Below are 66558 nucleotides of genomic sequence, written 5' to 3' on the forward strand. Positions count from 1 at the left end.
TTATGGTTCATAAGCTCGGCTATAAAGTCGCTGCCACAGGAGGCTTTTCAGGAGGGGTGGAAATATTACAGTCTGTTTGAGACAAATCATCGCATGTACTGTATGTGTGCACGTGCAGCCGTTTGCTGGCAAGCACAAAAACAAAACATGAACCGCTGCAGCTGCTCTATGAATAAATTTATGTATTTCCATGAAATTGCCATGTGTCTGATCTTCTTCACTGCAGGGATTTCCATTCTGGTTGTAGATGAACTGAATGTTAAGTGCACAAGAAACATACTTATCCGGATTAACAACTGATATCATAAGAGGCTTGTTCTGGGCAAAGCTTCTTCATGTATTGTTTTGGAGGAGTTTGAGAAAAATATCAATGAAATCCTCAAATTTGTGAAGCGGATAATAAAGAAGAAGAAGAAGGAATGAAGCTGAATGATGTAAATGTATTTCTGCTCAAACTCGCTCTGCAGTGATCGATATATACGCTGGAGCTCACCTCTGGTAGGAGATGAATTTACCTTGAAGCGTTGGCAAACGAGCGTGAAAACAGTTGTCGGTCGAGTGTGTGTGTAGCTTGTGTCATATTAGTCATTCACCGCTCATGCCCGTCCACTGGCTCATATTCTATTCACCAAGGACCCGGCACAATTATATCAGGGCAGGATTCTCCTTACAGCCAATGTCAAGGGGCTGAAAAATCAATGGCTGCTTATCTTGTCTGCTCTGACACGACTGGAACAACAGTCAGGAGTGTGCGTTTCCTCCGAGACACTGGCACGTGGGCGGGCTGGGAGTTTCTGGTCAACGGGATTCACTTACCCCTGTGGCATGGGAGGGCGCTAATGGTTAATACTCAGGAGCCAGAGGCAACGCTGTCATTCCTGCTCGCTCTCCCATTCAGAACGAAAGTCGCGGCGTCGCTCTCAGGCGAATTAGGATGAATCGCAGGGAGGTGTGGAGAGAGAAGCCATTCCAGCTTTGGCGAGGTTTGAAATGTTGCGGGCCCGGTGTTAACAGGACGCTCGCCCGCAGGGGGCTCACAACTTGACAATTAACCGCCGCTTTGCTGGCGTGCCATCCACCAGCCGCTCGCACAAAAAGCAGGGATATTTAGAATAATGAGCATCATGTATATGAGCTGTCTTACCTCTGGTTATAATCAGAAACCCACTCGTGCTTCCTCCTACACAGTGAGATCTCAGCGTGCCATCAACTCAAACATGGACAGTATCCAAGACCAGACAAACTGTGGCCTCTGGAACACATCCGTCTAACCTCTGCAGCAGATTTCTTATTAGTGCGATTGTTCATCACCTAGCAGCGTTCTGTATTTGCCATGAAGAGAAGACTTTTTTTTCACCACTTCAAGATCTGAAGAGGAGATGTTTTCAAAGCAGACAAAGATGAAGAGTAGTCTCCCAAAGTATGTTCAAAGAAATGACATCTACATTTGCAGCCAATTAAAATTCATGGAACAGTGGTTAGAAAAAAAAATCAATGTGGGTGATGTGGAGGGCTTCAGCAGGGTGCAGTGAATTTCCTATCCACGATATTTCCTAGCTGTTGAGGCGTAACATTAAATATTAAAAACATTATTGTTGCTTCAATTGTTTACGCAAATCACACATTTGGGCTGATGAGAATCAGAATCTAACAACTGTACATGACAGGGAGACTTGTATTATCTCAGTGTCTTATGTAAGCAGGCACAACGAGTTTTCAGAGGTTTAGTAAAGATGCTTTTTGATCAAAAACCTCAGACTCAGTGAGAGAAAAGAAAAACTAATATCTCCAGGTGAAAAAGCGGAGTCACACACGTAGAAGACAAAAGATCCAGAGAGTTTGTGTTTAGAGAGTTTGTGGGGATAAAATCAGAGACATAACATCCGGAGAATTGACTACGGAGTTAACCCACAGTTTGCTTTTCACAAATGCACAACACAGCGGGATGTTTTCTGCACAGACGCGTCCACAACACCGTGAGTCCTCCGCATTTGTCAGGCGAGAGGTGGAGAAGCCTTTGCACCTGTGGCGCCTTGTGTTCACACATCGGATTCTCCCGCAGAAACTGTGGAGCGTCTCACTCGGACATTTGTGTTCACACATGTCTGGAAGCAGCTAAAGATATTAGCTTCAGTGCCAAAACTGCAGGTTCACTCTCTGAGACTTCTGCGATCACACGTGTATCGTCCATGCATGTTTGTGACTCAATTTATTTGTGGAGAGCATTGTATTATTTTTCATTTGCACACCTCTGTCAAGCAGTGACCCCCGGTCGTACCACGAGTGATGGAAACCTAGTCAGCGGGCTGTTGATGCACAGTGAAGTGTGTTCGACCGCAGGATTCCTGCCCCGCACCAACGCAGACGGACTCCATTAAGCGCCAATCACATGAAGCCAGCAGGAATCCCACTCCCCCCCCCCCGCTGCAGTGAAACTCCACCGTGAGTCAGGCAATCACTGCAGGCTTTAGCACATCATGGATGTCTGGTGGCAGAGATGGGTTCAAGCATCAATGGCTCGACATGGCTGCTATATGACTTCATGCTATGACTCAACTGAATTTGACCTATGCACCGGGGGAGCGGCGGCGGCTTCCTCTGTGGCTCCGTGCAACCGAGTAACATGATTTCCTCTCGCTGATCATCGGGATTTTGGAGACGTCTCGGCCAGACGCTCACATTCTGGCAAGAGTGGAACAAAATCTCTGCATAAAGCTGCAAGGGTTTATTCAGTTATCTCGAAACCTGTCAAAAAAACGTTTTTTATCATAAGTCCTCTGAGATGTTCTTTTTGAAAGTATGGTTCACGTCAACTGTTGCTTTCGTGAATAGTTGACTCACTATGTTTGTGTTACAGTTATAACTGTGTTGCCCTTAAAGCATTTTAGTTGAAATAATTCGTTGGTGCCTATTTTTTGTTGAAAATGAAAGATGGATAATGACTTGTTTGTAAAAATTATTATTATTTGTCCATATGTGTTACACAGTGACATCACTTCCGGTTTAGGAGCTTCCTGTCTAGCAACTTCCTGTTATGGCCTTCCTGGTTCTGCAGTAAAAACCAGACAGACATGTTGTGCATGTAATCCACTTGCATAATAGAGACAATGCTGTAAATTCATTTATTTGACATTAGACGAGTTAAAGATCATGTATTAGTAAATATTTCGTAAAAAAATTATGTTTGATGAGTTATTTAAAAACTTGTTTAGTAGTTGTTGTTTTTGTTGGTTGGTTCGTTGGTTGGTCTGTCGACAGGATTGGACAAAAGCTACAGAATGGATTCCAACAAATCTTGCTGGAAAGATGAAACATGGGCCAAGAAAGAAACCATTACATTTTGATGCATATAAAACGTGCGAATCCAGATTTTTAAAAAAAATAACTTTCCTTAGTAACGCACGAGAGGGGAATGAATCTTGTGTAAATGAAACGGGGGCCGCGGGGCCTTTGTGGACGTGTGAAATCAACTGACTGTCAGTGTCGTTCCCTTCTGACTCCAGTTTGCTGCTGTTCATGTCACTCATTTCAACGTTCACTTACTTTTTCCAATGAGCACTGAATGTTATAATGATGAATTCAGTTTGGACAAAAACAACACATTCATCTGTGTCATTATTACAACTTAGATGATGGTGAGAGTGTGTGTGTGTGAGGTTATATACAATAAATACATATTGAAGACAGTTATGGTTATGTGAACTGTAAGAAGTGTAGCCTCTATGATGATGGGACACTGAGAGGTGGTGCTCGCACACATGATTCAAGGTTGTATGTGATGGGAATGTGGGACCATCTATTCTGCTCCAAGCAACGTGGGCTGTTGTGTTCAGTTAAACTACAAGGACACGGCAACATGCTGACCCGTGCACTTCTGATTTATTTGCCAAATCAATCGTATATGAGACAAACAGAGGAAGATATTGACCAGATGATATTAAAGGACAGGGGACTTAAGAAATAAAGAATGTTTTTGCGTTATACAGGGTGTTTTACTAATTAATCAGGATAAAAATGTGAAAATGAATACGAAAAATCTATGATAATAATAATCTATTCACTTGTTTACCTGAAGGAGACCTTTCATTTTATCCTCATCAAGTCTTTTAAGTAGGAACACAAAGAAAACACAAGAAGATAGTAAATTGTGGCCATAAAGGGATGAAGATGATCAGCAACAATATTGAGATCTCAAACCATCTTTGATTGGGATTGAATTTGGCAAGAAAAAACTTTCCTTGCAGTTGTTCTCACTGTCGCCTCACAGCAACAACGTTCTTGGTTGTAATCACGGTTTTACAGCCATGTTTTACATGTTCTCCTCGTGTCTATGCTGGTTTCCCTCGAGGTGCTCCAGCTTCCTCCCACAGTCAAAAGACATGCAGCTTAATAAGAGGTTTAAACAGGGAACTCTAAATTAACCGTAGTTGTGAATGTGAGCGACCTTTAAAAGGATAAGCGGTATAGATGTGTGGATGGAAGAAAATGATCCCTTCACCCTTACACCACCACCAGCAGCACTTTGGATTGTTGACGCATTGCCAGGTTGGGTCCATGGCTTCATGCTGTGGATTCCAAAGTCTGACCCTGGCCTTTCCCCTATGACCTCCCTTAATGACAAAATGTTCATGTCCGCAGGGCTTCTGCTCGCTGGAAACTCTAGAAGCTGCTGTGAGTGAAAACTTCAGGGGATGTGCAGCTTCAGAAAAACTCCCATCAGCCAATCTTGCACCAGCAATCAGGCCACAGTCGTAGGACATCTGCACATTGGCCATAATGGTGATTTTGTCCTTTATCAACCATTTTCCCACCCTGCCCACTCTCGCTGACTTTTTGATTTACAGTCAGCAAACATAAGGTGAGACCAAACGAAAAAAGATGAGCATATGCAAATATTACAGATAAGTGTAGAGACAGATGGTCAGGCGAGAAAAGCAGGAGAGATATTTCAAAGTCAGCGAGAGGGACGGAGAGAGGTCAGGTCCTGTCTTTGCACCTCTGGAGTGGATTTTCATGTTTTTTCTTAAGAGCCTGCAGAAACGGTATAAAAAGACGGAAAGAAAGAAAAATAAACTCCTCGTCCGTCTGTGAGTGCCTCCTCTCAGGTCACCGTTTGCAGCAAAGCAATGAAATGTGCTAATGCTCATCAACAAAGGCGGGTGTGGGTGTGTACTTTGTTTGTAAAGCTGCTTTGAGACACTGAGGCCAGGACATCTTCTCGAAACTTTACGGAGGGGCTGTGTTTGAGAAGGCGAACGTCTGAGTCAGTTGACACTTTCTGGAATTTTCCTTCCCGCCTCCTGATATGATGTCGGCGTGAGCCCATGTGAGAACACGGAGGGCGAGTTGATGACGTTTGTGATTGACGCAATATCTCAAGATGAATAAGAGATGTCGTACATGAAGAAGACGGAGGCGAAGAAAAAGATAGTTGAGATCACAAAGCTTTCGGCGATTAGGGCCGACGCCGGTGTCCATTTTCTGTAATCATTTGTTTTCTGCTTGAGAGACAAAATGACAGTAGATGAAACCATCTTGATTTTAGCCAAGATCAATGGCCCCAAGTTGACCATGTGACATAACCAGCACAACTATCAGTTATCACAGTCTTTACAGGCCTACAACAAAAAAATCATATTCTTCCACTTCCAGTTCTACTTGATATGCCAACGATGTTATGCTTATGTTTTCACATGGCACAGCTGACATCCTCTGGGGGGGGGGTTCAACAATATCTCTTCTTGCAACAACACTGAAAACAATGAAGTGTTCGTCGCCTGAAATAGCAACACAGCCAGAAACAGCAGAGCATACAAATGTGTGTGCACTCACTGCAGCGTTCTCGTCCCTTTGTTTATTAAAACTCGATGCCGGCGGAGAACCACGCGGATTAAAGGACTGACTCTAACCTGAGGAGACTGGAACCAGAGGTGACGGGAAATATCTGAGAAATGGCAACGACGACAAATGGATAAAAGAGAAAAATCGGAGCAACTGATTTTAAAAGTTGACCCACAATGTTTCAGGGGACGTCCGAAAAGCAACACAAGACACAACAATCATTATTAACTATCACAAAGGTGGCTACTTCCCATCATGTGCTTTGTAAAGACTTCCAGCAAATATTATAGATGCTTTTATTTTTTTTAAATGTCTCTACAGATATAATCTAGACAAAGGATTACCTCTAAACTCCCACATTCATTTTTATTTCGTCAACATCAGGCCTTTTCATAATCCCATGAATGGAGCCATCTTTTTTTTTTATTGCAGGATGAATGTGCCTTTGCCGTTAAGTGTCTTCGCTTCATCTAATATTTAAAAGTCTGCCTTAAATGTCTAGGAACAAACAACAGGATTCTACAACACAAGGTCACAGGGGAGACGCGGAGGAACTGAGTGAACACAGACACAGTTTACAGGTTATGTTGTTGTTAGGCCAACGGGAAATGTCAGTGTTTCCAGAACCAGAGCTGCTGTACGTGGAAGTGAAATATCACAATCACATCTCGTCACCTGACATCTGGGGCTTCAGTCGTTTCACATGTTTCAGGCCCCAAAGCTAAATTCCGATATTTCTGTCAAATCTGATCGTTCTATCTTGGTGAAGCAGATAATGAACAACAAATACACGTGGCTCAGGTCTCTGAATGAAAAAAACTAATCTGATTTGAGTCATTGGCCTTGGACTTAGAAAGAACTCTGGGAACTCAGACATGTTCAGAGTGGATGTTTTGAAGCTCAGACTGAAAATCAGACAATTACGCACAAAAACACAAAAAACGACAGAATTTGTGGGACAGTTTTTTTTACTCTCTTTAACATTGCGATACATGGCGTTAACGTCAGTCGTGGGATGTATTTGCCGAGCACCGAGTTGAGTTGAGTTGGGGAGTGTTATTGACTCCATGTTTCCAGATATGTGAAAGTTCCTGGTGTCCGGCTCCACTCTGACAGAAGGTGTGGTGCTGACGTGCCGCAGGGGGCCGAGGTGTGGTGCTGGCGGGGGGGTGAGTGTGGCTCCCGCCTGCAGGCAGCTTGTGGACCTGTTTGTTGGTTGCAGAGAGAGGTCATGAACATGGTTGTCAAACTGATTAGTGATGTAAGAACTATTCATATGAGGCTCTACCATAGGTCAGCAAATAACAGGTTGTTGACCATAAACAATATGTTCTCTTCATCCATAAAGCAGACCACTTATTTATGTGGTGTAGATAACCTGTCATTTGCATCCCTGCTCTCACGGTGGAAAACAGAAGATACATTCACATGCAGCGTTTGTCTCTCGGGGGAAAAATAACATCTGCCCCCAGATAAATTCTTAAATAAAAAATAATAATCCCCCTATTGAGAAATGCTGTAAAAACCGGCCCCTGGTTGAACCTAATCGCTGATCCCTGATATACGAAGGGTGAAATGTTTGCCATTAAATTGCACTGAGCTGTAAAATGGTCCACTCAGTCCACGTCTTCATCACAATTCTTGTAACGATTTTATGGGGTAATGAAAAATCAGGGACGTCACGCAAGCCAAAAATCTATAGGGGGGGGGGCGCAATTAGCGTGAGGGGCATGGGTGTCCGTCCCCTGAGACAAATAATGATAATGATGGTTTCTTTTTGCAATTTGAAGAACATATATTCTTTTATTATTTGCAATGTTGTAGCTCTGTAGTCTCCTACTTCATATCAGGGTAAATATGTATTTTATGTATCTTCATTTAGAGATTAATAATAAGAATAACTATTTCCTCATGATAAACCTTCACCTGAGATATCCTACCTGTTGCACTGTGAGGACAGGGCTGCTGCTTTCTGTGTTTGAGTGTTTTTCTTTTTAAAGAATGACAGGAATTTCCTCGGCGTCTTGACCTTGAGATATAAGATAGAGTTCAGTGGTTTTCTTTAAGCCGAGATAGTGGTGTGAAAAGAAAACGCAGCTCTCCGTTAGTAGATGGATTGATATACTTTCTGTATTATTGTTTCCAGTGTCTTGGCTAGTGAAAGTGCACGTACCGGTACATTTATATTTTTGAAAAGTGACTGACATGCAACATGTGAAACCAGACTCCGTGATAGGTGAAGAAAATACCTTGAATTGAGCAAAAAGCCTCAGCGAAGAGATGTCGGCTAAAATGCTCGCTAGCATGGAAAAATCAATCCCCAGTGGAAGCAATTTGGAAAGAGCCAATAAAAGGAGTGGACGCAGGAGATGTCTGGCAGCTATACTGCACGCAATGCATTCTGGGCGATGCAAGAGTTTCTGCCTTGGAGCAACAGTGAAATACACAACATTTTTTCTCACTTTTCTCTGCGAAGCCCCAAATGTGAAGATAATGGCCCCGTTTCTGGCGGTGAAATCCCCACTTTTAAGAAATGTAATAGCAGAGTGGAGCGAGAAACCCAGTGCAGACAATTGGCCTCTCAGCTGCAGCTAAACCGAGGGTGGAAGGTGTCCGTCTGTCTGTGTGTGTGTGTGTGTGCAGGAAAACACAGCTTTAATAAATGTTTGCTGCTTCTTTCTCCCTGGCTTCCCCTCTGTGTCTTACACCGTGCACTCTGCAACCTAGCAACTAATTCTGCAGCCTGTCCCTCTACATCACGAGTCGGACACCTATCCTAGCGGAATGGGAGAGAGACTCCCACCTTCGACTGTGGCGTGAATATTACAAGGCTGTGATTTATGGCGGCTCGCTGATGTTTTCACATCGTTTCTCAAAGCAACGTGAAGTGGATAACTGCTCCGCTGACCTTCAGAGAAAACAGGAAGTTCAGTTCGGCTGCTCCACAGCGAAACCACGCTCAGACCATCCGCCACAGGAGAGCTATACAAATGAACATTGATGACTGTCTGCTAGATTGATGAGAAGTCGTTTCTTTTCCCTTTGTCTTTCGCCGAGTTCCTCTCCGTCTGGGCTCACACACACACACACACACACACACACACACACACACAGACACACACACACACACACACACACACACACACACACACACACACACACACACACACACACACACACACACGTACGCACTGAAGATTCTATTAAGATTAACCTGTATGAAATTGTACAAATTGAAAAAACTGAAACTTCATCTTCAGCTCCAAACAAAGTACACTACGCCCGGGGTTCTGTTTTTTATCAGTTTGCTTAAAAAAAAGGAAGTCCTTGATTCTTTATCCACCAACTAAAAAGAAAGAATCACCTCAGCAATCTCCCACTCGCTGCCAACCAGCCAAACATGAATGGAGATGTCACTGCTCTTCAGTGGAGTCTTTTATAACCCTTATGTTTAATGTGCATGGGGCACAAAGTAAACAAATCCATTCCAACAACAAGTGTACGTGGCTGAGAGACAATAAAAAACATTCTGGTTGAGCATCACAAAAATGTTTTATGTCTTAATTACGACGCATTGGTGGAGATTCGGTTCTAATGTTAATTTGCTTGGAATTTGAAGTGGTGATTTTATGGGGACAATTTTTCAAACTGCAAAGATTTCACAACCTTTTTCCTGCTACTACTCATAGTCGTATTAATATTGCCAAAAAACTGTCAATCCTCTTTCTTAGTGTAGATTAACGGGATAACCCTTGTACTTTGGGTTCTGTGAATATCTACACGATTTCCAAATTAACGTGAAAGTACCCTCGGTGAAGTATTTTTCAATCCTTATATCAAGAGTGTGATCTCTCAGTTTGAGAGCAGGGCTTATTGATTTCATGTTCAGGTTTCATAATGCTTTCACTCTGCTTGCGCTCAAACTGTCCAACTTCAGCTCTTCTCGCACTCACGCTGCTTCTGTGTATTATTGTGAAACGTCTGCTCTCAGAGTTCTTCTGCTCTTGGATTATTTTTTTTTTTTGTAATAATGTGTAATAATAAAGCTGTAGAGGGCGGGAGTGCATGAAAAGTAACCGCCTGCGCTGAACTCTCAAAGTTGTAAAGCTATAGCACCCACAACGACCAGCAACCAACACCACACCTGGCTCTTTATTGATCGGGGAATTTTGACCGACTTCTTGCACAGAAAAATCCGAGAGCAGAGGAGGAAACCGAGGGCACACATTTCCCATGAGGTACTTTACTTTATTTAAAGCCTGTGCTTTAAAACATGCAACCATGAACATGAGTGGTGCCTTCACTGAAACTCACAATGGCAGGAAAGCACTAGAAGGTCTGACAAGGCTTTCCATCTCCGCCACGAAGGTCTTACACCTTTATTTTCTCTCCAGCGCCATCCACCTCAAGGCTTTTAGGTGTTCTTTGCACATCCTCTCAGTCTTTTATATGTTTATTTCAGTTTCTGTATCATACTTCCTGAAAGCCACAGGTGGTGCGCTGCGTGAGTGCAAGTTTGAGTATATCTATAATTACCCAAATCTGGTTGTTGCATTTTGACGGCCGGAGCTGCACAGACAGACCAGAGGTCCACCGGTGACTGTGGGGGAGAGAAAATGTTTTGAATCTTGAGCAGCAGCAGCAGCAGCATCAGCTTCCATCTGTTCTTAAATGCACATTTAATCTGTCTGATCCTCTGAACCTCATTTGCCTTCTCTCAGTCTGAGCTGACTCCTGGCGGTGCAGGTCTTTGGGCAGAGAAGACGCTTTTTTTCCTCTGGCTGTTCCATCCAAGCTGTGAAATTAAAACATACGATTAAATCAAACACCAGCTAATTAAAGCATAACACTGTTATATATGTACAAGATAGTATAAATAGTAATAAATCTAAAGGTTTGCAGCACCATTAGATTATTTGATTTAAGTCTAAATTTAGATTTGCATTAATCACCACAGAGTTTGGGATGTGAGAGTCAGATTCTTGGATTATTATCTTTGGAATAACTGATCCAGCCAAACCCTGAAATCAGAAGTGAATCAGGACCAGACTTCAAATATCGCCACCAGAGAAAAGGCCACACGACCCATCTTGTCTCGTTCAGACTCCAAACAAACAAACGAAATCTGAGGTGATGCAGCAAAAGAGTCTCACACTGTGGCATTCACAGACGGGAGGATCTATTCACACGGCCGATCAAACCAGCGCTGGCAGGATGCGGTTGCTACGGAAACCGACAGCTTACTGAGTTCACATCATAGTTGCATCTGTCTCCAACCGAAAGTTATAAAAACAGTATAAAACACACCAAAAAACCAGGATCTGTGGAATGACATTAACAAACAGTTTACACTGCAGCAGCCGTCAGTCAGATTTGTTTTCCCACACGTTCTTTTCATGTGACAGTTTTCAGCGCGACTGGCACAGCTGCAGCCGCTTCGTTCAAAACCAACGCTGAAATAACCCCTGGGCCAGAGAACTGCCCACACAGATCCAGTATTTATAATGTTCAGGAGAAAACCAGTGCTTATTAACAAACCCCTTCATATTTATAGGAGCAATTAAAAACCATGACATTCGGTCCAGTTGCTACTGAAGCCCGGCTTCCCTAAACGTCACCCTAAATTACAGGGCCCGCCTGCAGATGGGACCCATTTAAATGGTATTTATTACTCGATAAATTACATCCTGGAGTGTATGTTTCATGACAACTTGATGCTTTTTTAACTGCAATAAATCACAAACTCATTATCAATGTTGTAAATATATTATATATCAAATATGTCAGGTATTTTTTCAAGATGTGTGATCGAATTGCATATACCAACAATATATACATTTACACACACCACACAATTTTACTGCCCATTTCCGTGGTGAGTAACATATAAAACCAAGTCCCTGGTCACGGTGGCTGGTTTACTCTTCATTTTCTCCCGGCGTGGTGTGCACCGTTTGCTTTCCCTCCTCTTCAGCGTGAAGTTGTAGCCCATGACGGGAGATGGAAGATACTCTTGAACTGGCATTGATCACCTCAGACCGGGGCTGAGGATGCATACATGAATTGCAATTACTTCGTGTCAGGTTGACAGATCTGGAGAGGAGCATGTCTGTGTCCGGGCGAAGCTGCTTCCATCTGGAGTCCAACTAACGCAGGAGGCAGAAACGACGGGAGGCAGATGTGAATGCTTGTGCCAAGAAAAGAAGCAGGACGCTCTCACCAGTGGAGAAACCAAGGTTTTAATTTTTTAAAGATTTGTAACCAAGATATTCCTTGTGCGGAAAATTGACAGGTGAAAGGTTAAAGACGATCTTGTCAGGGATCTTTAAGAGACAACACGGCTGTAAACCAAAACGTACCAGTTTAATGTCCCCTCACTGGCCCCACGTACATGCATCTTCTGTATATTCACAAGACGCATGGCAGCTCCACTCGCTCTGCTGCTGGCAAGAGGGATGTGGATTCATCCATACGTAGATGACTGATTGTTGTGGACAAGGACACAGGCGACCGGGGACACGTGGCGTCGGTGTCCTCGATAACCCTCCAGCATGGTGTCAGTGTCCTGTGAGGGGAGTGATGTTCATCTGCGTTTCTTTTGATTCTTACCCACTGGGGCAACATTGTTCTTTCTCCTTCTCATTGAATTACACAATAAAGAAAAAGAACAATGGGGAGGTTGCGGGTTCCTCGCTGAATGGACTGGGCATGTTCACGTCTCACTCTTCACTGGATCCATTGGCCACTTTGTGCCGCTGCGATCAGGCTGAGCGGGCTGGACGGGGCCCAATGGCACCGATTAGGAGAAGGTTGCGGTTCAGTGTCCCATTTCACAGCCGGCTTATCAGCATAAGAACATTCTGTTGAGAAGTCTTTGAGATGTGGCTCCTTTTTTGATTCAAAAGAAATGCCACCTGGGCGTTCAGTCCTTTCATGGACGGGTTTGTGCCGCACACTCGGATCACAGGAGACTTTACCTGGTTATTTAGATAAATATCCTACATGGACATCAGCTGCAGCTCTGCTAACAACATCATACAACTTCTGCAACATAGCGTTTGGATGTTTTTCTTGAGAAAATCACATTACACGCACTAATTTGCGTTTCTTTACTGAAATTATTTTTCGCTGTCAGTGATGAGTATCGACGAAACTTCAGCGGAGAGGATGAGTGGAGCCTGATTATGATAATGTGACCTTATCTGCTTGACTGACCTCTGCTTCCACTGTTCATGTCAAATATAACATTTACCATTTACGCTGGTTAAGACACAGACTCCAGCCCCGAAGCCTGCACTTCATTATTGAACTACTAATATTTCTTTCATTTTCAACCTTTGACATTAAATCAATTTTTTTTAATTGCATCACAGTTTTAAATGAGGAATTCTTCATTCTTCTTCATCAAACTGTATTTGTTCCCTTTACAGAAACATTCGCTGTTTACTATTGTAATCAATTTCCAAAACTGCGTTTGCCTCGGTGATGATACAGCATCTGAGTTTTATTTTATTTATTCTACTCACCACATGCTGAAGAGAATTGCCCTCAGGAGGTAAACGAAAATAAATGAACAATACCAGAAAAAAAAATGTGAGGCCTCCTTTATTAGCTGGAGCAAAACAAATAATAAATACCTGTGAGGACGGCTCAGTCATCACACGGGCCACTGTGAGTTAATGGAGCTGTCCCTGAATCCTGAGCAACACCCACTGTTCCCACAATAAGACGAGATATTAGTCATCTTAACAACTGATGACAAATATCTAAAAAACAACCATAACTTTGTTGACTTGTGTCCTTAGAGAGAAATACACATTCTTTTACGTAACATGGATAAAACTTGTACACATCCTTGAACATGATTTGTGCCTCAGCCACGTGTGTCAGGTGATAGATTCTCAACTCCCATGATCCCACGCTGCTTCACGACGTCGTCAAACAAGGTCTTTTGTTGTTGTTTTGATTGAGAGACCGAAGTTGCGTATTGTGCCTCCAAGTGTAAACAATGGCAGTGAAATGAAGAATTAAAACAATAATAATAAAAAAAGGAATAAAAAAAGGGAGAGCATTGCAAATTAAAATCAAAATTGGAAGAAAATATTCATATTTCATCTTGTCCACTCAGCCCGTCCCTGTAGTAGTTGCTGGTAAGATGTTCCACAGTTCATTATGGATGAAGGCTGCTTCCCTACTTTTATTTTGGGGGCTTTTGGAATATTTACATGACCTGCTATGATCTGCTGGGACCTGCGGGCTTGTTGAGTTGTTTAATGTCCCTGAAGAAAGTCTGAAAATCAGTGACTTTGGCCACTTACAATTTACCCCCTGGGAGACTGAAGAAATTAATATCCTAAGATAATGGCACAGAAACTTGTCGACAGCTGCGGAGATTAACAAACTCGAAAGGCATTTAGTCGAGCCTTTGATATTTTGTGAAAACACTTATTTCCTTTCTTGCCAAGAGTACGATGAGGAGATCGATACCACTCTCGTGTCTGCACGTGGAGTTGGAGCAGGGAGTCGCTTGGCATAAAGAGCAGAAGCAGTAGTTCACCTGAATCACTCCAAAGTTCAGCAATACTACAAGTCACCAGCTCGCAAACAAACACAGTGGATTTCTGTAGTTTAATGTGAACACAGAGAATTACAAGTTGTGGTTTCATGAGGAGCAGCAGCAGAGGTTTGAGTCAGTGACTCATCTGTCCCAGTCTGCGATGGTCCATGTGCAAGAAAGGTAAACCAGATGCTAATTTGTGTATGTGAACATAACTTCACTGCGTTAAAGAGCATTAATCTCCAGACATTGTGACAATCATTCAAACTTTTAAATGCATGAAAAATGGAAAAGTTGCACATTTAACAATTAAAACTGATTTAAAAAAAATCTAAAAATGTAATTAACATTAAAAACACACAAACATACAAAAGAAATGTCAGCAGCACATGAGCTAAAGTCACGAGCAGGAGCGTTTCAAGAGACAACATTTTCATACATCAAATACTTATACTGTATTTGTCATTTATCAAACATTAATGTTGAATTTCCTTTCTGCTCCTCAGTCCCAGACCTTTGTGACATTCTGATTTGTGATGGCATCTCTGTGGACTTCAGGAAATTGCCACGGTCTGTTTTCCACATCATCCTTACATTTCACAGACTAAACATTTAATTGTCCAATCTTGAGAATAATTGGCAGATCCAGCGATAACGAGTTTATCCGTTACTTTCCGCCAGATGCGGGCAGCGCTAATGGAATCCCATTGACATTCATTAAAAAGGTGAAGTTTCTTCTTTTTAATTCACTCTTTCCTTGGTGCGGCCTTCCCTCCCAGCTCCACTTCCACGTCAGTTATTGATTTCCTACAATTGTGCGGGAAGATTATATGAACTTGCTGTGTTCAATCAGAAGGTGGGAGACTGGAGATATATATCTACCCGCTATGAGTCAATTGGTGGATGAACACAGACGGGGGGACTGTCAGTAATCACGCCATGTCTGGGGGCTGCACAGCGTTGTCGGCTCCCGGTTCAGTCGCTCTTATCTCGGCCTTCTGAGCAAAGACTGTCTTCTTGCTGAATGTCGGTGGAACAGTCGGGAAAACGAGCCTTTGGTTTTTTTCTTTGACGTCAAAGTGTGAATGTTTGATGTGGCAGAAAGCCGGAGAACGGAAATTGGTCAAACTACAGAACATATACACAATTTAACAAAGCCAAGACATGCACTTTACATCAATTAAAACACAAGAGTAAATGTACTCAAATTCAGAATTCTGCATTTCTAATCACAATGTCCCTCATTCCTCTCTTCTTCAGAGTGCTCACTCTCCCATGATAATGTTCAGACAGTAATGGCTTCCAACAGCAGGGGTGATGTGATACAGAAAGATGGTTGCCTAGTTGAGGCATTTAACATTTGTTATTCACAGTACAAGATTTTGTTGTCCTAGATATGACAAAAAGTTTTCACCACTGACTTAAAACTTGCATCTGATTCAACAGCGGCCTCACGCACGGATCCTTATCCTAATCACATCAAGACCACGGGCCGCGGAAGACTGCTACAGATATTTGATGCCAACTTTTTATCCTCACAGAGATAAACGCACACGCGACAGGAGAGAGGAAGCCGCTCCTCGCCACGTTCTCTCTCTCTCACGACCGATGAGCCTATTACCGCGTTTGAAGTAACGACACGAGGGAGGGTTTCACGCCGTTTATTAATACTTACATGTGGCAGAAACCGTAAAATTCGCGAACGTTTCCTCCGAGTAGATAAATTTAGCCCAAGAGCCGGTGTCCTGCCAAGCTCAAAGAATCCAACCTGTTGTCGTATGCAGATGATTTCATCATATACATGTGCACGGGGGGGGGGGGGGGACTTTGAAGGTATTTCTGAACTCGTGCACCATTAAAAATTCTCAAGCATCAACACATGAGGACACATTTCAAGCTTGAAGCATTCTGAACAACAACACTGCAATTACCTGTTGTGAAAACCCTCAGCACAATCCTGACCTGTATTCACACACGCAAACTACATGAGTCTATTCAAAGACTAATTATGTTTAAACACATGTAATTTGCAAAAGGAAAATATGTTTGGAGGGAAACAGCGAAGAGTTTCTGAATCAACACGATGAAGAAATGCTGTTTCTTTATATATATGGACGTTATGGAGAAAAATTAGATCATCACAAATGTGTATCTGCTCATCTTCATGTTGAAAATATGATTTACAGATGTGTAAAATGATTTGTGCATAATCCTGGTGTCTCACAAATGCATCTTCCACACAATCAGATTATTGGTTGTATTTGAAATGTTTTCTGTGTCTAAATGTCTGAAACTATTACAGGATACAATTCGAATGGGGGGGGGGGGGGGGGGGGGGACAAGTTCCACTGGGGAAACAGACTTCGGTACAAAGCAAGTTGTTAATCACAATGAAAATGATTCACCTCTGCAGGAAATTAACAAAAACTACTAATAGATGTCAACGAAACTTGGTGGAAGGATGGGACGGGGAATTGCGAGATGTTTTTTGAGTCATTTGTGGATCCTGATGGAAAAAAAATTGGTGTTTGTACAATTTGGTGCAGCTTGATGAATTAAAGGGGAAAGTTAAAGTTAAAGTGTGTTACTCTCCTGGAGCTTCTTCCAACCAGGTATTGACATTCATGGGCTTCGGCTGAGTCGATAGTTGGTGAATCTATGTGCTCTGATAAGTACGTCATTGTTGTTGGACAGTTAAAACGTGCCACATCTACGTTGGTCCATATTATACTGAGCATATTTTCCAACATGAATAAATAGAGAATATATTTCTGAGTGATTTGGAACACAGCCATAGTTCCTCGGAGACGTGATTTTCACATGTCAGACTATTAATTCAAATTCCTGCTGCATGGCCTGTAGAGGTTTTGTCACGCCAACATAAACATAAATAATGTAATGTTATGGGTGCTCGCTCTCTCATGACTCCATATGGCCGAGCTAAGTGAGAAAGTCTGATACTATTTGCTTTAAATAGAAACTAATGAGGCCGAAGCTGAAACTCAGAGACCTCAGGCTGACCTGCCTCTGGTTACTCGCCTGATCACCGCGTCCTTTCAGCCGTGTTGTCGCTGCTCTTCCTCCTGTCCTCACACGACATCTCTTCAGCCACAACACTCATCGCAGTAGTTGTACCCTCCACCCCACTGCTGGTATCACAGCCTTGTCTGTGGTCAGAGAGGAGGAGGAGGAGGAGGAGGGGCGAGGATCTCCATGAGCCTTGTTGATTTACCCACCTCCTTATGACTGTGGCTCCACGCCACAGGGCCACCTTCAAAACCTCCAATCAGATCGCTCCGCGCTGCTTGTTAAACAGATTTTATGGCGCTTGTCACTCCTGGTCTCTGGCGTCCGCCCTGACTGGGCCATGCTTCACTTCATGCTGCGAGCGGGTTCAGTTTGAAGAAATGAGAACATTTCTAGAAAATGCAGCAGAGGCTGAATGCCCTCTAATGGCGCCGTGGGCTGGGATGCGAAAGGTCGAACCAGGAGGAGTTCCTAGGAGACCTGGTTCGGCTTGATAGATGAAATCCCTATTAGTGTGTGACTGGCTAAAATAACCTGACATTCAGGGGAGCGCTGACCCATTAGAGATTATTGTGAGACGTCAGTTTGACCACACAATGTCAGATATCAGCAGCAAGAGAAAACAAACTCAGGTTTGTGTCTTTGTTCGGATACTTTGAGTATGTGTGTCTTTCTGTTTGAACTAGACACTGCTTTTCAAAATGAGCCGAAGAGATTAGAGTCAGATAATTATTATTAAAGATATATTACTCCACTGGAGAGTGTATTTTTTTCAAGAGCACTTGAAGCTCTTTTTTTATTTTAAACCATCAACCCTCTAGTAAAATATCCTGAGCTTTTTCGCTCGTTGCAGAGAAATTAGTGATTATGAACAAAACTATGTGGCCAAAGGTAAACTGGCTCCCCAAATTAAATGGGAATAACGATATTTTTCGACCTCGGCCCAATATTTATAAATATGGGTGTGTAAATGAATGGTACTTACAAAAACGTGTGGCTACAATGTAATCTAATGGGGCAACTCGTCCATGAAATTCACATAAAAATGTTAAAAGGCTTAAATTGTTATTCTGGGTCTTTGATAAGAGTCTGGTAACATCACATGCGTTGCACCTTTTATTGGCAGAAAAACACTTGTAGTGGACATTTCGTGAAGTGTCGCAGTTGCCCCATAGGATTACATTGAGCCGATCTACTGGACTGAATACAGAAGTTTTTGTAAGTACCATTCATTTACACATACCACATTTATAAATATTTGTTAATAGTCTTGATTGATTGGTTGATTGATTGAAATATAGGTCCCATGTTGAAAAATACTGCAATTCCCCTTTAATATATAATACTTCTATTTCCAAAATGATGGTGAATGGAGCCTGACCATTAAAAATTGTCTTCCCAACGCAAACTCTTATACTTTCTTACCTTGGACTTTACACTGTCATTAAACTTTCACTAAGTCACCACACAGTGTGACAAAGCTAAACTGAAAGTCATGTCAGACCAGCTGCTCTGATAACGACACATTTTCATAATTTATCATCTTTTTTCTCTCACTTCTCGTCTTCTGAGTAACGATGAAGACTGAAACCTCTGTTCCAGGACTGAATCAGTGTGTGTGAAGTGATTAAAAAAGGGACTAAATCAAATATTTGAAAGTGTTATGGATATAACTTCAACTGTGAGTGTTTCAAATTAGAGAAACCCGTGGGACCTACTGCCAAAGAGGCGTAATATCCGCAAGCCTATTCATGATTGTATGAAATTAAAAACATATCGAGGCTTAAAACAACCTTTTGCACCCTAATGAGCGAAGTTGAATGTTTAATATGTATTTGAAATGAGGTAAAGTCAGTCCGACAGCCTCCCGCTCCACTTAAACTCTTGCATTTAGCCTTTCCCAATAATTACGCAACATGAGGTAGGATCAGGCCTCCCACTCATGCTATATAACCACATATACTGGAGAGCCTCAGCATATCCTCCACCACACCTGCATAATGGACTTATGGAAGAGAAAAGCCTGGTGAAGAGGTGGACGTCTGCAGCACCGATGTGTTGATGAAGATGGAGAAAAGGAGAAGAAAACCAAAGCAAATCTCATTTTTGGAGCCAATCTGCAGCTGTGAAACACTGCATTGAAATCTCCCCCTCTCTCTCTCTCCCTCTCTCCCTCTCTCCTTTTCTTTCTCCCACATTCGCGCGCGCTCCCCCACGCAGCCGGGCGCGCACACGGGAACCTGCCCGCCCGTGCACTGCACACAGGAGCCGCTGACAGTACCCGCGCCTGCCTTGGATCGCTGCCTCGCGTCCCTGCCGCTCCGCCGGATGCTTGCGCAGAGGACATTCCTTCCCTCCGGTGACCGCATCCATCTCCTGCTTCCTTCCCACGTCTTAACTTTTCCCCCGACGCGTGACCGTCTTCGTCTTCTTTCTCCTCCTCACTCGGTGGGAACCTGTGTCTGACATCATGCATTTAACCGGGTGATAAAACCCCGTAAGAGCCAGACGCGGTTAACTTCTCGGGGCTGGATGGCACAGCTCTGCGTGCCAGGTCTGGAAAGTTGCGCTGCGTCAGGGAGCATGGGCGCAAACTTTCAAAGCTTTTTATAATCGACAGACATCATTTTTTTTTTATTGTATTCATAGTGAAGCAAATGAAGGCAGGTGAGTCACACGAAGCCTGAGAGGTGCGCACAGCTCCGAGGGAAGGCGACGCGGAGGGGAAGTCGTGATCCGTGTGGCGGATTGCGCTACGGAGGACGGAGGGAACGCACCGATGAGACAACATGGGTGAGTGAGTGAGTGGAGGACCGTCTCATTTAGAATCAGGAGGCATCAGGGGGGTGCACATCAACACTAGTGGACCTGTTAGTTGAGTGCAAAAAAAAAAAACCTTGATTTAATTCATCCTCTCCTCACTTCATCCTTATTCCTGCGCACACATCTGCAGCGTCACTTTGGCACCATCACTGTTTCTCTGCACATGTTTTCCTCACATTCTTCTATTGTCTGTGGTCAAAGTGGTTTGAGACGCAGGAGCCAGGAGCGTTCATGCACCTTTTTAATCCTCAGTTTAATGATGTGATGGAGGCTGAAACCCCCCCCCCCCCCGAGAAGCAGTTGTGTCTGTGCGCAACGGGGCTCGGAGCTAAACGACGCCTCGTTATGTGCCAGATAAACGTCTCTGCTGCTGAAGCTGCAGTGACAAGTTCATCCACACGTTCCCGACCTGAACTCAAATGGCTGAAATCTGTGGGAAAGGAATAAGGGGGGGGGGGACGACGTGTCTGTTTTTACCGCGGCCTCCCCCATCCATCCCACCTCCTCCTTGTCTACCCCCGTCCAAACCTCTGACATGTTTTGACTCCTCGTCCTCTCTCTCTCCTGCCTCACCCCCACCCCCCCTCCCTCCACCACCTCTTCTCCAGGCAGCTGTACAGCCTCATCCCACACTGCCTATCACCCCCCCCCCCCCCCACCCCTCCTCCTCCTTGTTCCAGTTCATGAGGGTGAGGATGCTCCACAAACCCCTCACTTCTCTTTGCGCACCGCAGCTCCTCTATTCTCTCTTTTTTTTTTATCTCGCATATTTATTTTCAATCGAATTGTGTCTCACTTTGAAGCTGCTGCCTCCTTTTTTCCCCAGCGCAACTTCTGCTGTTGAATATCGCAGTGGGGGGCTATTATTCATGCACGCGCACGCGCAGGGATCGGTGCACGCGCAGGGTTGGTTTGACAGGAGATTAGCTGCAGACGGATCCATTTGAGTTGATTTGAAACTGCACGTCTCTCCGAGCTGCCTCTCGATCCTCGCCTCCTCCTCTCACTTGTTGAATTGCTGCTGTTGTTCTGTTCTCTTGTATATTTTACTTTCTATTTCTTGTGTGTGTGTGTGTGTGTGTGTGTGTGTGTGTGGTTTATTCTGAGATGTAGTGAGGAGCTGATGCAGGCTGGAGGGATGCATGCTGCCCACACATCTGTGCACAGTTTGTGGCGTTTTTCTCTAACGAGCAGCTTAGTGCAGCTAATGAGTGCCCACTTTTTACAGTTTTAATTATTTCACTACAATTACACTCCAGCCCGAGCCAAGACTAAATGGTCGCATTTGTTAGAGCATCAATACTCGTGGCCAGCGCTCTCCCGCGGTGTCTGCTCCCTCCACTGCTCTTTGTAAGAAAGAAAATCAAGTGCAATCCTCCACAAATTAAGAATTAAACCTGACAACGACGTGATTTGATTTCCCAGATCATTCTCGTGGAGGAGCATGGCTGCAGCTACGTAAGCAGCTGTTCAGCATCTGCAGTTGAAATCAACAACATTTTTCAATACTGATCAAATATTTTTTGACAAATCACTCAGCAAGTCAGTCGAAACAGCAAATCCTCACATTTAAGAAACTCAACCCAGAGAATGTTTGACCTTTTTGATTGATGAACACAGTTGTTGGCAACATTTTGTGTTGATTGACCAATTATTGAGCCAATTAAGTATTGTCAAAACATTATTTTTAAACAAGAATGGCAAACAGCTCCCTCCTTACATCTTCTCCCTTTGAATTCAGTCACGCTACAGCAAATTGCTCAAATTACTTTCATCAATCATACCTTGAGAAATGAAGGTGATAAAGAAGGTGATGAAACATTTCTGGATCTGCTCCTTTGTCCTGATCCAGACCAAAATATTATGTTCCATCCCTCCGCCAAGTTTCGTGGAAATCCAGACAGTCATGCTTGTGTAATCCTGGTAATAAACAGACAAACCAGACAGGGGTGAAAACATAACCAGACAGGGGTGAAAAACATAACCTGGTAAAGGTAAAAAACAAAATTCTCCCAGAAAAAAACCAGAGAAACCTTTTTGCTTGATAAATTAAACAGAGCTGACAAATTGTGTTGTTTGACCAATTATCGAGTCAACTGCTTCTTTCAAAACTATCAAGTAATGGAAAATTATGTATTTTTGTCAAGGGTAACAGGTGGAGGAACCTGCACTTAGACGAACAACCTTAACACTGATTAATTTCATCGACATATTTGTGACCCGAACCTGTGAAATTCCCAGAGAACAAAAAGAACGAACAAACCTTGAACAGTTCAGTGCTGCAGAGAGCTGAGGCTGATTTTACATACGGGAGCTGAAGCCTTCAATAAGGATTATTCTGTCAGTGTGATGCACGTTTCCCTTTTGTCGCACTTGGTAATATTCACTTCACCACTGCCCACACACGCCATCAAACCATCATAACACAGAATATCACTTTGAACTCTCTCACTTTACATCTTTTGTTGGAGGGTTTTTTCCTTGTTGCTTTGCAGCGTTGGACTTTATTCAACTGCGGCACTTCCTCCAAGTCCTGTTTTTCCTTGAAATTTCTGAAATAACTGTGAAAGGCTTCCCCCCAAAAACAATGTGTCCTGCATATTGAACTCACGCAGCGAGGCACAGACACAGAAGTGAGAACGTAAGTCTGGCAGTAAGCTCTGGGAGCTCGGCTTTCACACACAAACCACACGCAAACCACACAAAAGACCTCGAATCAAGAGCCACACCATAAAGTGCTGTGTGTGTGTTTTGTGTCACTGAAGCACAGTGCAGCTTAAAAAATATATGTTGGCTCTATATGCAAGTATTTTCCAGCCAAAACAGTAAAAACATGATTCGTCAGAACCTTACAAAATGATGTAGTATTGACATTTGGGTTGTACAGTAAATCTACCACCTCTTTGATTAGGTTTCGGCAAATCAGTTTGAAATGGGGTGTTGGATTATATCTAATATTCATAATTATAGAAAGAGCTCATACGTTGGATGCGGTTCCTCTTTCACAGAGTCCGCAATTTTGCAACCCTAACATATTACAGTAGCAATATGCAACATCCCCACTAGGGGCCACTAAACCCTACACACTGAAATTGTAACGACAGCCAAAAGTTCAGGAAACGGCATCTTTAGGAATTATTTATTAAGAGTTTAAAGCTCAGGAGTTCAGCTGTGTGATTGTGTGGGTGTGACTCCACAACACCTGATTGGTAGTAAACACACAACCACACAAATTCAGCTCAGCCGTCAAACCTTTGATTGGAGTTTTTGCTGAATCCCGAGCGATGCACGGAGATGCACACGTTTCAAAGCTGGTGGGAGACAGTAGGAGAAAGAAAAAACACAGACACAGAAATCTCTTATGGGAAATAATCAGCCTGTTCGAGCTCCGGCAGAAAAATGTGAGATGATGTTGGAGCCCATTGCTCATAATAACAAGCCGACTGAAGTCAGGTCTTCAGGGCCTCGAACAAATGGCCGGTGCTGTCATCTTCTTCTGATGAGGACTTACTCTTTGAAAGTATCTCCACAGAGAAAGACAAAGAAACATTTGTTCTTATTATCCTTTCACGTTAATGCTATCTCCGATCCGGAGGAATATGTGGATATAATTTATGCCAAATGTATGTTTTTATCAATTACCATTCAGAATGACTGTGCTTTTATTCTGATAGATTGGTGCCAGAGTTATTATTGTTGTTGCTGCAGGTGGAAAAAAAACAATGTGTTGTGAAAGAATGTGAGAGGAAGGTGTTTTCTTTTCCACCTCATCTATAATGTCTTCCACCACATCCCCTCAGGGGGCTCCACGGGGGATACAGCCAGTTAGCTAATATACAATAGCCGATTTCTCAGGGTAAAGTGAGCCAAGTCACAGTAAATAAAACAGGAGTCATTAAATTCACCCTGGTGCACATTGGGACTGTCTCTAGTCTAAGGGAATATCTTACTTTGCCATGAATCTTTAAAAATTGGCAAATTCCTGTTGGCTGAGATGCAAGCAGACCCCCCCCCCCCCCCCCCCCCTGCTCTGTACCTGCAGGCAGTGAATCACATCAGCGGCAGAGGGAGTCGGACAGAGGACAGGACGAGGGACTGTCTGTCATTCGTCATTCTCTCTAAACTTCAGCAGTATTTCAACGTCAGGAGCATTACTGACATTTTAGATTTGTTTCCAGTCCTTGTTACTGAGATGCTGCAGCTCCAGAAACAGCTGCTCAGTCGAGATGTTCCCCCGAAAATGCCGGGATAGGTTATTGGAGAGTACTGAAATCTATGCACCAATCTGATACCACGTCTTTACTAGTTTTATCAGGATAAATCCTGCTGTCCTGCTCTGTCAAGTACTGTTGTCAGATCAGGAAGAAGTGGTATCAGCCAGATTTAGCCAAAATGTCCAAAACGTGTCCTTTTTCATTTCTAGAAGTTCTATGGCTTCAATTGTCTGTATGTAGTCGTTTGTCAGAGGGTTTAACCTGAGCCAGGCAAACAACAATGACAGCAATCATCACGACAAGTGGCACGAAGCTGTTAAACAAAGTTTGCAAAGTTCACGTATTGGAATCTGTATCTGGGAGAGAATAATAATATATATAATAATGAAAATGCCCCAAATCCTGTTTTGAAAATTGAATTTGATGTAGTAAAACTTTCTGTCAGAACATATGAGATCAAATCTGTTCTTTTTGGTTTACCTTTCTGGAAAACCCTGTTATCCATGCTCACAATCCAGTAGACAAACGTATTAGTGGGGCTTAGGCTGCATATCCAAACTCCCCCTTGCTGACTGCTTTCACCCGCTGGCTTCCCCATATCCTTGTGGAAAGCCCTGCTCAGCACTCGTATCGATCACTGCTGCTCCCTGCCTCACTGCACACACGCCAATAACCCGTGTGTGTTTGTGTGTGTGGGTCAAAAGGAAAAGCCAGTGTCAGTGAAGTTCTTGATATGTGAGATATTATGGGCCCGTGAGTCGAGTCCAGATGTTAAGCGCTGTGGGTGTGAAGGCTGATGTGAGTGATTTCAGGAGAAGCAAACTATCTCCCTCATGCAGTTCACTGCTGTGTGAGTTCAGGGAATTGACATTTTCCTCTTTACGTTGATTGTGATAAATAAAACTCACAAATGACAACTAAAGTAGATATAACAGCTAAAAGGCAGACTTCTTTAATGTCATCTGCCTTAACGGTTTCTGCTGTGGTTAGTTTGTGAGTAGTTAGCTTGGTGTATCTTTATCATGGACTGGATATAAAGATACACGATGTGTCTTGTGTTGTTGACGTCATCTGGAGCCACAGTTTGCTCAGCAGTGATCATGTGACGGTCTCGAGTCAGTCTCAGGTGTCGATCGTGATGTTTTACCTCTTTCTTTATCGGATTAATTAAGCTTCTACTTATGTCTAAGGAAAGATAATGAGCCCAGTGGCTGGAATATTTCTACTTTAAATCATCATCTGCTTTTTTATACTAATATAATTAATCAATAATATCATCAAGCACAAACGTCATGTCAGATCGAAAACATAATTAAAGTTTTAATGATCTAAAACACAGCCGTGGTGTTAGGGCTGTTATTTCTAATTTAGTGCAGTTAATTGAATTCACATGTATTTTAAGGTGCCTGTGTGGGCAGCAGACGAGCATGTTCAGACTGAAGCTCCTCTGAAAAGTTACTTTTTCCAAGTGAATTTCCATCCAACACTTTTCATTAGAGTTCTGCCTCCTTCCACAGCAGGCGGCCTCCATGGCCACACACAAAAAACTGCTGGTGTAAAAAATGTAGACATCAAAAACCAGCTCCTCGCTAATTATATATTACTCCGTTGACAAGTAGAGAGTGTGATTTCTACTACTGGGATATAAAACTGTTTATTTATTAGTGTCGTTATTTGCCTGAGACATGATGTGAACAATTAGCCGATTACTCATCGTTTGGTTTTGCTGTGACTTAATAATAAACAGGGAGACGATGAATGATTCACTTGTTGAACAGAAAAAATAGCAAACATCTGTTTCCACCTAATTAGGACTGAGGGCTTGTTTGCTGTTCTCTCCTTTATTTCTGTGTAAATGTAATTTCTTCACTGTTGGTCAGACGAAACAAACAAGTTTAACATGTCACCTTCAGCTGGGAAACATCTACTCATCACTAATAATGAAAATAATCATCATCTGTAGACAATTGGATAAAGACATCTGAGAGAATTAACAGTTAAAACTCTAAACTACACCTTGTGGGTGATACCGCCCTGAGCCTCAAAGTCAAAATATGTCAGATGTACTCATATAAAACTTACCTTGGCTTATTTTTCTGTTTTTACTTTAATAAAATATAGTCCCCGGGCTGTGGGTGAACCCCTGCTCCTCGAATTCTTATGCACCATCTACATTTACACAGAAAGGAGTGTGTTTCACGAGGTGGGGTCTCTCTATCTCCATGTCACACACCAACCTGAGGCGTCTCCCTTTTGCTTTATTACACGATGGAACATTTCCACTCCCTCCCCCCCCCCCGCAGCAGACCCCACGGCCTCTTGGCTGTACTGCAGATAACATGGCTGAGTGTAGCAGTCCTATCTTTCCTAACCCAACTTTAGTGGATTCTAGATTCACACAAACACGTTCGAAATTTAAAGATGTGCTAAGCCCCACTTCCCCCCGCCACACACACACATGTTTGTACTTCTATCTTAGCGAGGACACTCATTAGCATAAAGCAATACCTAGCCCCCCGACCTAACCTTAACCATCACAACTAAATGCCTAACCCTGAACATAACCCTACCCTCGTTCTAACCCTAACCTAGACATAATGCTAACCCCAACCTAAACCTCATTTTAACCCTAAACCAAATTCTAACACTAACATGAACCTAATTATAACCCTAAACTTAACCTAACCCTAACCCTAAAACCAACCAATCACCTTTTGATTACAGGATGTTAACTTTTTAATATGTATTTAAATGTCATGACGCGGACGGTTCACTCTGTTAGCATCGGCCCTGCAAGGTCCAAGACAGTTTGGAACACTAGGTGGCGTTATGAGCCATGTTCAACACATAAATGAGACTATAACTGGTTATACTATATGGTTACTACACCTGCCAGCCAATCAGAATCAGATACTCTCAGTGGCATCAGTTTAAGTGAGTGTTAGACGATCCAATCAGTGGACAGGGTGAGCTGCACTGCGCTCACTGTGAGACGCTCATGTACGTTACAGGCACTACGATGCTAATCGCATCGACCGGCTTGATGCTCAGACTTTAACGGATCCATACACCTAATCAAGCCGTTAGGTTTTTAAGTGGTAATAATTTAGGCCCCGTTTTTTCTCTTTTTCCTATAAAGTGGCCCCAGAGTAGCTTTGTGAGAGCGAGCCGTCCGTCTTCATTCCCCCCCCCCCCCCCCCCCCCCCCCCTCTCTCTCTCGCTGTAATGCTCGAGTCGGTCACGTGCTCCCTTCGACACGCATCGCTCACAAATCCAGACGGAGTAACCGAGCTAACAGAATCGACCACTCGTTTCATTTCAACTTTTAATGGATACTTCTCCATTCAAGCCGTATTTTGCCATTAATGGTGCGGTGCCACCCCAGCCGAGCTCTGCTTTCCATAGATGTCGCTGCTGCTGTGCGGTGTGTGTTTACCCTCTTCTCCCTGCATGTATGTGCAGTTCCAGTAGTAGTAAAATAAGCTTTTATCATAAATCAGCCGCTTTATACTGTTTCCTGCGAGTTGAAATCACAGCAGACTCCAATTTTCAAATTAATGGGCATAAAAATAATGGGTTTTAAGTGTGTATAAAGGTACTTCATTTCAATATTGTAATGCCTGCGTGTTCAATTAATCAGGGTTGTGCGATGCTCCCTGCGACTGGTGATATGTCACACACACTCCCGTGCCCCTGAAAATATTTTTAATTTTATGTGCCTTAAATCTGAGTGAACACACTCAATAATGTAATATATCACACATGCTGCTGTGCCCTAGAATTCCGCTTGCCTAAGCTTAGTCACACATCACACACTTTAAAACCCTTGGCGCCCGCATCAGGGAGGACGACAGGAGAGGAGAGGAGGGGACGGCAGGAGGAAGGAGGAAGGAGGAAGGGGTCGAAGGGAATATAAGTGTCTGTCTGAATCATAAAGGTCGATATATGAGTAGATATATAATACTGTTATACAAGGTAGTTTGATTGTAAAGCACTGTTTTTAAACCGAGGTACATTCAAGGTGATATTTGAAAGAAAAACTCTTCTACAAATCTAAAAGCACAATTTAAAACAGTTAAAATAAGAGATTTGAAATGAATAAACATATTTGAATGAATACAATAGAAGCCAATGATTGTATGAGTAGTTTATTGGTAAGGCGTCCAAGTCCTCACATATCTTTGAAAATTATACTCTCATAAATATATTTAAGTTTGTTGTATATTCATTATTATGCAGTGGCAAGGAATAGAAATGAAGGGAAAAGACTTGTAAAAGCTTAATCAGATTTTTCAGGCAGTCAATAACCTTGAAAATCTGCCACGAAGGAAATGCCATCCCGTTTAATGTGTATAACCTGCGCTACAGTCGACCATTTAATAAGAAATAGTAGATATACTTTGTTTTCCAGCGCACTCCTCATTTCTTTGAAGTGCCCCAGCGTGCGGCCCCGGCGCCGTTGGCCAACCCACTCGGGCACTCTGGGTAATAGCCTTTGCATCAGTGCTCTGAGCTCGGTGCATTCAAATGAAATATCAACTTGTCGCGCCGCCAAGGAGGACGACAGCTGACTCTGCTGGGCCTGCCAGGGCCCACTCTGTCCTCTGGGGGGGGGGAGCAGTCTCACTTTTATGAGATCTCACAGAGGTCGCCGTCGGAATCTGACCTCGGCTGAGGTAATTGGCGAAAGGATATATTTTCGGAATAAAATAATCATTTGTCTTGCGCCGTTTTTCTGCATTTGCGAGCCTATTTTAGTCGGAACATTTGAGTCCAAGTTTGGCTAACGTGTCCCAGTTGGTGAGTCGTTGAGCCTGGGAGGGGGGGGGGGGGGGTACTGAAGCACAGAGCCTGTTCTTTAATTGATATTTATCAGCTGCAATTGCATCATCAAATTGTGGTGAAGTCTTGCACACAATAGAATAAAAAGCTCTGAGACACGTCTACACATCCTGTCCCTCTCAGAGTGCTGCTCCACAATGGGAGGATTTTTAAATATAATATTCTTCTAAAAGGGAAGTGCACTAATTTCACATTCTTCATGAGAAACCACTGCAACAGCAATAAAAGTAGCAGAGCTTTTTGTGGCTTTCAGAGCGAGCTACTCGTATCTTTTAAAAATTCTCAAGTGATGTAACTCGACTGGTTGGCTTAAACTGTCCAACTATGTTTTATGCATGCGGTGTTAAATGGTGGAGTACCCTTTTAAAATGGGGTTTAATCTAGCGTTATTTATTTATAAAGCTTTAACTTCACATTCAATTTCCATTCCAGCCTCGTTATTGGAGCACGGACTGAACAGGGAGAGTGAATTAGGAGTTTAGACACAGGCTTGACCCTCCGAAGTCTAATATCTGCAACAGGATCTTAAACTAAGAGAAGAAACAAACTAAGAGAGAAAGCCATGCGCCTAACACTTGAAAGTTTAATTGGAGCAGATCTTTCCTCTGTGATAACTGCACTGAGGTTAACTTGTGTGTTGATGTACAACGCGCAGTTTAAATCTCCAGGATTTAACGTCTCCGAGATATGAAATCTTCCAAACCCTCCGGCTCTGATTGGTCATGCTCCGCTAAGAAGAGCGAGCCAGGTAAACAGATGTGTGTGGCTTACCGCAGGAGATCCAATCTCCTCTGAGGGGGAAGAGATCCGATAGCAGCGCTGCTCATGAATGCAGACATGTTTTTATACTTTCAAATATCCTTTTTTTTTCTCCAATAACGATGATACAAACACGGACATCTATTCATTTCTAATTGGTTTCTTATGATAATTGCGACTGAAGGAAGGATGGGGTATTAGTGAACGTGTGTTTACGACGTCTGATGCATGAAACCAGGAGAGAACCTGAGTGGTGTCTGCACTTAACACCACATTTAATGATGGAATAATCAATCTGTACTAAAGTGAAAGTCTCTCTTCTCTCCGCCCTGTTAAACCTCCCATAGGAGCCTGATGTACACATGTCCAGTGGATTTGTTATTACTCCTCTGTCTGTGCAGAAATCCATGCTGCGCCAATGCTAATAAACGATGCTGTCATGCGGAGACGCCAGTGGCTCTATGTTGTGTCTTTTCTATCGCGTTTGTACCGCCCCCGGAATTTTAAAAACTCATAAAATAAGCCTGAGTCCTCCTCTCTGTGTTTAAGGGAACACGCACGCTGGATCGCCAGAGCAGTGTTCATGATATGATATGACACAGTGAGCTCTCCCTGCGGGTTCACAACAGAGCCCTCTAAATGCTCCAATGAGATTATCATTTAGGGAAAACTAATGAGTGTGCGTCGCTCTGTGTGGATGCTTGGCCAGATCACTCGGTACCTAATGGAGGTGATGGCGAATACATTGCTGGGAGGATTGAAGGGATTTATTTATAGCAGGCGTTTCCACATAGCGTGCATCTTAACTCTTAGAGTCACTAGACCTCGTTTAGTTCCTCTACCACCTCACTTCTCTCTGCCGCTCTACTTTTTGCTGAGAGGCTTTTTAGCATTGTCTCTCTTTTTATATCCCTACCCACTAATTATGAGCATGAACTTTGAGCATGAAGGTTTTAAGTGTGATTATGCAATAGCATGCACTGGCACACAGACTCTAATTAATATCACCCAGGAGCTTGGAAGTGTAACCCCCGCAAACCAAGTTATTTATCAATTTAGCAAACTTTGAACTTGGCATATTCCAATAGTCTGATACCTGGTATTGTCTATAGTCAGAGCTGCCGGCCAAAAACCCGAATACTCCTCTAAGTCCAGCTGGCTACTTTATTATATTAATTTTTGGATTCTAATAAAATGATTTTGATTAATAGGTTGCGGTTCGCTCGCTGTGTGTACATTTACGACCCGTAGCCTCCGTTTCAAAACAATGAAAATTGCAGGGTTTTGTTATTTTAGAGTTACTTCTGGCAAAGGTTTGTTTTGTGATTGATTAAAATGAAAAAAACATGAATAGGCTGAATTAGACATTGGGAGGAAGAGCATGTTCCACCTCAATAATTATGTATTTGTTGAATAAGAGTCCATTATGTGTCTCGTAAAACAACACAGCAACAATCCTTGTGATATGTCTTGCTAAGTCAGGAATATGTGTAGTTTTAAATATTAGTGGCTGTTTGAAGATTCACTACAGTTCTCCAAATTATTTATTCATTTTTATAAACCAAAGTGCTGATTTGAGGCTCTGCAATCTCAGGGTTATTGTCCATGTTGGGCTTTAATTTAATGCTAAATTAGTAATGAGAGGCTACATCTGCAGTGAGTATTGTGCAGCATTGCATTCAGTATTGTTTCCACGTGTATTGTGTTCTCTGTATCAGAATCATTACGACCCTGGTTGTCCCCCCCCCCCCCCCCCCCCCCCACTGGTTGGATCCAACACATCCGTGTGGAAAGGAAGGAGAAATACTTTTTTAATCTCACATCTAATTCTTTAGCAAAACACTTGACCTGGAATATGTGCGACGAGAGAACATTTAATCACCTGCAAATTAAGATCCTCATTATTTCCAGGCTGTAAACAAACCTGCCTGTAAAGACACTTGGCATAATCATAAAACCTGTTGACTTTGGCAATAATAAAACATGTTTGCAGCCTTTTTTTTTTAGCATGAAATCGCCGCAGTGTCACGGTGCTTAACGAAGCGCTCTGCCGTCTGCGTGCCCTCTCAGGTTAGCGCTCAGATATGAGGGGATTTTCTCACTCTTCCTCCTGCGTTTGTTTAAGCTGCATAATGAAGCTAATTAATGGTTATCACGAGGCATTACCCAACACCGTTTATTTATAGCTTCCTGAGCACTTGTCAATCTGAATGCTCGCTGCATAAGTAGATTAAAATGCGCGTGATGTGCAAAATTTACAAGCTCGCATTGTGAATTCGTGCAGTTTTTCCGGGGCCTCTGTATGGTCTCTCTCTGCCGTGCATCTTTAGCAGCGTCTGTCCGGCGTCCACACTGATACCACACGTCTCTGTATGCAGGGACGTTCTCCCACTAACATGATGCATTTCTGTTGGTATTCATGTCAGTCTCCCCACTGTCATTTTAAAAACCTTGTCCAAAGTCAAGCAGCAACTTCTCATCCATACACAAAACATCCACTGTGTGTGTGTGTGTGTGTGTGTGTGTGTGTGTGTGTGTGTGTGTGTGTGTCTGCTCTTGTTTTTGCAAGGTCCTGTTTCAATTTTGGAAATTGGCAGTGAGGGCATATTAAGGAAGTTGAGACATTCTTCAAAGGGCAGTTTGGGGGTTAAACACTTGTTTTAACGACTGAAGTATTACGTTGAGGTTAAGATAAGGGTTTTGAGGGGTAATCCAACCATAGTGATGCTTTCGAACATCGACAGTACATTTAGTCAGTGATTATCCTCACAAATGAAGCTATACACATGTGTGTGTGTTGTCCACATTGTCCACGGGCAGCTAACATTATGCAACTGTTCACAACTTAGGCTTTATTTAGTTGACAACCCATCGTAGGGAGGTGAAGGCGTTCGTTGTTCATATATAACATTTGTAGAAAAGGCCTGAAGTCTGCTTTTAAAAGAAAAAGTTAAATGAGCCGTAAAATTAGATTCAAAATATATCTTCTGGAGTTAGAATTCCCAAAGGGCCTCAACAATGAAGTTATCCAAATAATGTAGAAAGAATAGAGAAAGATATACTGAAAAATTATCTCACAATGAAATTAATGAAATAAAGACTCCATACCTTTGGCAGCACGCGTTATCAGAGAGAGTTTAATTTTCCCCAATTAGACAAAAACGTCCAATTAGAACCCTGGTGCAAATACAGCTTTTTTTACATCCACACAATGCTGCTTATCATTCAGGCTCTTACCCACTTCACACTCTGTCCAAACACGATTAGCAACCTCCCTCCCTCGGTGCCTTTGTAGCTCTTCATTGTTAATTGTCAAATCTGTGGCTCTTCGCCGCAAAAGCAGCCGACACCAAACTGAACAGGAGAGCAAAACAGATGCTTCAGAAGAGGCACCGGTGCATTTGAAAGCAGCGTTGTCCGTGTAGAGGTGAATATCCAGTCTGATCATTGGTCGAGTGAAACAAAAAGAGAGCCCCGGGTCAAGGGATGTGTCCCCTTGACATATGGCGGAGTCGAAAGATATCAGGGCGCTGACATATCTTTTAAGCTGCCGGCTCTGTGGTGCACCATGAAACACTTGAAATCAAACTAGACTGTAAGGTTAGAGGGCCGACTGTCAGCTTTCATTTGAGGGTGATATACTTGAAGTGGCTGACTATGACATTCAACAACTCTCTGCTCTCAGGCCCTGATAGGCCTGCGGGATCATTGTCCTACTGCTTTGTCCTTAAGTTGAATTGTGCAGATTTAAGCCCTTCGGAAAGAATCAGCAAATTGTCAGTTATTGCATTTATATAGTTTATATAAGTTAAGGTTGTCATTGATCCAGATCAGAAGATATTTACATTTATAGACACTGGTGTTTGACATGTAAATTGCTGTTTGGATAAGGCTAGCAGCTTTGTGCAGTTGTTATATTGATAGGCTACGGATTACAAAATAGATCTGTGACATCTGCATAGAGTTCGAACATTAATTAAATGTAACACAAATTACAAAAAAAACTGAACAATAGCTGATATTTAGCCTTGAGGAAGCTTTTGTTAGGTTGAAGAAAACTCTGCACAGCTGAAACAGCAGTGACCCTGGACTGTAGATAGAGAGTTTGGGACTGTGCCACTGCAAGTGGAGTGAGAAATATCAGACCATGTCTCACTTTCAGGAAGTAAAATATACCTGATGTTTCTTTGACAAAGTGAAAATGCATCTGCACATAATAGAGAGAAAAGTAGTTTCTCACAATTAGCTGAAACATGGCTGCCAAATCATTGGAATTACTTAATACACACTTTCTCAGAAACCCTTGTTGTGACCTGTCATCACATACAGACTAATAAAAAGGATGTTATGCAAAGTATAGATTAAAATGCTTCGCTTTCAATGATTGAAACTCATGAAATCATTTTTATTTGACAGAGGATAATGCATTTTGGTTATTTCCCTGGCTTATTTGCAGATAAAACCTCTGAATGTGATTTGATCTTCACTAAACCCCTCTTTCTCTGTCTCATTATCTCGTGTAGGTCCACTGCTGTGTGATGGACGACTGACACACCTCCTCTTTCCACTTCTCCTCCTCCTGCGGGCTCCCCTGCTGTTCAGCTTCGGTGAGCGCACCTGCCCCAATAGCTGCCGATGTGAGGGGAAAACGGTCCATTGCGATTCCTCTGGCTTCTTAGATGTTCCAGAAAACATCTCAGTCGGCTGCCAGGGCCTCTCCCTGCGCTACAATGAACTGCACACCCTGCTGCCCTATCAGTTTGCTCACCTCAGCCAGCTCCTCTGGATTTACTTGGACCACAATAAGGTTTCTGCCGTTGACAGTCGAGCGTTCCAGGGGGTCCGCAGGCTTAAAGAGCTGATACTGAGCTCCAACAGGATCACGTCTCTACACAATTCGACATTCCATGGAATACCCAATCTGCGCAGTCTGGACTTGTCCTACAACAAATTGGAAATCCTGCAGCCAGGTCAGTTCCATGGCTTACGTAAACTACAAAATCTACACCTGCGCTCCAATGGTCTCTCCAACATCCCGATTCGAGCATTCCTAGAGTGCCGGAGTTTGGAGTTTCTTGATTTGGGCTACAATCGAATCAAGGCTCTGACTCGCACCACCTTTCTGGGCCTACAGAAGCTGATGGAGTTGCATCTGGAGCACAACCAGTTCTCACGGATCAACTTTTTTCTGTTTCCAAGGTTAGCCAACCTGAGATCGCTGTATCTGCAGTGGAATCGCATAAGGGTGGTTAACCAGGGCCTCCCGTGGAATTGGTACACTCTGCAGAAACTTGATCTGTCAGGAAATGAAATCCAGATCCTGGATCCGGCTGTGTTTCACTGCTTGCCCAACCTTCAAGTCCTCAACCTGGAATCCAACAAGCTGTCCAACGTGTCTCAGGAGGCAGTGTCAGCATGGATCTCACTGACCTCCATCAGCCTCGCTGGAAACATGTGGGATTGTGCAACTGGCATATGCCCTCTCGTGGCTTGGTTGAGGAATTTCCGGGGCAGTAAAGACACCACTATGATATGCAGCAGCCCAAAGTATCTGCAGGGAGAAAAGATTATGGAAGCCACAATGAGCCATGGCATCTGTGAGGAAACTGATTATGTCCTGACTGAAACACCCTCGCCAATGTCAGAGCTCATTTCTGAAGCCACTGCCGAACCAACCTTTTCCCCGACTGGCACCTCTCCACCAATGCCCCCGAGCAACACCTTTGGTCCTCTGCCACCATTCAGACCACGGCCTATTCCTCATCCTACTTTTCCAGGGCGTATGAACAAGGACCCTAAGGACTCAGTAGCTCGCACGCGACCCACTCACATACCACCCCCAGAGATGGAGCACATGACTCTGCACAAAGTGGTGGTGGGCAGCGTGGCGCTCTTCTTCACCATGTCCCTAATCTTGACAGTTGTCTATGTGTTGTGGCGGCGATACCCCGGTGCAACCAGGTTGCTGCAGCAGCGATCCATGGTGGGACGGAAGCGCCGCAAAAAGAGTCCAGAGCCGGAGCAGAACCTGAGCTCCCAGCTCCAAGAGTATTACATGAGCTACAACCCTGCTGCCACACCGGAAGCATTGGAGGTGCTGGGCAATGGCACTGGTTCCTGCACTTGCACAATGTCTGGCTCCAGGGAGTGTGAGGTATGACCCATCGCATCAACCTAAAAATCACAACTCAAAATCAAAATACAAAGGCTCAACAGAGAGGTAAATCCTTTATCAAATATACCCTGTTAAGAAAGACACTGTTAAAGCACAGTTTAAGCTCCTGCACTGTTTGTTCATGACGTGCTTGAATTCAAATGTTAGATGTCTCCAATTATTCAGGTTATTACTCTTCAACCTTTAAGTGGGAACCAGAAGAGGACCAATCTGATCCAGGGGGGGGTAATCTCCAACATGGACCACGTTACAAAGCTTTACTCTGTGGGTAGTTGTTCTGCAACTCAGTATTTATCTCCGTAATATTTGTTATCTAAATTATTTCACTTTAGAAAACGTTCCTCTTGGGGACCATGACTAATTGGACACTGTCTAACTACCTCACACACCACTCCACATCAGCATGGCATGGCTCACTCGTGTTTAAGAAATCTGTGCAGTGTTTGTATGTGGAGAGATTGTGGGAAGGGGGTTGTGTGCACAAAGCTTATTTTCCTGAGAATGTCCATTTTATTACTCATGCCAACTTCCCCGTTGCCATAACTCTATTAAGCTTGTTGTAAGAGAACATTCACAGCGAGGACTATCGAGAGCTTCGGTATTGATCGTGAACTTTAGAGTTTTGCTTAAACTGCTTTGCCTCGAAGGTTTTTAATTAACCAAAACATCGGAACATATTAATTTGTTCAGTGCAAGGTTGGAAATCTATTATAGACAAGGCTTGGTGATAAAAACAGCCTTGCTCTTCAGTGTTGAAGCGAGTTTCTCCAGAACAGTTCCGACCTCCCCAGTTGTGTGGGGAGATTTATGGAAATCTGCACAGAGGTGAGGTAATGTGGAAATCCCAAAAATGTATGATATGACTTACAAGCGGACCCCTCTGCTGTGATAAGGGGTCCGTTTATAAACCAGGGTAATTACAATCACCCGCACGGAAACTTAGATTTGTAGGTCGTCGTTGTTCAATCTGAGGAGGTACATGGCCTTTAAAGCAATGCATACATATGACAGCTTCACCAAAGGGTCCGGAGTAATTTGAAAGGTTAATTAAAACACTGCCTGCCAGACGTTTTTGTTTGAAAAGATGTCAAAAGTACTAAGAAATACAGGAAACTATCAGACACCGAATAGTAATTAGTCTACTGTGGATTTAAAACGTTATTTCATCATTGTCAGGTTGCAGTGTTTTGTACAAGAGGCAATTGGCCACTTTTTCTAAATCATACGTATTGTGCAAGACAAATTATTTTTGTAACTGTACCTCGTTTACCAGAAGAATCCACCAGGAATAAGTTATTTAAGTCTTTATGGGGTTGGATCAGGGTCAGTGAGTCAGGTGTTACTGAATATAAATATTATAGCACATTTTGTGATCGTCGTTTAAATGTTTTTCTTTTGTATTTGGGTTTAAATTAATGAATTTGGACGCAGCCTGACTGAAGGGATGCTGTTCTCGGAGATGTGCGAACATGTTGGACATGTTCCCTTGCTTGGCAGCCATTTTGCAAGCTGGATAATTGTTCCCTCAAGGACAAACTCACATTTGGGTTTTTGGGACATCTGATGAAATCCCGAGCTGCTGATGTAAAGTTATTTTTGGGGGATGCTAATATCCTAGTTGCTTCTTTATGCCAAGTTTGCCACTGAAGTGTGTGCGTGGGGTCAGTCTGAGAGTCGAGGAGGATTAGAGCGCATGTACCTGTCAGGTTCTCCTTTCGGTTTCCTTTTTCTTTTTTTAGTACTGTTTCATATCATTTCTGTGTAAATCATAAAACTAGTCTACTTACATGATAAGTGCAACCATTCAGAGTAATAGTGTAATTATTGGGATTGTGAAGATTGTGTTTATGTGCAATTTCAAAAAAGCGACGGTGAAGAACAGTATTTGACATCAAATCCATTTCTGAGGTTTCACAATGTGCAACTGGAGGAAAAATGTATTTTTTCATGTGCCTCAGTGACAGACAGGAAACTGTATCTGTATTCCTACGCGTTAGTGAGGCAGCAGCTGATCAAGCAGGAGCAGCTCGAAGGTTTGCTCTTAGAGTGAAGGTGCACTTCAAAGGTCCAATCCAGTGTTAAATCTAGTGCCAATTAGGAGGCTCTTTATGCAGAGAGGTTTGGCTCCTCTCAGAAATTCTCATATACATATGCATTCAATTCACGACCACGTTCCTGAGCAGTGACATGTGCCCAGTTCCGAGCTGCTGTCCAGAGCTTGAAAACGCAGCTGCGTTGTTACCTCAGTAGAAAGAAAATGGGTGTTTTTGTACTGTTCATGAAAAAAAGAACAAAATAACTGGTGATATGTTGGCTCCTAGACTGTTAACTGGGATTTATCAAGGCCAATATTTTCAGTTTTTGGAGCCAGGGTTGTAAGTTTGACTTTGATCCCTAATACGTCCCATGGCGTAAATGTGCCTTCCATGTTTTCTCTTCAATCCCTGATCCTTTGTGTATTTACAGTCCAAACTAGTTGGGTAAAAACACAACACTGATGTGTTTTGTGTCTTTTTTCTTCTGAAAAAAGACACAAAGACACAGACTGAGCTAAGGCTGGGTCTGTCAACCTTTTCTTCGATAAGGTGGGATCTTAACTGCATAAGTGGGAATCGACATTGGTTTAAGAAACAAACCTATCGAAGAAAAGGTTGACAGACCTCAGCCTTAGCTCAGTCTTGTTCCTGCCGTGTTCGTCACACATCTGGCACCGATACACTTGGTGTTTGCCGTTCGCTGCACAACAAAAGTGTTGTTCTGATTTCCCCCACGAAACTGGAGATATTTCTGTAGCACACGACGTCAGAGAATTGTCTCTATAGCTACATAACAATAATCCAAATCTCATTATGTCTAAAACAATCTCCCTGTCAGCATCACTGACGGGTGTGTTGCAGCAGTTTGTTCATAGGGCGTTGGCGTTCTACACTGTGGCTGATTTCAGGCGTTAAATAATTGACAAACTGGCATCGGCCTGTCGTACTTTGATGAAAGTGGCATTTCGCTGGCCGGCACAGCTGGTTATGCCTTTCATTACGGCTCTGTGCAGCGGTGGCGGTCCCCGCGGATGGCAAACGTCGGAGAACAAAAGACGACACAATGCGATCACCCCGCTGTGGCTCGGATTTAGCGAGGTATCGGCACAGAATGGTGTCAGAGCTCAGCGGGAAAACAGTTTGATCAGTTCACTGTCTCTTTCACTTTGGTTGTTAGAGGCTTAAAGGCTGGAAACTTAACAGCCCCTGCAAACCCACGCAGGTGTCGTTATTTAGTTATTATTGGTGGAAGATGAAGACGAAGGTCTGCCGGGAGTTTGCCGAGATCACCTAAATCCTTTCCCGAGTGCTGCATTCACATCACATTACACCGAATGGAAATGCATGCAGTTGAATGGGAGAAACGGGACGTGCTGCGTTGCGTCGGGGTCACTGGGAATTTCCTGTCAGCTACAATATCTTCACGTGGAGAAAAGAACAACAGACGGATGAAGAAACTCGTCCCAAAATAACAGCAAAGCCCTCAGCTCAGGCTAATCCACATCCGACGTTAACGCAATTAATTAAATTCTTTATATGTTGGCGGGTCTCGAACGATTAATTATTTTTAGTGACTAAAAGTGAGATTTACAAGAGTGCAACATTTTAATATCGCCAGAGCGCCAATTGTTATCGTGCCTCACATAATTAAAAGTGGAAGAATAATGAATTCAAATCATCAATAGTGTAGTAGTGTCGTCAATCTTCAAAGACATTTGAGGCGGCTCTGATTAGGCGAAAGAGGGCAACTCACTCCACAGTCTGTTTCATGTCAACAGCAGCGTCCAGACAAAGTTGTGGGTAATGATGGAGTCTTGCCGCCCACCCCAACCCCCCATCCACCTGACCGTACCCCCCCCACCCCCACCCTCTTACGCCAGAGGGTGTGAAACCACTTTGGTTTAGCAGAGGACGCTCAGCCCGTGGTGGCAGCGAGAGCACGTGACCGTTACGCTGTGATTTCATTATTGCTGTTATCTGCGAATACAAAGCTGTCTTCTCCCCCACACAGACGGTGACAGTGACCTGATTTCGTTTTTGCATTTCAGTCGACTTGAAACATGACGGAATGGTTTGGCACAGAGGGCAGTGGAGTAGCAGCCGGAAGATTAGCGCCATCTTCTCTTTTTATTAAACTGAGAATCAATCTTGAATAGAGAATCTATTCAGAGCGGGAATTGTTCTTCAAACGCTTTTTTTATGTCACAAGTCCTTCAATGAATTCCCAAGCCTTTGTGGATCCTTTATGTTCCCAGATTTTTTTTTCTCATTAAATACCGACTTTTTAGACGCTGGGCACATCTCATCACCTTTGCATTTTTTTTGTTTGCAGGAGCACTTGAAAACTAGAGGACGGATTATAAAATAACTTGGTGGAAGGATGGTTTTTACATTTTGAAACCATTTCTCTGGGAATCTTTCATGGATCTTGATCAGACATGTTTAGGGGACTGGTAGTTGCAGTTGAGTGGCTGAGTGAGGTCAGGTTCTTTTGAGGTTGCAATGTGACTAATGGCCTTAGAATGAAGAGGTTCTTACTGTCTCTGGGTCATGTTAAAACATTTTCCTTCCGATTTCTGGCTACAAACATTTAAAGTGAAGATTACCTACATACACAACACAAGAGATTGTGTAGTTTAGTCATAGTTCATGAAAAATAACAGTAATTTGCCCGACACTATTTTCTAAACTAAGAACATAATTGTGACTGCATGTATTCAATCATGATAATACAAATAAAAGTCAGAAATATTTTGATACTGAACCTATCAAGAAATATATTTCTTTAGTTTTCTATTTCTTCTCGTCATTTAAAATGCGCTTGTAGAATCTAAAGCATGTAGAAACTTAATGTATCAACTCTGACAGCAAGATTGTGGGTTTAGTTTAACACAGAAAAAGTTTTTAGTTTCATTTCACGAAAAAACACAATCTTTCCATTACCTTAACCAAAGTGCTTTTAGTTGGTGCATCTCTGAACTTAATCCAAGCAGATGTTTCCACCGCAGTGACGTCGGGGAAGCAGTTTAGTTTCACTTTACTTCCGTGGCCCCGGAATGACAAAGGCTGCACTCGTAGATATGAATAAAGGAACAAAAGGGAATTTGAAGAACGTGTGTTTAATGTTGTGTAATGTGTTGAGGCTTGTTATAGAGGCAGCGGCCCACAGACTACACTCATTATTAATCAGCACGGGCCCAGGTCTGCAGCAGCCTGCACCCGGTGGCAGACATCTTCCCCACGCAGACATGACGACCTGACACAGTGGAACGATGTCACCCCTGGAGGGCAGCGTGGAATTGAGAAGCGCTCGCTCTGAAGCTACTTCTGGGACACGAAAATATCCCCATAAAAGAACTCTCGGTCTCCGACTGACGATTCAAATCTTCAACGGGCTGAATTAAGTATCAGAGACGGTCGAAATCCAACCCTGGAAGGACTAGTAAACATACGGAAATAGGTTCATGGCCAAAAACAATCACAAAGCCGGGCTGAGACGTCCGCGCTGGGAAACGGAGGCTGCGGCGGCCTCTTGCGGGACACATAAAAAGACAGATTTGCCACTTCGCCCATCTCTCTGTGGTCCTTTCCTCAAGCGCTCCCTGCATCAAGTAGATACTGTGCTGCCCCCCCCCTCCCTCCCGCTCCTCCCTCGCCCTCCTCTCCTTCCGACAGCTTCGGAGAGAGAAGGATGTCACACAGCCAGCCGCGGCGCTCACTTTGCATGTCCCCTGGCTAATTTCCCCCTCCAGTCCCGTTCCACTTGACAGGCATTCCTCCAAAAACCATTTAGAAGAACACTTTCATTTTCCGCTCCCTCTCCCCTTTACCTCATCAGTTTAAGGGAACCATTAAGAGCTTAAGTGCAAGCAGGCACACACCGCAGACACAGGGATCTTAATGAATACACTGTAGGTCTCATATTCCAGGTTCCTGTGAAGTCATCTGCTCGGCTGCTTTTCCCTTTTCTCATCCTTCCCTCCCCAAATTCCTCCTTGCAGCGGCTTTTAATGTGTGCATCATGAAATCCTCCCCGGAACTAAATTATTGAAGTCATCATTTCTGTGATCAAACAAGATAGGGGTTTTTAAAAAGGCTGAATTATTAAGAGGTTTTTTTTACGGTTAATAGAATGCTTTCTATTACTGTTTTCAAAACTCACGGGAGCGGGAGCAAGATCACGCTGCGCCTGTCAGACGATCACTCAAACGCTATTAATGAAGTGGCGGGGGGGGGGGGCCTAATGAGGGCAAGATTAATGTTTCTGACGAAACAAGGAGATCTGAAAACGTGCTTGTTTTTCACCGTTTCCCGAATGCGGCTGCTCAGACGACAATGCCGGCACAGCCCTCGGTGGAGGAGTATTTCCACTTATCCTCTGCAACAGCCTCTTTTCTCTATCTCAGCGCCGCAATTTCATGCCCTGCTCCGCGATTGCTGGGTCATCCTCAAAAGAACTCCTCCCGTGGTGGATGAGGATGCATGTAGTGGAATGTTGTAAACGTCGCTCTGTACCCGGGGGCGCTCCTCCCTATCGTACATGCAGTGATACAGTCATGCATACTCAACACAAACCGCGGTGAGTGGAGTATTATTAGCTGCCTCTGCAGCCCGGTCTGGGCCTGCAGCGAAGACAAACAGGGATCTTCTGTTTTACTGGAAATCACAACAAAAACAATACGAGAGTGAACAGAAGATTCTTTTTTAAAGTATATGCATGAGTGTGTGTTTGTGCCTCAGACGGAAAATGGGGGGGAAACAGCTCAGTGGCACCTTATATAAAAGATCCACCCCCTCTGTTGCCCTAAATTGAATTTTATAATCTCCTATACCAGCCCCCCTCTCCCTTTTACTGCAGGCTTTGGCAGCCGCTGTATTCTTCATCCTCTGATAACAGTAGCATCAAACCACCCACCTTCACTTGTTCTGTCGAAAACACCCCATCGTCTTATTCTGCCACGGTCTCTGTGACTGCACACACACACAAACACAAAGGAGAAGGTGCAGAAACTGAGAGGGAATAACTATCATGACATGACTGCACAACACAGACTTAGTGTAATTAAAACGAAACAACAGCTCACGCTGGATATTAAAGTTCCTTAGGGCTGTGAACCTGGGACACAGTGCAGGAACAGATGAGTCGATCAGTAGGAAAATAATCAGCAACAATTTTCATATTTGATCCATTTGACTCCAGATGGTGCATATTTCAATCAGATGCTAAAATAATGTGAAAACTGACGTTTAAATGGGAGATATTCTGCTCATATTTAGGTTCATACCACAGACTTTCATACCCAATAAATATCACAATCTACATTATTCTGAAACTTATTTGATCATCTACAGATTGCCTCTGTAGATCAATCCCTCAATCTCCAGGATTTGCTGATTCCGTGTTTTTAAAACTATTTTCTGACAGTTTATTAAAAATTGCTTGTTATATACTTTGTTTTTCATCTGGCAGATATTGTCTATTCCCTGTTGTGCCACAGTATGTACATGCATATTTATAATATGCAATATTTCTTAAGTTGCCAGTATCTTCAGAATCATGTAGTATTAAATCTATTCCACAGAATGATCTATAGTTCATGACTTTGTAACGCCTTCATCCTTTTGCTTCTTTCTGCTGAAAATATACTGTATATTTATTTCTTCCCCTCTCGTTGTCACATTCATTTTAATTTCACGAGGCTCCGGCTCTTTCTCTGCAAATGTTTGAATTATTAAAGTGTGGTTTTCAGGAGGGAGCACAGACATTTGTGAAGATCACATATTTTTTAATAGTGCCCTATAGGCATCGTGATTTTTCTGGAATCAGGCAGCAGCCACAGCCACCCACGGAGGCCATCGCTGTAGAATAGATTAGCACCGCCTAAAGTTGCTACTCGGAGTGACCCCCCCGCGAGTCTGAGAAGTTTACATGTGGTGCTATTGTTGTGAAGTATGTTTTTCTGTGTTCAGTCTGATTATCGTCTGATTAAGTGTAGACGTTGATTCGATTAAGTTGCTTGCATATGCTATTGCCGCATAATTGCATCCTGTCATATTAACTATAAGGAAACATTAAGAGTGAATATACTAGTCGCCCAGTGACAGCTGTGTCCCTGGCTGGGGGGGGGGAAGTCAGGAGGTATTATGAGTGAGGACGTTTCCCGAGGAATAAGAAGCAGCAACAACAGAAATAAAACTGCAATAAAAACTGTGCAGATAAGGTTGTGTCAAGCTGCAGTGAGAAACTGTTCAGCTGGGACAGATACAGGGAGAATAACAGCCGCTGCCAAACAGAGAAAACTACCAACATGCTCACAATGTCGTCGTGAGGAATGAAGTGTAGGAAACTCACCATCCCGTCGGATTTCTAAGGTGAATATCACCCATCATGTGTTACAGTATAGAGCAAGTCATCAATTCTATCTAAGTGTCTCTGGATGTTCTGCAGTTGATTGAGCTGAAGTGAAGACCTCCCCCTGGTTAGTGGTTTAATCAGATAAAAACAATCCATGATCATTTATGAAAATAATTGTTGCAGCACTTTACTGCATCGCCACATGGTCGTATAAAGCGATGAGCCAAAAACATGATGACCACTCGCAGATGAAGCAAATGACATTGATTATCCTGCCAGACACATATTGCACATTGAGTTGGAACAGCGGCATGTGAGGGACCAACATTACAACCAGGCACAAGAGGCCATAACGTTCAGAGCTCATCAGTTCATTTTATAATACCGCAGTGTATATAGTGTATCTCCAGGACGAGTCTTACTACAACACATAAAAATGTCACTGTTGTGTTGAGGTATGTGAAACGCAATTTGTTATGACATGCGATCGGGTGATTCTATGAATTCATATGCAGTTATTGGCTTTCTTTAGTGCCTGATAACTAGACAGCTTCAGAGTCAGGTGTCAGGGTAACGTTGTCTCCTGGCTTCTGCTCAGAGCTGCTGGATCGACAGCTCACAGCATCGCCTCTGGCTTTTGTTTTGGCTGCACATCTTCAATCAGTTGGTGCTAACTAGCACATATTAGCTTGGTTATTTGGCTTTTACCTCCGCCGAGGAGATTATGTTTATTAGGATGCAGGATAGATGCTGGATACTGGATGGATCTCCACAAAACGTGGTGGGAGGAACAGGTCGGGGTGGGAACCATTACATTTCGCTGCAGATCCAGGAAGTCCTTTAACTTTCATTGCAATATTGGATCTTTTGCAGCATTTTTGTTGATTTCTCAACAAAATCTGACATATTTAGGGGTTGATATTCATGATTACGTGAAATTGGGTGCAGATCCATATCAAAATGTGGGTTTCTTCTTTCACCCTGACAGTCTCAATGGAACCCATTCTAAAAATCTGGCAGGTCATTAAAACATAGCTTAGTAGTTTGTCTTTAATAATGAACAAATCCTTGAATACTGCAGCTAAATCTGATTGGACTGAGATTCCAGGTACAGGCCTACAGGTCCTACAAGCGTGTGGTTATTTACCCTTTTTTCTGTGAACCCAACAACAACCTTTAATCAGTTCTTGTTAAAACTAATGACGCGAGAAGCCCTTTAAGACTTTACCCAACTTCACACAAAGTGTATTAACTCCAGAACACCACACAGGAGCTCGCCACTTAAAACAGCAAACACACATAGATCAGCTTTCAAACGCCGGTGGGGGGGGGAAGAGCGTGTAGAGCTGGAGCTCGAGTGCTAAAAACCAAGCTTAACACGATTTGACATTAAGTTGTTGATCGATGTAGAAAAGTTCTCGCAGCCCATTAGACAGTTGCTGTTATTTCTTTGAACTTATTTAGTGGTTGAAACCGTTTTTCACTTCTAAGGAACAACTGCTTTTCCAGTTTGGAGCTGTTGAATCGCAGCGAACTGGGACTGGTTATCGTCACGGTAGTGTTTCTATTTCCACAACGCTCGAAAAAGGTCAGGATCATGATATCATTTGCGTTCTTTTTTCTGTTAAATGTCACATTACGACGGCTATTTGCTGTGACACTGTCACTAGCAGTTGCAGTAGGAGTGCTAATTGCACTATTACACCCTCTGGCAAGTGTCAACAGCCACTCCAGCGGGGAGGGGAGGGGAGGGGAGGGAAATGAAAACCATGGCTCCTGCAGCCATCTGGCAGTTCTTCAGGATCAAGTCCTGTCATGTCTGAAAGCCACAGATGATTTGAAAACGTGTGAGCGGGGGATCTGCACGAGGAACTTCCGACAAAGTATAGAAAGACAAGAGAAGATGCCTCGTAGTTTCCGCTGGTGTCCGAAGACATTAAACAGGGACAAGCACATTTTGGTTACTGGCACCGCTTCAGCGTGGCAGCAGGCTACCGGCGGAAATCATAACGAATGAATTTAAAGAGCTAAACTAAATTTTTTTTATGTAGGATTTAATTAAACATGCTCGTCCTTTTGGCCAGAAAACCAGAAACCGAGTCCCACTAGCCTGAAGACAAAACTGTGTTTGTTGGATTTATACGAGCGCTCAGCCGCCGGGCCTGTTACATTTGGATGCTGTTAAATTTCCATAGCACGTCTCCATTGTCAGAGAAATCCACTTTTGAATAATACAACTTTAAAGGATTTTTTTTTTTATCCTCTCATATTCAAACCAGGAAACTAATGAGAGATCATGAGCAGTTTGGCCCCAAGAGCCATAAAGACATGACAATTGACACGTCTATTTTTGCAATTCTGGGGATGGAAAATTATGTCATCTAATAGGAAGTCAGTTCTGTGGAATAATTGATACAATCCAACCCCCCCGATTCTTTTGAGAGCGATAGAAGTCTTTTGACAAGCAGCCTTTTTTTATCAAAAGGTCAAAGCCATTTCCGATTCGGGGGTTGCAAAGTGCGAGCGTAACTCTTCCCTCCTCTTTCAGTAAGTACCGAATTATCGCCGAGCGAGGCACCGGTCGTGCTGAGCAATGCCGACGCCCCGTACACAATAAAGTGGGAACGATCACATCATGCGTTAAGTAGATACAGATTGATGTCTGCGAGTGAAATAGTTGTGTGGATGTGACATTACGGCCCCATTATACCAGTCATTTTAACCAGCTCACGTTGGAGATGAAATACAGATGAGATTTAATGCACTTTAGTTTCGACTGAGCCGTATATTGCAAATATTATCAAGGCAACGCAGTCGCTTTTACATTTCTCTCTCTCATCGCTACGCCAGGTAAATTATGACAAGTACAGTTAAACCGGTGTTACTCATGAGCACAGACGCACAGTTAAATATAGAGTCAGGAGGTGATGTTCATCCATTTATCACAGGGTTGGTGGTTTGATTCCCCCACTGTCTACATTTCCTTGAGCAAGACACTGAATCGCAGTTCTCCTGATGCAGGGCAGCTCTGTTTGTGTGGATGTGTGGATGAGAGGGGCGTCGTTAAGGGCTTTGTCCATTAAGGTACATAAACACTATACAAACATTTATAATGTATGAGTGCGACTCAAGTTTTATCTTCATGGCTTCTCATATCAGTTAGTCTGCTGAGTATTTTTTTCCAACGGCCCAGTGTCCCGGACTTGTTTTGTCCAACTAATAATTCAAAACACAAAACTAATACAATTAAATTAGTTTTTTTAGACGTGTCACATTTGTGACACGTCTACAAAAAAAAATTTGTGATTTGTGACGTTGTGATTTAAATGTATCACGAATTAACAAATTGATATGATTGACAAGGACTAATTGACCAATTGCACTAAGTGTGTTACCCACTTAAAATGAGTTGTTAGCTTCCTTTGTCACATGGATCATCGTCCATTTGATCACCGAATTTTAAACTGTTAATTGGAAGAGACTTTTCTATTGTTGAACTCGAAGGGCGCGTTTCCCAGCCGAGGCTAACGTCCAAGTCTGGGTCTTAAATTCCTGGATTGGCCCATTTATCCGGATCCTCTCCAAAATCCATTAGTCGTCTTCCTTGGGTCATGTCCCGTCCCTTCACGGAGTTTCATGGGAATCAGTTGAGTAGCTTTGGGGTGATCCTGCTGACTGACGGACGAATGCAAACGAAAACAAGTGAATCCTTGTCACCTCCTTCGAAATACAAAGTCAAAGATCTGTAATAAATCTGTAATAATCTCAGTCTGTTAGGTTGATTAAAGGTTAATGTCTACTCGTATGCCAAGGAGTGATGTTTCACATATACATTATTCATACATTATGAAGCTATTGTAAAACACATTGACTTCCCTCTGGATATATTCAAAGTGTGTCGTTTTAAAATGCGGCTCTTAAATGCCTGTGATTCCTGTGAAGAATTCACTTTACATCCAGCTGTACCACTGCCATTAGGAATCTATCAGTATTCTTCACTCACCAGCAGCTCTGCATGGTCGAAATCAATTACCGAAGACACCACACACTCAGTGTATGAACTACAGCGGCACAGCGTTACGGATAAAGAATGGGCCTGTTTCAAAGGCTTAATTTGAGTTGACTTATGTCTCTTTTACTCCTAATAAAATAAGATTGCACCAATATCTGTCCGAACGAAATGTGCTCAATCATCTAAAAAGGTTTCTATCATGATTATTACAATGTGCAGGAGTCCATTTTAATTTACATCTGTCTCTCTTATTGATGCCAACATCCCCCCCGTCCTGCAACCGGGGGCCAGAATCCTGTCCGCTGGAAATAACGTAATAATAAAAGTGTTTACAACAATTCTATCACACTTAATCATATCACAATGCATTGTAATGCATGGAGACAGGCCCCTGAATTGAATTTCTGACTCAAGTACAGATTTTGATTCATGCGCAGATGTTTTACCAAGTCGATGTCGGTGGCAACGACACAGTCACGGTGACATTTTCACTGGAAGCTAATATTTAGTTTGTCTGAGTCGCTGCCTGCATGGTTTTGCACAATATTACATGATTTCACACACCAGACTCTGTTCCCTTGTGTGGCTCCGGTAATGAGTTATTCATGCTTATAAAATGTTGATTAATTGAACTGTCTCGGGCCACAGAAATAATACACATGAACTCTAATTTCGGACGACTTTTCCTTCCCTCTATTAGTTATTATTGGGTTATTTCGTACAGGAAGTCATTACGGTCCGTCCAACGCTTAGCCATTGAATTTCTCTGGTGAGAATAAAAGTCAATAGAAGAAAATTAGGAGGGAAAAGCCGGCTTCGGTTGTGTGGAACAAACGAAAGGTGCTTTTTATGCTTTTACTTTCATATGAGCCACTGTTCCCAAATAAAAAGCCTGATGCCCTTGAACAAAAAGCTTATTTTCATTCAAATTAAAATTAAAAACACAGTTGTAGAAAGGTTGTGTTAGTTTGGGAGAGAGGTGTTGAGGTGATGTCCAGAGCTGAGAAAAGAGGAAGCAGACACGACCAGAGCAGAAAACCCTGTGACGCTCTACTTCCAGCAGGACCCTGAGAGATACAGATTGACACAGATGCCGCAGTGGAAGTGTGCACAGTGCAAAGCTGATATGATGACAATTGTTATGCAAAATATAACATGAATATAAAGGAAATAATCTATGTTTAATGCAAATACAGTCGCCATCAGTAGAATGCAAAACTTCCACCAAGGCCAAACAATCCCACTGGAGTCCGTCTGGCTCTTAAAATAAAAAATTCTGTCAACCTGCACAGAGCTGCACAAACCACCAGACCTCAGCACGTCTGACTTGAATGCATGATTTCCTGAGAAAGTGATCAGTTCAGATCTTTTTTACATAATCTTGCTAGAAGACAGACAAGCTAGGAAGCAGACGAGATGAAACTATGCACAAGGTGATGCCATGTATTCACAGAGGACAGAGAGCCAGACAAGGCCGAGGCTCGTTCGCCGTCCCGCTGGTCTGAAGGAAGGGAAATGTTTCGTGAGTCTCTCTGTGTCGGACTTGTCGGCTGCAGAGTTGTTTACCTGAGCTCGGAGGCTGGAGGAGTCTGCAGCCGGCCTGGTGAGGCTCATTCAAACAGCTCCGGCTCTGCAGCCTCGCAGTGTGCGAGGTCGTGCGGAGTTGAGAGCGTAGATCACATGGTTCGTCGCCCTCTGCAGGAGTCTACGGTCCTGAGCTGCACTTCACAGACCCGTCACTGATATCCCTCCCCCCGATGCTTTCCACATAACCAGGGAAGGCTCCAGGGAAAGAAAATTGTTGTTTATTTCAAAATTGGTGGGTCACAGTGGGTGAGGGAAATGCCACTGCTTATTGCTGGTGAGTCACACACGTTGAATTGTTGCCTGTCCGCCTCCATTGTTGGTCTGTCCTCCTCCATTTGATTTCCCTCAAACCCAAATAACGTCACATCATCATCCTCATAGCAACACGCAGGTTAATCCCTCGTTGCATTTAGCTTTTTGAATTTGCCTGAAAGTCTGACTCACACGTGTAAAAGGGAGCAGGTGCAAATCAACATGTCACAGTCGGGGGGGCAGGTTGTGCCAGTAGATCTGATGCAGTTATGACCTTTCTGAGCAGCTGCTTTCCATTTAATGTCACATCTGACTCACAGACAAGCAACTGACACGATCCATGTTTAACTCAACATGATTCATTTCGATGTGGGAGGTTCCCTCCAGCTCACACATTCCACGAAAGTCACAGTTTCACCAAAGCTCCGCAACAGAGGTGGCAAAGGTGCAAAGTTAGCACAGTGGCATTTACGGTAAATGGACGGGATTCATACGTTGTTTTTCTGGACTTACTGATGACTCCGAGCGCTTCAAGTTGCAAGTCACATTCCTGCAGTGTTTCTATACGCTCAGCTCATCACTACGGCGACCGTGACGTCTCACACAAGCACGAATGGAAAGCACAACAACAGCAGAAGTGAGTGAAACGGCAATGAAACGAACACAAGTAACTTATTGTGGTCAAGTCGTGGACGTATGGGTGAAGCGAGCTGTCGTTGGTGAAAACCTGGACGGATCAGATGCAGCTTTAAATTAGATGTTTTGTCTCCAAGCACCTGAACCGTTTCATCGGCAACACCTGTTGTCGGTCACGTCCGTTGTGGTTGTGTTTCCATTGTGTGGCTTTTGCATTCCTGCTTTTTGTCGATGTGTTTGTGTTCAGTGTCTTCCCCAAGGACACTTTGGCATGTGCAGCAGAGGAACCATAGTAAACGTAATGATGGCGCTGCACCTGATTACTACTTATTAGTAAATCAGTCCTTTGTAATTTGCACAGGTGTCCTGCAGCTGTAGGGAAGAGTGTGGGCAGAACTGCTGAGGCCGACATGTCTTCACCTGCACAGATAACAAAGAGATGGGGGGGGAGAGAATAATGGAAGAGACGTGGAGAAAGAGGGAGTGAGGGGGAAACGGAGAGAGGGACAGTTGGGTGATGCTTATCTCCGTTGAAAAGATCCTCTTAATATCCTGTCGTACGTGAGGCAACACTCTTCTGTATTCCTCCATCTCAAGTGACTTCAAGCTTCCAGAGGCGATAATCACTGAACCTGTGTGACGATGAAACCCTTTTTTAGATTTGGTGAAAGACTTAAAAAAAACCCTGTTATCCAGGCACAGCCATATCCTCGTCAAGCTGATGTCAGCCCACTTATGTTTTAGCTAAGCTACACGTTGCCTAGCAACGCGGCACTAGAAAATCAAAGGCATAGAAAGTCTTTATTATTTTTGATGATGTTGTTAACCACAGAGGCTGAGATCACTGCTCCACCCAGGAAACACTCCGTCAGGAAGAGGTATTAATTCAATGACATGGCAGTTTGTGTTGCTCGGTGTTAGGACACGAGTAATGGACGACGCCCTGGTCCTGTCCTCCGGCACACGAGCAGAATACCTCTTTGGGAATTATCCCTCAGACGATACATGTGTCCTAACAAGGGCAAGAACGTATTGATTGCTTTGTTTTATGTACGTTTCCTTTGTTCCACACATGTGAAATAGATTTTTATTGTGAGCCACATGATGAATATATGCGGTCGGTGGGGGCGGAGGGGGGGGGCTGCTGCTGTTCCTGATGTGGTCATCCATCACCTGCATAAATCACAATCATCATAAATCATAACCCTCGAGATCAGATAAACATGCATGTGCATGCACTTACATAAACATGTGAGACTTTTCATCAGGGACGGGCTCCGTATGCTCGCTGCTACAACTCCAGCGTATGAGATTTCCTCCGGGAGACGTTCAGCTCTACCTCAGCACCGCGGTTTGCATCTCATGCTTAATGCACACACACAGAACCGCTCACTGTTTAACTTCAGATGATGATGTTCCTTCAGAGCGGTTCACTCTCTCCGGCCCACTTAACGCGCGAGTCTGTAAAGATTCTCCTCTAATGAAATACGTTTGGAGATGTCAGAGACGAAGATAGTGGGGGGGGGAGGGGGGACATAGTCAAGCTGTTAAACACATTTAGACTTTTCTCTAACATCTGACATCTTCATGCTATCAATTAAAAATAAATTTGAGTTAAAGAGAAATGCTGCCTCTTCCTAAAGAGACATTTTAGGCTTTTTTCTAGTTTTCCTTTCCTCGAGTGTGTTGTACAGGTTTTGAAAAGTTCTGCAAAGTTAAAAAGTCTGTGGTCAAAGATGTTTCACACAGAAGTAGATTCAAATGCACATTATGAACCGGACTATTAGCAGGTTAAACTCAATGGTGGCTGATGCTGCTGATGCTGAATGTTGCACTTGCTTTATATATTCATACATTCACGCTCTCAGCACTAATATTAATGTGTTTATACAGTAAATGTATATATTTAAAAAGAGATCTGGGATGCATTACAAAAGCAGAATAATATTAAATCCCACAGATATGTTGGTGGTGCTACAAGTCACGTAATTAATTTTCCCTGATACATGCATGGCATCATTAATATGCTGCGTTAATAGCCGGGCACAGCTGCTTTGACCTTGCCGAAAACAAAATTAGACGTGTTTGATGAACGACTTTTTGTCAGACCATTAGTGAAGGAAGTCCATTACTTCGCCTTTTTTTATTCCCACTGAACTCTGTCGTGTTCTCAGCGAGCGGCTCCCTCGTTACCTCAAACCATCTCCTGCAGATGTCTGTCCACGTCTCTTTCCTCACTTTGATTTCCGCTCTTTCACCGGCAACTGAGACATCAAACAGAAGTAAATCAATATGTAGATTTTTTTTGTTCTTCAAGCGAGAAATGTCACTTGGTCACGATTAGACACGGGACCGAGTGTGTGTTTGTGTGTCAGCGAGAGCTTAGGAGAAAGACTAAGTATCTGTGCTGCAGAGATCAAGAGCTTATTCAGGCATCAGCTCCCCCGGAAGACTTTACCTCGTATAATTGTTGTTCTCCTTTAAACAGGAATAAGCCTGGCTTTAATCTGTCCTTTTGTCTGTATCCTAAATGGAGATTAGAGCTGAGCCGTGTCTGTCATGATCTCAACTGACGTGTAGAATCTAAAAACGGGCACGCAAACACACACGTTTGCACATACGTGGCCGAAATGAGAGCAGCTGTGTTCATACGCACACCTTGATGTCGTCTCCAAAGTCGCAGTGCACCCGGTGAGTCGTTAACTTGACTGTTCACAAAGCCTCTGTATTCCCAGGTCTTTAGGGAAAGAAGGGGGAACATGGCAACTTCACACAAAGGGGGTGTGGAAGTGGAACAAGGTAATTGGAGCCCTGAGTGGAGTCGGAGGCTTGTGATTGCTCTGTGAGTGGCTGGCATATGTCCGTGTTACTTCCAGCTGTCCTGGCTCTGAGCAATCTAATGATCTTATGTCTGTATCCTGCTAATTAGTGTCCTAATTAAAAACACATAAAGGCGTTCGGGGGGGTGGATGTCGCTCTGGACATGTAACCTGTGTTCTTTAGAAAACCAGTGCTTCGTCACAGGAGGGTAATTCCTACATAGCAGGACAGCAGATGTTGTTTGCCTTTCAATTATGATTTTGATCATTTTTAGCTGATGTGTTATATTATCTAGGAGGTATTTCTCATCTGCATTTGTTTGTTAGTCTGCTATTTAGCTTGATTAAGCAAAATCTACTATGAAACTTGGTTGGATGGGATGTGGGTCAGAGAAGAACCAGTTAAATTTTGGATCAGGAGGCAGATCCAGGAATATTTTGTTCCCTTTCTCTAACATGCTCCTTAATTTCTCAGAAAAGTTATTAAAAGTTAACTTATTTTTATGTGTAAATTAAAAGAAATACTCACATTACTGCAAAAAATATGTTTGGTAAAATGTGACCAAACGCAATGAAAACAGACCTGATGGATAAATCGTGAAGAAGGTGAAACAATCTTGACTCGAACATCAGCCGACGCTGCCATTACGATCGGCGAGGGGGAAAGAAATTGGCGCTTCGTATTTGTGTGTGTGGGCGATGAGGAGAGTGTAACATTACTCAAATTAATGCGGCGCATAAATCAAACGTAAACGCCATATATCCATCATATTTTTCTACCGTTTGAGGTTTGAACGACTCTTTCAATTACATTATCTTTATGCTCTCTTCTTTCTCAGAGGTTTAATGGCGTTTCACTGTAGAATTATTGCCCCCAGCTGTTTATCTTGATGCCCTCCACCTCCAATATTTGCATAAAAGTAGTGGATCAAAGTGCATGTCGGCTTGTATTTTCTTTTTTGATGAATTCAAATTTACGCAACATCTGGATCGAGACCCGTGGCACCTTTTGTTTGTTTTCAAATTAATTATCAATATCATATTTTATCCCTTATTTAACCAAGCAGGTTCCATTAGGATACAATATCTGTTCTGCCAGAGAGGCCTGGTCGAGATGAAGCGATGAAATTAAAGTTTTGTATATAAATACAAGCAGGGACAAATAAAAACAGATACACGGACAGACATAGGGGAAACAATGGTAATATAAAAATAAATATAAACAATATAATATTGCCTTTCTATATAGCAGCTTTCAAAAACAAACATATCATAAAGTCTTTATTTGGACTTTGAACAGTTTTCATGCAGCAGTAAAAATCGGATCTGCAGTAGAAGAAACGAATCGCATGCAACCAGAATGCGCAGTTGCTGTAGATCTGCCTTATAGAACCTTATATGGTTTTGCTTATGGAATATAATCAATACTGGGTTATGGGAGTGCTGACCAGTAATATTCTCCAGAGCTGTGTAAAGGATGTATTTGGGCCGTGCATGTACTTTGATTAAATCCTTGTAGCCTTCATAAAGTACATAGTAATCTTCCAAGAGTTTACTTTGTTTTTTTCAAAGTGATGTTCACCACTACAGGGGACGAGTCCCTCTGAGGACTTCACTCCTTGAGCGTCTGCTGCTGTGACAGTGGAGACTACACGAGCCAAGTCCTCTCCCAGTATCAAGGCAACGTTGTCCAGCTGCCAGCTTCTCATAACTTCCTCCTCCAATAGCTCAGAGCTCGCGTTGCATAGAAATGCCATATTTGCAATAACATTCTCGAGGGTATGTGAGGTGACAAGATCTAAAATGGACAGTGAGTGTTTGTCCTTTAGGTAAAACTAAAATCCGGCTCCGCGCTCCAAACTTTGAGATCACACTGCAATTTTCGAGATGTGTCCTGACAGCTGGCTTGTCACTGGACATCGCATTAGCCCTGGCATTTCGTATTCCTGGTGTTTGCTGTGTGAGACAGTGACAGGGCTGCTCTGTGATCCTGAGCGGTAGTAATAACCAAAAAGCTTCACCTCTACCTCACACTGCCATCCTGAATTAGTGGTGAGGAAGAACCCTGGACCACAATGTTCTCCAAGTTTATCCTGGGCCTTTGCCAGCGAGAAGAAACTCCCACTTTTGGCCAAAGCAGAGGAAGCTGCCTCGGCCTTCGTTTTAGAGACAAACTGCTTTTGTGCTCCTTTCGTGGAAATGTCAGCAGGATTTTCAGATGTTGCCACAGGCAGGTGGAGGAGGACAAGTTATTCCTCAAATGCAGGTTGTGATGTTGTGGAAAGGCCACGAACGTTGCCCTAGAAAAGATTCTTGAAAAAGCAGCAGCAGTCAAACACAAAACCTCCCCTCGGTCTTTCTCGTCCCCGTCAAGGAAGCGAGCGGGAGGTCTTGAATCCCGGGGGCAGAAGGGATGAGCTTTGTCGGAGTGTGTTGAAATAAAACATCCTTAACTATCCGGTGCAGTCGTGCAAAGTGTCGTAGAAAAACTCAGTCTCCAGCTGATGGCTAAGAGCCATCAAACGGCTAATGAGTGTTTGCAAAGTAACCGTTTGAAAAGGTGCGAGCACTAGAGTGAATTACAACACTGCTCATTTGGCCAGACCCTTGAAGACAATCGTGTTTGAGAGGCATAATGAGTTTTGGCAAACAACAGCTCAGATATATGTGGAGTTGTGCGTCATTAGAGCAACAAAACGAAAGGAAAAACCAGAAACGACTCTTCTTGTGCAAATTGTGAGATTCTACCATCAAATCGCATCATAATGAGCCTCACGACAGTCGGCCGTGTGACCAGCGTCTTTCAAGCGAAGCAATCCTGCAGCCGCTCAGCGAGGAAGGACGAGGACATGTCTGGAATTTAGATTTTTAGATTATTCAGGTCCAACGTGGCCGAGAGTAAAAGCAAGACGTCAAATGTACCAATATATACGTCTATATATGTAAATACAGTACCAACAATAAACAGAGATATTCCAAGTTGTCATGTTTGGTGTAATCACAGGTTTCTTTATTATTCCAGATAAACAACACTGTCCATGCCAGCACCCGCACCACTACTGGTTTCAATGGGGCCACATTGAGTTTGGCTATCACTTACTGTGCCATTACACAGCATGTGGTGTTAGATGTGAGTTGTAATGGTGTGAATTATGGTTAAGTGATCTCAATGACACCCGCTGCCTCGTCTGTCAACTGGGCAGTTGAACTGGGGAGCCGGAGCTAATGCACTGGCCGGCGCACATCAGTCAATGTCGCCTACGTACTCAATCGCATCAAAGACTTTCAGGCTCAGTCTCTCTGGTTGTCAGTCATCCTGGTTTGTGGTTTCAGTGTCTCTGATCTTGTGTTTTTTGAAGTTTTGAAGCCTCCGTTTGTAGCGGTTGATTCAGGATTCACCTTCTGACCTCTCGGCTCCAGACCCAGACGATCAGGATTAGATATCAAGGTGAAGTGATAAGGTTTAGGACGATCGGTTGGTGAAGGCATCATGACCTTGAGAAGCTCTCGTCAGTATGTGCACAATGAATGGAAGTCAATGCAGTGTCCTAACAAGGATAGCTGCACAGACCCGTGTGTGTGTGTGTTTGCCTGCGGTGGCCTGCATCCCTCAGCGTTTGTGCTGCTTTCATCGGACTTGACATTAATGTGCGAGTGTGCACACAGCACAGCCCGGGCTTCTGTGCTGCGAGTTGTTTCCATGCTTGTGCCTGTGCACCGCTGAAAGTGTCCGAGGCACGACGACGTGCGCAGCTGTCTGCACTTCACTCACACTCCACCTGAGAGGTAGATAAAGAGTTGAGTGAAGACTTGTCAGCTTGTTTGATAAGGTTTGAATCAAAGTTCTGCTCTGGGCGCACTCGTCTGAGCCTCGCGTCGCAGAGATCTGCTTTCACACCGACAACAATCTCAGCCTGAGCAGCAAAAAAACGTTGAGCAGATTCTGAAAGCTTTGAGAATTGCTTAGACCGGCAAGACTCGCAGCATTTGTGTTATTAAGGCAACGTGGTTTTTTACCTGTAGCCAAGTCCCCAAATAGGCTCTTTTTTAAAGGTTAAGCCATAAAGTAGAGAGTTTCCAAGCACAAACGCTGAGAGGCAATCTGGGATATACTCGGCGGCGGTGCCCCCCGTCAGTGTGGAGATCACTTCTTAAATGGGAGCAGAATGTCAGAGTCTCTTATTAATTTGAAACAACATTTCCACGATGCCGAGGTGACCTGTGCGAGAGCGCTGACATTTAAAGGTCCCGAATTATTCACTTGTCATGATTTCTAATTTGGAATTTCTAGTGATGCAAATGTGTGAGGTGACGATAGATCATTTCCACTGAATGTGTTTCGTACTGCGTGAAGAGGTGTTACTACACATTACATCAGTGATAAATCCAAGAAATAACAGCTTGTCCAGGTATTTTATTTTAGCGTTATTGAAAAAGGTATTGAATAAAATACCATTATGTTTTTAAATTGCTACCTAGTCAGTACATAAAGGAGTTGTTGCCTTTATTATTTGCGTCTGCATCCTTCAGATAAAATAATACAAGATATACCTTCATAAATTGCCTAGAGAGGAAAGTTCAGTTTGACTCAGCAGTGCAGCGGCAAATGTTGAAATATAATAAAGAATCCGAAATAAATCAGATAAAAAATAACCATAACTCTATTCAATGCAATATAATCCTGTATTTGCACCACAGGGGCCAAATGCAGTTCATCAACATGTCTCTGGTGTGAGTGAAGAAAAGACGTTTTCCATTAAATATCTGTTGATAAGGTAAAACAGGGAAATGTATTCCTCTTCATAAAATCCATGTAGAAACTGTTCAGGATCAGCGCTCGACTGGAGGATAATTGAAATTTCAAATGTAGCGAACAATAGCTGACACGACGTGACGCAGGTAGACGGGTTCAATTGAACTTTTTTTTTTGTGTGTGATTATTTCGGCTTTAATTAACATTTTCCTAATGAAAGCTTGTTTCAGCGCCCGACACTGGGGAAGCCGCGCCACCTAAAGCCTTCCTGAGCTATCTGAGCACTTGATGTTTCATCATCTGCTTAATTGCTCACCCTAATTTGCTTCGCTGGCACCGTCGCAGCCCCATTGTGCTGTTATCAAATCACTGGGCACTGTAATTAACTTTACATTGTAACCACCACCTCTTGTAACTGCGACACACCAGCTGTTAAAGGGTTCTAACTTCGTTGTCTGTGTTTTGTCTTCTCCCCGGCAGAACGAGTACACGTGTCCGCGCCCCCTGCCCGGCGCCTGGCTGGGAGATGTGCCTACCATCCGTTAGCCTCAGGCCAAACAGGGATACAGGAGGGGCCACGTGTGACGAGAACAAGGATCCTACTCCAATTATCCACATCCGAGAATAAATTCAAGAACGCTCCTTCACGCTAAAGGAGGACAGCGATGAGGAGATAACACCGTCTTTTTCTTTTTGTTAAGATTTTATAACGTCCTTCGTTTGGCCTGTGGTCATCGATCATCAGCCGTGTTGCAGGTCGTCGTGTTCCCGCCACACAAGAGGACACGTTGTGGGGAACACAGTCCTGGTGGTGAATAGCAGAGCTTTGGGAGAACACTCATGAGCACTAATGGATGAGCAACATGGAAACTGTAGAGGTTATTGTCTCCATGAGGACAACGCGGCTTCGCTTGAAAAACACTGTACAGTTTCAAGAGGCTTTAAAAAGAGAAAAAGCTAAAGTGAGCAATGAATTGTTTGCACTGAACACGTAGCTCCGACCGCTGCGCTGACACGGCCGTGTGCAAACATGAAGTGGGTTTTGCATATTCTGATTCCACATGAAGCGTCGTGTTTGTCATCTTTCGATTTCGTTTTTTTTTTTAGTTTCGTGGAGAAAGACTAATCAAAGGCCAGGATGATGTAAATGTGCCTCACCGGAGCGGAAACTCTTACGACTCACTGGTTTTTCTCTGTGCACCTGTCAGTGAAGAGGGAACCCGCTTCTTCCGCTGGAAACCAAGTCAGCGGCTGGAAGATTGTTTGAAGCGTGTGGGAAAGTTACCGCAGGGAAGCAGGCGATCGCCCAGCCATTGACATCTGCTGAGGTTTCTTTTTAAAAGTTTGTGTCTAATCACAACCGCACCTCGACGATGTGGTTTGATTCGGACAGGGAACGGCAATCAGATGCAAAAGAAAGGGGGGGAAGAAAAAAGAGAAAAAGCTCCTATCGAGGGTAAATTGTACTTTTTCTGCAGTTGTAATGTTGTTAATGTTGTACTTTAATGAATATGTGTTTCTGCCATTTTCAACACCAAATACCAAAGAGCCAAACGGTGCGTTTTTCTGCCTTTGGCTCTCCAAACCATGGGCGGGCGACAGATCCCGGAATTTGTTCCCCGGGGAAAAATCAAAAGAAGCCTCAACTCCTCCTCCTCTCACGTTCCGGCAGTGCTCTTGTTACCGAATGGGCTTTTCTTTTTTTTCATGTGTGTAACGTGTACGTCTTCGTGAACAAAAACTCGCAACGGCAGTCTTCATTAGGAAGCTCTTGTCTGAAAGATAACTTTGATCCACTGCTGTACGTTTTTTATGACTTGTTATGTTTAACACACGCTTCACTTTCCCTGACGATAATCGGCCCCGACTCTCTCCCACCCACCCCCACCCCACCCCCACCCTTAATGAGAAAGCGAAGTTTCCTGCCGTGCGCCCCCCCCCCCGTCCATTAGACGTTCTTAATTACGTTCTGAGACGAGTTTAGTCGTGAATTCTTTGTTTCAACCTGCAAATCATCATATTTCTACGTCGGAAAATGCTAATTTTCTATTGTAAATTTCTGCTTTCCCCCCCCAACCCCCCTTGAATTTGTTGATATTTAGTAAGCACTTGTATTCTTTGTTCACTTTCAACAGTATGTTTTATAATGAAAATAATGACTTTACTGGTGAGCAATATGAATTGGTCAAATTAAACTATTCATTAATCATTTTTTTGTGTGTTGAAACTCTGTGTGTGTGTGTGTGAGAAGCATTTTTCTTATCTTCATGTGAAATCCGGCCTGTTCCCCACAGATCTGCAGCGAGTGACGAGTCTGTCACGTCAACATTAGCCTCATTAATTTAGAGAGCAGAACATTGATCCCCCGTTCGACCGTTCTGTTTTCACGGTGACGCTCACCAGCCCCTAATTACGCTTCTCGTGGAATGTGTCGCGCGGCTCGGGGGGGGGGGGGGGGGGGGGGCGCCGCCGCCGCCGCCGTGCTCACTGATTTTTGCTCCACATCCGCTGCACTCGGCTCACGTCAAGCTGTCAACCCGAGGTCCAGATGGCCAATCTGCCCGGCGCTCCCTGTGGTGTTTTCATATACTCCTCTCCACCTATGCCCCCCCCCCCCGTCTCACTTCCATCTCCCACTCGCTCGTCCTGCCATCCTCTCACTCACATTCGGTTCCTTCCCATTATTTATGACATTTCTGGTCGTCCGCGTCTCCGTCTCACTCTGCTTCCTCCCCATCTGTCCGAAGGGTCACTTCACCCAAGTTACAGAGATTCTCTCTTCTCTTTGGTGATATCTGTCCATGCAGATAGTTTCAGTTTGACACTTTCTTTCCTATAAATGGGGAGACGGATAAACACAGTGGACAGCTTCATGCACGACAGGAGGGCTGCAAACATCAATTCCACATTTCATTACTGATTAATCTGATTATTCACCCGATGAATGTGCCAGAAAATATTCTCTCCCACACTCCCTCTGTGGTTTTGTCTGAAAAATGGTCCAAAACACAAAGATGTTTTAAATGTAGGGTTGATAATGTGCCTCTGGGAAACTTTGTTGAAATCCTCACAACTCGATAGCTTCAATAATTAAAAGATCTGACAAAATGTTTAAAAAACAAGAAAGCCGGTGTCTCTGGCCCTTGCACGACTGTAATAAACACGACCAATCATTTTATTCAGTCTGAATAAAATGATTGAACGTCAGTGACTATTCAGCCGGGTAGATGTACACAACTAAAGTAGAGATGCTCGCCAGAAGTTAGTGAGCAAATCTCAAAACAGTCGACATCTAGCAGTTGTCAACCAGTGTTTTTGGGGGGGTAGCTTTGACGAGAGGACAGCTTGAAGGGGGTGGGATTTATCGGTTGTCTTTCCGTGGATCACCAACCTGAGCTTTAAATTTGCAGTAGGAGGTTTTTATCCTTTTACCTTGAAAAGGTCCCTTGTGGTCCCCGGCTTCCTGAACCAGAAGAGCTGTACACAAACACACCAAACTCCATTTGGAAATCTTGGTATTTTAAGTCTCCTTGTTTAATATATGACAGACGAACGCTGTTTTTCTTTACGTATTCGAAGACTCTTTAACTGATCTAAAGTTCACGATGACTCTGGTACTTGCGGGGCCCGAAAACGCTGACTCACTTACCCACTCACCAAAGTTACACAGCACAAGAACAGGCGTTTGGAGAGTGGGGGTGAGAATGACAGGCACCATTCTTCAAAATGATTTTGAAGCTGCCATATGAAGGTTAAAAAGTTGCATAATGATGCTTTTTAACAATTAGGTTTGGAGTTTTAAAAAAACCTCCTTGGGCTCTGACTAACTGTGAGGCCTCCATTTTATAACACAACTGCAAACCTAAATGACGGATAGATGATTAATGCACAAAAAAAATCCAAGTGCCGAACAAAACAAATCCAGAGAAGAGCTGAAGCGCAGCAAATGTGTCCAAACAGCAAAATATCCGAGTGTAAGCGCAAAGTTTGAGCACAAGCACCATCAGGGGCTATTTTAAATGAAAAAAATCTCAGCAATTAAATCCATAAGTCCGTCCCTCAAACTGAAAGGCCACGCTCTTGAATAAAGAGAAAAACCTCATCCATGTTATGCATATACCTCTGAGCTTCATCCTTCTTTTACTGCTGTTTATCTGTTTCCCTGCTTCATATCTGCTGCTGTTGATCTCTGTAACTCAGTCTGCTGCAGGTCCATCGGCAGCACAGACAGGCCTGTGTGCCCGGGAGCAGACACCATGCATAATTCATCCAGTTTGGGTTCCCCGCTGACCCGAGTCCAAACAGTTGGCTCTCTTTAACGCTTCCACCGAGAGGGGCCGCCGGGATGATGTTCAACCATAAGCAAAACACACCCATCTAAGATTTATCAAGCCGCTGCTGTGGCATCGTAAATATCGTAACTTTCACATGACGTCTTCCCCACTCAGCTCGGACCGGAATGATAGAGTGCCAGGAGAAAAGAAATGCACAAACAGGCCGTGCATGATTATGGATAACGATGTAGAAACAAAATGGAAAGAAAGAGTTTTCGTGACTTCACGGCGACTTGGGAGAGGTCAGACGTTGTTGCACATGATAAACAAAATGCAGCAGAGGAACATTTCAAACCTGACAAGACTGAGACATTATACAGAGCGCGATCCTGTCGGAGCACGAAGAAACAGCAAAGATAATCAGCATCCCCTTCTGAGCCTTGATGTATATTGTTTTATCCCTTAGAAGAATTTTTATGACTGGCAAAGCATGAAAGAGAACTGCATAACAAGTCGTTTGATTCCCGTGTTCCTCCGTCTCTTCTTCCTAATTCCCTTCAAACAAATTTGCCACTGATAACTTTGCCTAACCTCACAGCGGCTGACTCACCGCTGAATCACTCTTTTATGTAAGGCGTGTTAATTACGTTTGACACTCCGATGCAAAGTTTCATTCAGGAGCCATTCAGCGATGTCTGTACCTCTCGAGGAATGACTCCTAATCACTCAAGCCCTCGTAATCTCAAAAACCTGAAGTTCAGCTCAACGGGGGGGGGGCTCACACAACATCTACCGCGGCGTCTGGAGCAATTAGTCAACGGCTGCCTGGGAGAAGTGAGTTAAAACACCGAACTCCATCAGTGGACAAACGGCGAGTCTGTTACGTCGGCGCCACTTGTTTCAAAGCAGGAAAATCGCTGCTTTTTTTCAACCCACCACCAGAAGTGGTGTTCAACAGATCATCTGCTTCAGCCATCTGCTCCCGTGGAGATCATCTCCGACAGCATCATCGCCAACTGCTGGTCTGATACTTTCCTCCTTCGCCTCCTTTTTTCAAACCTTCAATCAGGATGAGCAAACAATGCCATGGCAACGAAGGAAGTGTTTACTTTTTTTGACCATGAATCATTGATTCTGAGCGTGCAGCCCGAGCCGCGTTTCAACCTTCAAGGAAAGAAGTTTTCAAAGTCAAAGGTTTTCACATCTGCAGCCTGAAGCCAGAGTGTCTTGATCGCCTCCTGGTGGCTGGCTGCAGTGTGGGTAATAAACCCCTCCATGTGAGTAGATGGGACCAAATTTAAAAGTCCAAATAAATGTTTAATAGGTTTTACCCAATGATGGCTCCTGTTATTTTTAGTAGTTCTGGAAGTGTTGTGGTGCTGGGAAGTTTGGTTTTAATTAGTTAATTGATTCTATAAAAACTGAGTAATACGGTCAACAGATTATATCCATAAAACCTCGCTACCTTGGCCCGATCCTCCAATCGTCACCGCACATACTTTGCATTCAAATGGCCTAATTGGCACAAGATGGCAGCATTAATAACCAGAGGTTTTTTGGCTTCATTTCTGAAAGGTGGGTGAAAGTGTAGATGCATCATCCATCTTTGTCTGAAGTCCATGGATCCAAATAAGTGTTTTCTTTTTGACGTGCGTAAACATAAAGCGATGTCTTCTTCCCACAAGGTTGGTTTAGAAAAATTCCAAAACGAACATATTAGGAATCAGGGCAGGGAGAAGGAGCTGAATTAAATTAATCTCATTCATAAGAAAGTGATTTATTTCAGGAAATGTGGAGTATGTTGATATTTGGTGACGTTCACCTTCTCCTCCACTCAACAGCTAATCCCCAACCTTTGTAGAAACCTACTATCTGTCCCATCAGGAATGGAGAGAATCTAAATTGGATAATCCCTCTGATATGAAGCACCAGGCCTAGATATTAAAATCTGAGAAAGTCCTGCCTTGGAGCAGAATGTCTCTTTTTATGAAAAACCTTGTAGCACTGATAAGCAGCAGATGACATCAGTACCAGGACATGGAGCTTAAGGTTTGGTCTTGATTGCAGAATAAAGCCCTGAACGGGAGCTGAGCAATATGACCGTGTATCATAGGAAGTTGCCTCATAAGACCTTTGCTTTGAGGTGAAATTGTTTTCTAATATTTACCTGAATACAGAGTCTATATGAGACATATTGGTTTTCCCTTGAAGCTCATAATACGGGGAAATAATTGCGTGAATGGGCTGTGGAGCAAAACAGCAGCGGGTTTGAGTTTGGACCAAAAAGAAAAGAAAACAACAAGCATCAAAACTAATTTGGCCCATAACGCACAAACATGAGAATCTGTCAATAAAAAAACGTAAGAGCATCACGATGCACTCGACCGAACTACACATCAGCTCATCCACAGGAGATTAACTCATAATCAATACGGATACAAAGGCAGCACCTGAGATAAAACTATACCATGAGAGTACAAATAAGAATCCTGCACACACAACAACATCAAGCTAACGACACATTGATGAAACGGAGCCATGCACATTACAGAAGAAGAATCGTCCCTTGTTGAAGAGCAGCAGTGATCTCTGGCCTCTCAGATGACGATAAATCAATCTCAGGGAAATTCAGGTGTTGAGAACAGGCCCAAGTTCTTTATACTTTCTGATTCTGGTTCAAACTGACGATATAACACGAGTCTGGATCTTTTTTGGTTCTGTGAAGCAGCTTTAAATTTGATCTGGAGCTGTTGGAGCTGAATCCATGAACCTTAACCCAGCGAGAGTGCAGGCGTCCTCACGTTAGCTGCATCTGTCCCTGATCCAAACAGAAACCCATTTCAGCCTCGGCAAATAATATCTCAAGAGACTTCCTCAATAATAGTAATAATTGTCAGAAGGTTTTTTTTTTTTAGAAGGAAGTACAGGCTGATGCAGAAAGGCGAGAAAAGTGCTGCTTGAAATCAGTGCACAACACTCGAGATGTTTGTGAAAAGTTCCCATCAAGGATTTCTTTTATTTAGCTGAAGGTAGAATTACCTTCTTTATTTAGACGTGCAATGATTTTAACGAGAGACCTCTGGTACAGTTTGTCCGAACAATATTCCCTAATGGTTCTTTGGGCTTTGGACTGCGGCTCATTCATGATAAGGTCCCTCTAATGATGGGGGGGCCTTGTGAAAAGGAAAGGATTCCAGGCCATAAATGTATAGATACATACCCAATTACTGGTTTCAGATAAAAATCTAATCTAATTGACCTTTACTCGTTTAAAATGTTCTGATCTGCAGTACTTCTCGTCTAATAAGCCACATTAAAGCAAAATAGCCCGGGTCTGGAATATTATACGTGTTCACAATTTGAGTTTCATTTCTAAATGATTACATGACATATGCACCAGTAACTTTAGTACTGATGATCACAATAATTACTTATCTTAAAGGTTAGATGGTATCAAGCTTGGAAACAGGGGATAAGCCTGCAGGACATATTTTATGTCCCCATGTCCTCACCTCACCCCAGGGCCACAGCCCCGTGCAGGACCAGGGCCTGAAGGGTTTCTCTGTGTTGTTGTCTTTGTTGTTGCACCTTGTTGT

At 43.3% G+C, this 66558-nt stretch overlaps 1 protein-coding gene across 2 annotated transcripts; it reads left to right on the forward strand.

The window, feature by feature from the left end:
• Window positions 1-19444: 19444 nt before the first annotated feature.
• On the forward strand, window positions 19445-60650 carry lrrtm4l1 (leucine rich repeat transmembrane neuronal 4 like 1). 2 transcript variants are annotated; one of them, XR_004615701.1, is made up of 3 exons: window positions 19445-20218; window positions 34587-36283; window positions 59169-60650. XR_004615701.1 is itself a non-coding variant. In XM_034602918.1 (3 exons), the coding sequence occupies exons 1-3, from the start codon at window positions 20215-20217 to the stop codon at window positions 59232-59234; spliced, it is 1701 nt and encodes a 566-aa protein (XP_034458809.1). In that variant the 5' UTR covers window positions 19447-20214; the 3' UTR covers window positions 59235-60643. The 2 variants fall into 2 exon arrangements, 1 of the variants encoding a protein (XP_034458809.1); XM_034602918.1 differs by having other exon boundaries at window positions 19447-20218; window positions 34587-36217; window positions 59169-60643.
• Window positions 60651-66558: the final 5908 nt, after the last annotated feature.

Source organism: Hippoglossus hippoglossus, chromosome 12 (assembly GCF_009819705.1).
Source record: "Hippoglossus hippoglossus isolate fHipHip1 chromosome 12, fHipHip1.pri, whole genome shotgun sequence".
Classification (NCBI taxonomy): Eukaryota; Metazoa; Chordata; class Actinopteri; order Pleuronectiformes; family Pleuronectidae; genus Hippoglossus; species Hippoglossus hippoglossus.

What these genes read in the sequence shown, in the direction of transcription:
- lrrtm4l1 (XM_034602918.1), top strand. An exon ending in CTGGCTCCAGGGAGTGTGAG is followed by an intron (nt 36,218 to 59,168) that starts GTATGACCCATC and finishes TCTCCCCGGCAG; the next exon opens with AACGAGTACACGTGTCCGCG.